This window comes from Pleurodeles waltl, chromosome 1_2 (assembly GCF_031143425.1).
Source record: "Pleurodeles waltl isolate 20211129_DDA chromosome 1_2, aPleWal1.hap1.20221129, whole genome shotgun sequence".
Taxonomy (NCBI): Eukaryota; Metazoa; Chordata; class Amphibia; order Caudata; family Salamandridae; genus Pleurodeles; species Pleurodeles waltl.
In genome coordinates this window covers 718341740-718413828 of record NC_090437.1, presented here as the reverse complement: position 1 = coordinate 718413828, position 72089 = coordinate 718341740, and positions in this window count along the sequence as shown.

The following is a 72089-nucleotide window of genomic DNA, read 5'->3' as shown; positions in this document are numbered from 1 at the left end:
CTGGGCGACCGCCAAAAGGCCGCCCGCCGGCCCAGCGGGAAAGCCCCTGCAACGAGGAAGCCGGCTCCGAATGGAGCCGGCGGAGTTGCAGGGGTGCGACAGGTGCAGTGGCACCCGTCGCGATTTTCACTGTCTGCTAAGCAGACAGTGAAAATCTGTATGGGGCCCTGTGAGGGGGCCCCTGCACTGCCCATGCCACTGGCATGGGCAGTGCAGGGGCCCCCAGGGGCCCCACAACACCCGTTCCCCGCCATCCTGGTTCTGGCGGTGACAACCGCCAGAAACAGGCTGGCGGGAAGGGGGTCGGAATCCCCGTGGCGGTGCTGCAAGCAGCGCCGCCATGGAGGATTCCCTGGGCCAGGGGAAAACCGGCGGTAAACCGCTGGTTCCCCTTTTCTGACCGCGGCTTTACCGCCGCGCTCAGAATAGCCCAGGAAGCACCGCCAGCCTGTTGGCGGTGCTTCCGCTGCCCTCCGCCCTGGCGGTCATGGACCGCCAGGGTCGGAATGACCCCCTATATTTGTTATTACTTTTTCCAGTCAGGCTTATAGTGTGAGGAAGATTATGGGCACTAATTGGTTCATTTTGAAAACTAACAACATTCTAGAGAAATATATATCTGACACTCCTCAGATAACTTTTAGAAGGAGTAGGTCATTGAAGGACAGGGTATCTCACAATGCGATTACTACCGATTGCAAGGTGGAATATCAGTGCAAAGGATTTTTTTCTATGGCATGCAGTGCAAGGCATGTGTGAGCAATTACAACTGCACCTCGGTTGCGATCCCTCGAGGTAAAAGAACCTTTAAGAGAAAGGATCTTTATAATTGTAACACCATATTTTGTATATTTGCTCTGGTTTGCCTGTTTGACAAATGGTATATTGGGAGTATGATTAACTTAACAGGGCTAAAAAGCGTTTTCTTGAACACAAGCGAGCAAAACGCAACAACAACCAACAATATCCAGTGGCCAGACATTTCTATGACAAACATTTTTAAAATTATAAACTTTTGGAATTTGTGGTACTAGATGCTATTGACACTGATATTCAAGAAGGAGACAGAGAACGTAAACTGAGAACCCTTGAATCCAAGTATATTTTGGAGTTCAATGCTTTACAGCATAGGGGTTTGTATTCAAGCGAAAAGTTAAGTGTGCATATTGGTTGAGTGTAGGAAACTACAACTCGTTGAATAAGTTTCAAAAAAAATCTTTACTCATGGGGAAAATAAATCAGTGTGAGTTTCTAACAGTCACATTTTGTTTGTTTTATTTTAGGTTCATATTTGGTGATCGGCATGCATAATTTATCGAGCACTTTTATTGACCGCTGCACCTGCATGTAAGATGTGGGTATGAACATTTCCTTAATTGACTTTATCATCTATTTGAATTCGATATGGGACAGTTTTCTAGCAAAGCCGGGAGCATGCATGCTACCTTACCAGTAAAAGTAGAATTGGCCTTTGAACCTTAATTCATGTTGGACAAATTAATGAAGAGTTACTCATGAAGTTGTATATTACTAGAATGTGGATACATGTGGCAACTATGAGTGGAAAATAGGGCCCACTGGGGCAGCAATAAGGGATTTTCTAGGTTTAAATGTATGCATGCAATACTTCACTGTTTATGTGCCCATATACATCATACATATTAAGTTTTATTTTATTATTTTGTATTGCAGATATATTATTTTTAAGGGTTGCTAAGGCTTTACAACAGGCAGCGTGATAGCCATCAATAGGTTGTGGTATGTGTGTGGATTTGTAAATTTGTACTGTTTTGGATATTGTTTTGGACAGAAAAATAATTATGTGGTGATAGGTTTACGTACATATGAAATTAATGTGTAAGATAAATAGATAATCATGTTAACCAATATATGTCCAAAATCTGCTTCAAGATAGCAGCCATGGTCTGAGGGATATTCAAAATGATCAATACTGTTGTCCTTCTTTTGTGTTGAAGCACTTTGAAACACTGTTTGGTTTATAAAAGAAGTTGAGCCGGTATTTCCCCCTTACCGTGAACAAGGCTATGGCCAAAACGCATTGGGCAAGGGCCATCTATGTGGAATAAAATCCTGCTCATTCTTCACCATGAGTGTCTGGAAAGTTGTATAACCTTCTGTCGGGCACCCTTAGGTAGTTTTAGTTAAGCCATAGTTTCCATATGAAAATTAATTTTTGGTTTGCTTCTAACTCTGGCACCATTTGATAAATCTTTGAAAACATTTCCCCCAAAAAGTGCCCTACTTTGTCTAGTTCTGCATGGTTATCCATCAAGTGAGGGTCGAAAAAAGGGTGGTAAAAAAATGTGTTTCCCATGTTATTTCCGATAGATTTTAGACACGTTTACAGCCCGGGCCTCTGAATGGAATTACATGAAACTTGGCAGAAACTTAGATCTTGGTCCAGAAAGAGCTCTTTTTCTAATATGGTGTAAATCCACGTGTTAGTTTTGGAGTTATTAAAGAAATATATCTAGGGATGCCGATCCTCCATAAATCCGACAGATCTTTTCCTGAGAGCTGATTGGCTGACAGCACTTCAACTAGGAAGTGCTGGCAGTCATCTTGAGACTTGGACTCAGTCGAGTCCCAAGATAAAGTAAAAAAAAAACCAGAAGGGTGCCCTGACCCCTAGGCGTGGTCCCACAAATGTTTTTTTTTTTGCTGCGAAATCACAATGGATCCACAAATCCACCTTCAAAAGTTTTTTGAAAGGCCCAGTTCTCCCAGTGCTGCTGCATTGATTTTGTTCCTTGCCACACACTCACATTATTCCTACAGCGAAGATGTTGCTGGACCTGTAATCCCACCTGGGCAGCAAATTAAACTAGTAACCACAACCTTAATTCATTCACTTACTTTCAAGGGGAAGTGGGGCTGGGATAAACCAAGAAAAGATAGACTTGCATCTCTGGGTCTTCTCTGCTGCCTTGCAACATTGTATAGGAAGGTTTGTACTTCCTATACCTTTGAAAAGTTGATGTGGATGTGGTGTAATAGAAACAACAAGAGGAGTTTTTTATTAACAGTTCTCAGCATATGGTGTTTAAATTATCATTTACAATAATGTCACAGATTTCACCTAAAAAAATGTTGGAGAGCAGATATAAATCAAAAGTAAGCTGGAGTTTTCTGGCGCTCCCAAGAATGTTTTAACATACAATGTTCAGTCCCAAAACTTGAATGTGTAGAACATGCGCTCTAATGTTTTTCGAAGTTATTGATACAACTAGTATCAGACATACTGATGTGGAGACCTTCATTTCAGAAGCAATTAAAGTTCAGAGCCTACGAGATAAAATGTCCAGAGCACTAGCACTTTTAGAAAACATAGAAACAATTCAAGTTCAATCTCCAAGAACAGATTACCACTTTCTAAGAAACGTATTTTATGATTAAGGATTAAGCACTTATCTTTGACTTAATATTCTACTGCTGGAATCTAGAGGAAGACTGGAGGCTGTGGTGCAAGACACCCAAGAGGAGGTGAAATCGCAGCACTGGAAATAAAGACACTGGAAACATATACCGAGTCTGGATCACAGGATCATCACAAAGGCTGGGAAGAATAGTGTGCTGGAGAGTTTTGGGTGACTCAGAAGGTGAATGCAAGGAAGATGCTTGATCAGGACTGGAATGAGGCCATGCGACAATTCAGGTTCGATGAGGTAGTTATATATGATGGGAGAGACTGTTCCAGGAAGGCATGTGTCTCATGTGGGCGACTTGAAAGTGAAAAGGAAACATGGGAGAGAGAATGTGTTGAACACAATGAATATGACCTTAACAGATGTCAAGTGCAAGAGGCAGTTGGAAACAATTAACCAATAGCAGGCAGAGCCAAAAAGCACTATGGTTAGTGTCAACAGGTCATGGCGGATGGGGCTAATTACCCCAGAAACACATGATTCTATAGCAGGTGCAATACTGGAAGAGGCTGGCCTGGCGTATAGTGAGTACCTGATGGTACTAACACCTTTTGCCAGGTCCAGTTATCCCTTATTAGTAGGTTAGTAGTGTTCTAGCAGCTTAGGCTGATAGAGGTAGCTATAGCAGAGCAGCTTAGGCTGAACTAGGAGACATGCAAAGCTCCTACTACACCACTTATATCATATAGCACTATATCACAAGAAACACAATACTCAGAGTTACCAAAAATAAAGGTACTTTGTTTTAGTGACAATGTGTCAGAAATATCTCAGAGGATATACTCCCGTAGAAGGTAAGTAAAATACACAAAATATACAAACAAACCAAAATCTGGTAAGTAAACAGTTAGAAAAGTAGTGCAAACACTGTAGAATACAGTAGGATGCAATAGGCCTAAGGGCAACACAAACAATATACTAAAAAAATGGAATGCAAACCACTTAGGGACCCCAGGCCTAGTGTAGTGTGTAAAGGGTCACTGGGAGTGTAAGAAAACACTAGGGGTGTCCAAGACACCCCACCCCAAGACCGTGAAAAGTAGGGGTAAAGTGACCCTACTTCCCCAGAAACACACGAAAGTCGTGATAGGAGATTCTGCAAAGACAACAACTGACTGCAAAGCACTGAAGATGGATTCCTGTTCCTGAGGACCTGTAAATGAAGGAGAGCAAGTCCAAGAGTCACAAAAGTGTCCAGGGGGGCCATGAGCCCACTAAACCCCGGATGAAGGTGCAAAATGGCTGCCTCCAGGTGGAAGAAGCTGAAGATTCTGCAACAACAGAGGATGCCAGGAACTTCTCCTTTGCACAGAAGATGTCCCATGGCATGCTGGAGGATGTAGAGTTGTTTTCATGCAGAAAGACTGCAAACAAGCTTTGCTAGCTGCAAAGGTCATGGTTGAAGAAAATGGGTGCTGCCCAGGCCCAGGAAGGATCAGGAGGTAGCCCCTTGGAGGAGGAGACAGAAGGGGCACTCAGTAGCACAGAAAGCCCATGCAGAAGCAGGCAGCACCCGCAGAAGCACTTGAAGAAGCATTCAAGAAATCTGAGCCCGGCGGTCATCTCAACATTGCAAAAGAGGGTCGGTGGTCAACTCAGCAAGTTGAGCAATGCAGGACCGAGCGCTGGGACTTGGGCTATGCTGTGCATGAAGGATTCCTTGCAAATGTGCACAGAAGCCCTAGCAGCTGCAGTTCGCGCAGTACACAATATTACTGTCTGGCGTGGGGAGGCAAGGACTTACCTCCACCAAATTTGGACAGAAGGACCACTGGACTGTCAGGGTCACTTGCATCTAGCTCCTGTGTTCCAGGGACCAAACTCGTTGAGATGAGAGGGGACCCAGAGGACCAGTGAAGCAGAAGTTTGGTGCCTGCGTTACCAGGGGGAAGATTCCGTCGACCCACTGGAGATTTCTTCTTGGCTTCCAGTGCAGGGTGAAGGCAGACAGCCCTCAGGGCATACACCACCAGGAAACAGTTGAGAAAGCTGGCAGGATTAGGCGCTACAATGTTGCTGGTAGTCATCTTGCTACTCTGTTGCAGTTTTGCAGGCCTCCTGGAGCAGGCAGCGGTCTATCCTTGGCAGACGTCAAAGAGGGAGATGCAGAGGAACTCTGGTGAGCTCTTGCATTCGTTATCTGACGAGAAATCCACAGGAGAGATCTTAAATAGCCCTCAGAGGAGGATTGGCGACCGAACCAGGTAAGCACCTATCAGGAGGGGTCTCTGACATCACCTGCTGGCACTGGCCACTCAGAGGCCTCCATTGTGCCCTCACACCTCTGCATTCAAGATGGCAGAGGTCTGGGACATACTGGAGGAGCTCTGGTCACCACCCCTGGGGAGGTGATGGACAGGGGAGTGGTCACTCCCCTTTCCTTTGTCCAGTTTCACGCCAGAGCAGGGGCTGGGGGATCCCTGAACTGGTGTGGACCGGTTTATGCATGGAGGCCACCATCTGTGCCCTTCAAAGCATTTCCAGAGGCCAGGAGAGGCTACTCCTCTCAGGCCCTTAACACCTATTTCCAAAGGGAGAGGGTGTAAAACCAACTCTCAGAGGAAATCCTTTGTTCTGCCTTCCTGGGACTGGGCTGCCCAGAGCCCAGGAGGGCAGAAGCCTGTCTGTGGGTTGGCAGCAGCGGTAGCTGCAGTGAAAACCCCAGAGAGCTGGTTTGGCAGTACCCGGGGTCCATGCTGGAGCCCCGGGGATGCATGGCATTGACACCCCAATACCAGATTTGGCATGGGGGGACAATTCCATGATCTTAGACATGTTACATGACCATATTCAGAGTTACCATTGTGAAGCTACATATAAGTATTGACCTATATGTAGTGCACGCGTGTAATGGTGTCCCCGCACTCGCAAAGTCCGGGGAAATTGCCCTGAACTATGTGGGGGCACCTTGGCTAGTGCCTGGGTGCCTCACACTTAGTAACTTTGCAGTTAACCTTCACTAAGTGAGGGTTAGACATATAGGTGACTTATAAGTTACTTAAGTGCAGTGTGAAATAGCTATGAAATAACGTGGACGTTATTTCACTCAGGCTGCAGTGGCAGTCCTATGTAAGAACTGTCTGAGCTCCCTATGGGTGGCAAAAGAAATGCTGCAGCCCATAGGGATCTCCTGGAACCCCAATAACCTGGGCAGCTAGGCACCATATACTAGGGAATTTTAAGGGTGTTCCAGTGTGCCAATCAGAATTGGTAAAAATGGTCACTAGCCTACAGTGACATTTTAAAAAGCAGAGAGAGCATAAGTACTGACGTTCTGGTTAGCAGAGCCTCAGTGAAACAGTTAGGCACCAAACAGGGAACACATTCAGGCCACAAAACTATGAGCACTGGGGTCCTGGCTAGCAGGATCCCAGTGAAACATATAAAACACACTGACAAATAGGGTTTTCACTATGAGCACTGGGGTCCTGGCTAGCAGAATCCCAGCGAGACAGTAGAAACACCCTGACATATACTCACAAACAGGCCAAAAGTGGGGGTAACAAGGCTAGGAAGAGGCTACCTTCCTACAAATACTAAGTGAACAACGGTACAAGTGCTCTGAGAGGGGAACCATGGGTTGCAGGCGGCTGAGAGGCGCCACAAGGGAATAACATAAGGCCTGTGCACAAGGCCCAAAGCACAGAGAGCACAATAGGGGAACATGGCACAAGAGAAGACCATGGCACAAGAGGGGGTTGTGATACTCCTGTTTTCTCCTTGCTTTTACCCACATTTTTTGTGTCTTCTCCTTGCTTTTCCTTTGTTTTCACTGCTTTCTCCTGGCCTTTTCCCACATTTTTGAGTGCCTTCGTATCTTCCCCTCATTCTGACTGCTTTCTCCTTGCTTTTCCCCCGTTTTTTTGTGTGCCCTCTCCTTGCTTTTCCATCGTTTTTATGGCTTTCTCTGTGCTGTTTTCACTGTTTTGTGTGCCTGCTCCTTGCTTTTCACTCATTTTCACAGCTGTTTACTTGCTTTTTTCCAACGTTTTTTGAGTGTCCTCTCTTTGCTTTTTCCTTGTTTTCATTGCTCACTCTTTGCTTTTTCTCTTTTTTTGTGTGTGCCTTCTCTTTGCTTTTCCCTCGTCCTGACTCCTTTCTCCTTGCTATTTTCTGTTTTATGTGTGCCTTATCCCTGCTTTTCCCTCATTTTCTCTGCTTTCTCCTTGCTCTTTTCCCTCATTTTTATGTGCCTTTTCCTTGCTTTCCCTAGTTTTCACAGCTTTCTCCTTTGTTTTTCTCCTATTTTATGTGTACCTTCTACCTGCTTTTCCCTAGGTTTCACTGCTTTTTCATATGTTTTTTGTGTGCTTTCTCCTCGCTTTTCCCTTGTTTTTGTTGCTTTCTCCTTGCTTTTTTCCTCATTTTCTTTTTGTCTTCTCCTTGCTTTTCCCTTGTTTTCACTGCTTTCCCCTTGCTTTTTCCTGCATTTTTTTGATGCCTTCTTCATGCTTTTCCTGATGGCATGGGGTTGGAAGCATGCACATGGTTGGCTGGAGGGCCTGGATGCAGGCCAGGCAATGTAGCCAAACCCATGCCACATTTAAAAAACATACACAAATTCGCTAAAGAAAACAACGTTTACAGGGACACTATAGTTAGGATTTAGCATTTAAAAGTCCTTAGAAATTAACAAAGAAAAACAAAAGTTACCAGGACATTATAGTTAGTATCACAATTTATATGCACAAAACCATTGCAACTCAGCTGTTATAATTTAAATTATTCCAAGTAACTATAACTCGCGACCTAAGGTAACTGTAGCTTATGCCCTCGCCATGCACTGCTGTTTACCCCAGATATTACATAAATAATTGCATCTTCTATGACATCATTGATAATATCATTGCTACATTTGCAATAAAATGATTGATCTGGAAACTGTGCATGGCAGGGGCAAGAGTTATAGTTACCTTAGAGCATGAGTTATAGTTACTTGAAACAACTCTAACTATGACCGCTGAATTTCTATGGTTTTATGCATGTAAATTCTAATCCTAACTATAAGGCCCTGTAATCTTTGTTTTTTGTGAACATATAGATATATAGACACACATATATTTACATAGATATACATACACACACACACATATATGCATATACATGTATATATATATATATATATATATATATATATATGTATATATATATACACCTTGACTACGAGAACCAGAATGCTTTATTTCTCTAAAAGGTATTTCTTGGGGATATGGAAGTAGGACTAACAGTTGTGAACAAAACCTGTGGTGGTTGAAAGGCGTTGACTGTTTATAAACTATAAATAAACAGTAAATCTGCTATGGAGTGCTTTCCTCTTTTGTTTTGCACATATATATATATATATATATATATATATATATATATATATATATATATATATATATATATATATATATTTATATATGTATATATATATATATATATATATATATATACATGTATATGTGTAAAGTTCACAAGGGACAAATTAGACTATTAATATGGTCGAAAATAAATGGTGGCTTGAGATGAAAGGAGAAATTGGATACATCAAAAAGCCCATTGTTGAGTGAAAGTGACATTAGCTAGGATCATGTTTCCAGTGCTGATGAAGCAACAGTGGAGAAAATTGATTTTCAGAGAGAACTCCGCCTTGTACATTTGACTACGCATCAGGGAGGAAGAACTGGACAACAGGAAAAAGTCAAGGAAGAGGCAGGGGACAATAAAAGAATTAATGAGTGTTGCCGATGTCCCTTTGAAGGTAGCTTTATTTGTTAACATATCGGGGGTGATTCTCACCCTGGCGGGCGGCGGAGGCCGCCCGCCAGAGTTTCCCCCTCCAAAATACCGCTCCGCGGTCGAAAGACCGCTGAGGGTATTTTGGGTTTTGCACTGGGCTGGCGGGCGACCGCCAAAAAGCGGCCCGCAAGCCCAGTGCAAAACAGCCTTCCCACGAGGACGCCGGCTCAGAATTGAGCCGGCGGAGTGGGAAGGTGCGACGGGTGCAGTGGCACCCGTCGCGTATTTCAGTGTCTGCAAAGCAGACACTGAAATACAAAGTGGGGCCCTCTTACGGGGGCCCCTGCAGTGCCCATGCCATTGGCATGGGCACTGCAGGGGCCCCCAGGGGCCCCACGACACCCCATACCGCCATCCTGTTCCTGGCGGCAGAGCTGCCAGGAACAGGATGGCGGTATGGGGTGTCAGAATCCCCATGGCGGCGCAGCGAGCTGCGCCGCCATGGAGGATTCTACAGGGCAGCGGAAAACCGGCGGGAGACCGCCGGTTTTCCCTTTCTGGCCGCGGCTGAACCGCCGCGGTCAGAATACCCTGTGGAGCACCGCCAGCCTGTTGGCGGTGCTCCCTCCAAACCTGGCCCCGGCGGTCCATGACCGCCGGGGTCAGAATGACCCCCATCATCTGTTACCTTAAATAAGAATCAACAAAGGTTACTCAATTTGGGACTCATCTTTTCCCCTACAGCATGTCCTGATTTTTTAGATATAAGGAGTGAGCACTATAAATATATTCGTAAGCTCAAACTTCATAAATATCACCAAATGTGAACTGTCAATGGAGCTGAAAAAAAGTCTACACTGGATAGATACTCATCTCACAATATTGGATATCCCTGATTTGTCGAGATCTGGGATTTAGCAATGGAAGTAGATGTGAAGGAAATACAATTAAATAATGAAGAGATGACATCAACTCAGGATGGAGGAAGTACCAAAATAGGTGGCTCATTTCTCTTCAAAAATAAATATTATCTATAGGAACAGGGCACAGCAATGGATACCTCCTTCGCCCCAACTATGCAAACTTGTTCATGGGGTGGTGAGAGAAGGAGATAGCCTGGACTGAAGAGAATGAAAAGTATAAGCAAAATGTTGCAATGTGGGCACATTTTATTGATGACCTCTTTATTCTCTGGGAGGGTGATGAAGTGAAAATGTGCTCCGTCTTTAAAAAGTTGAATCAAAATGAGAATAATTTATTATTCAAAAGCTCATATAGTAGGACATGTTGTGAATTCCTGGATGTTGAAATGTTGGTTCTGAATAACCAACTGGTGACCAAAATATACAGGAAACCAACAGCCACTAATGCACTATTACATGCCAACAGTGGTTATCCAAATGCCTTGAAGTGCAGTATTCCATATGGTCAATTGTTGAGAGCAATGAGAGTCTCCTCTACTGATGATGAGTTCAATAAAGAATCATTGGACATGATGAATAGATTTCTAGAGCAAGGATAAACTATGAGAGTGCTAAAGGATGCAAAACAAAGAGTGGATATAAAATGAAGAGAGCAATTATTATATCCACGAGAGGAAGGCTTGAATGAACATAGAGACACACTGAAAAGATTGTTTCTCGAGTATGATCTAGCACAGTCCAGTGTTAAAAAAATATTGCACAGGAATTGGCATGTGTTGAACAGTGATGAGCATTTGAGAGCAATATTACAAGCAGGACCACAGATAACCTTTAAGAAGTCTAAATCATTAGGGGACATTTTAACATCTACCTTCAATGATACAAATACGAGGGCTGAAAACTGGTTGACCAAAAAAACTCTTGGGTTTTCACAAATGCCCCTCTTCTAAAAGGGCGGTCTATATTTATTCGGTAAAACATGACTTGCAGTACTGACTATGTGGTCTATGCGTTGAAATGTGGATGTGACAAGTTGTATGTAGGCAACACCACTAAGAAGTTAAAGGTCAGGATCCTCCAACACATGAGAGCAATTGCAAAGGGGGATAGAAGTCTTCCCCTGTCAGTCCACTTTGAGAAGTGCCATACTCGATCATGCGAATGCCCTTGGATATTTTGGTATAAAACATATTAGGATACATTCAAGGGAAGGGGACAGGGAGAAAATACTACGAAGGGAGGAATCCAGGCTAATACTGTTATTGGGAAATGAAGCTCCATATGAGCATAATTTGGATGCTGAATGTTAGACCTGACAGCCTTAGGGTGGTCACTCCTAACTTTTTGCCTGCCTCCCTCCACTTTTTTATACTGTTTTTGCTGGTTTTAAACTCTGCACACTTTACCACTGCTAACCAGTGCTAAAGTGCATATGCTCTCTCCCTTTAAACATGGTAACATTGGATCATACCTAACTGGATTATTTAATTTACTTATAAGTCCCTAGTAAAGTGCACTATGTGTGCCCAGGGCCTGTAGATTAAATGCTACTAGTGGGCCTGCAGCACTAATTGTGCCACCCACTTAAGTAGCTCATTAACCTTGTCTCAGGCCTGCCATTGCAAGGCCTGTGTATGCAGTTTCACTGCCAATTCGACTTGCCATTTAAAAGTACTTGCCAAGCCTAAAACTCCCCTTTTTCTACATATAAGACACCCCTGAGATATGCCCTAGGTAACCCATAGGGCAGGGTGCTGTGTAGGCAAAGGGCAGGGCATGTGTCTGTGTAGATTACATGGCTTGGTAGTGTAAATCTCCTAAATTCGTTTTTTACACTGCTGTGAGGCCTGCTCCCTCCATAGGCTAACATTGGGGCTGCCCTCATATATTGTTTGAGTGGTAGCTGCTGATCTGAAAGGAGTAGGAAGGTCATATTTAGTATGGCCAGAATGGTGATATAAAATTCTGCTGACTGTTGAAGTTGGATTTAATATTTCTATTTTAGAAATGCCACTTTTAGAAAGTGAGCATTTTTCTGCACTTAAATCCTTCTGTGCCTTACAGTCCGTGTCTGGCTGGGTTTAGTTGACAGCTCCCTTGTGCATTCACTCACACACACCCCAAACACAGGATACTTAGCCTCACTTGCATACATCTACATTTTGAATGGGTCTTCCTGGGCTTGGAGGGTTGAGGGCCTGACACTTGCATGTCAAAGGACAGTATCCTGCCCTCACACAAAGGACTGGCACACCCCCTACTGGGACCCTGGCAGCCAGGATTGAACTGAAAGGGGACCTGGTGCACTTCTAAGCCACTCTTTGAAGTCTCCCGCACTTCAAAGGCACATTTGGGTATTTAAACAGGGCCTCTGCCCCTACCAACTCAGACACTTCCTGGAGAAGAAACCTGAACCAGAAACTGCATCTTGCCAAGAAGAACTGCCTGAGTGCCCAAAGGACTAACCTGTCTGTTTTCTGTGAAGGACTGCTGACTTGCTGTTGCCCTGCTGCCTTGCTGCTCTCTGGCTGTGGTGAAGAAGTGCTCTCCAAGGGCTTGGATAGAGCTTGCCTCCTGTTCCTCGAAGTCTCAGGACCAAAAAGACATCATCTCAACAAGAAGGACTCCTTGTGTGGCGAAATGACGCACAGCCTGCAGCGTAGTGAAAAATTCACTACAGGCCAAACCGAAACTACGCACTTCCTGACTTCGCACCGAGAAGATCGACTCAGCGCCAGAGTAGCAACCGGAAATTCAAAGCACGGCCGACTGGATCATCGCACAGAACGACGCAGCCTGACTCCCAGAGAGGAATTGACGCAGCGCCTGCCGTGCGGTAGAAATTTCAACGCAACGCCCCCCGAATCGACGCAGCTCATGTGACTTTGTCCTGCCAGAGCAGGAAATCCACGCATCGTCCCCGGGGCGTCCGAAAACTCAGCAAACCCGAAGAGGATCCACGACCGAGCACCGGAAAAGCGACGCACAGCCGTCCCTGGGTGAAGGCTAAACGAAGCATGGGCGTGTGCAGCCTGAGAATTCGACACATACCCCTTTGTTTCCACGCATCTCCTCCTCTGCGGTTCTTTGCGGAGATTTTGCACGCAAACCAGGTACTTTGTGCTTGAAAGAGACATTTGTTGTTTTTAAAAGATAAGACAGTGTATATCACTTTTACAGTGATATCTCAATGTATACTTATTGCATTTTAATCGTTTTGACCTGCATCTTATCAGATAAATATTATATATTTTTCTAAAAACTGTGTGGTGTATTTTGTGGTGTTCTACTGTGTTATTGCATGATTTATTGCATAAAATACTTTACACATTGCCTTCTAAGTTAAGCCTGACTGCTCGGTGCCAAGCTGCCAGAGGGTGGGCACAGGATAATTGGGATTGTGTGTGACTTACCCTGACTAAAGTGAGGGTCCTTGCTTGTGCGGGGGTAACCTGACTGTCAACCAAAGACGCCATTTCTAACACTGAACTTCATGTACATCTGTGCTGACATACATTGGTACTTTGGTACTGAGGTACCTGACTTTGAGCACTTTATTGCATGATTTGCACTATTGTAATCACCTTTGCACTGATGCACTTAATTCTGGACACTTTATTGTGTGATTTTCACTGTTCTAGTTATTCTAGTATCGATGTATCTGTTCCTCTACACTTTACTGCCTGATTGCACTTTCTGGAGCACTTTAGTGCAAATGCATTTAGTGTTGGTGCAAATATATTGATTCGCAATTCCAGGAGATAGAGACATATTGGGATGTATGGAATAATATATGACATAGAAATACCGATTTAAGAGAGATGTGCCTTGAATGATGAGAGATGCATGCACCTGTTGCATACAATTCTCACTTTTAATCATCATTTCCTATAGCACTGGCAGGAAATTGTATATAGTATCTATATTTGTATATTAATTAGCATGTTAGCACTTTATTTTGCTATGTTGACACTAGCACTGTATTTCATGGTTGCATTAGTACCTTTGGATATACATAGATACAAGGGTGTTGGAATTTGAACTCTTAAAATTATTGACTTGGACTGTAATATGTAGCAATATTTTGATAGAAATTATAGTTTTCCATTATCTGAGATTTATTACGCTTCCATTTTAAATTGTCCATTGAGATCTGTGCTAATGTTTAAAACCCTTGGAATATGATTGGTTTTTATTGAATGTTTACTATGAGTGATAACAGAGGTTGCACTATTTATTTAGCCAATTAATGCAAACACAAGGAATATAAAGTATGAAAATACCAATTATACTAATGGATTAAGTGTCAAATAACTGTTTTTGCTAAATGCCATCACCGGGAGTAAAAATGGCAGATGTATAGTTATGGGATTTTAATTGATGGTCACAGCTCTAGTGTTTCGGACTAGGGAAATGGATGAAGGACTGCATACATTAAGTCTATTGGGAGTTTTTGTGAGGCCCTGTTGAAGTTGTAACCAAAACGAAAGTAAGGTGTCACGTGTTGCATGCACAGAGAAACTCTCACTCCAAGGCCTGTTCTTTGTGAAAGATAATTTATTGGGAACGCGTTTCAACAATTCTGGGTTTTTTGACAAAACGATCTTTCCAGGAGACTGTGCTTTGTCATATGGAATGTCCTAAGGGTTGTTTGCAGGACTTTCTGTCATTTATTTCATGCAATGATTTGAATCTCTCTTTTATACACCATATACTATACATAGTATGATTGACTAACTGGATGTGCTTGTAGAGGTTAAAAAAGACAAAGTTCACACTTCTCTTCATCAAAAGGAGACAGAAGGTAATAGTCTGCTGCATGCACAAAGCCATCACTCTAAGTTAAAGTGGAGCATCCCCTATGGGGAACTCCTTAGGGCTAAATGTAACTGTAACACCATTAAGGCATTTGAAAAAGAAGAGGCCACTATGTTAAGTAGCTTTCAGGCAAAAAAGGTTATCGTAGTAAAGTACTTTCTTCAGCCAAAGAGAAAGTGAGCACAGTCTCCAGTAAAGATCTTTTTGTAAAAAAAACAGAATTGTGGGTGAGGAGGGGAGGGTGAGAATGATTACAATCTACAATGAGGAATCGCAGGAAATTAGGAGAGCAATTTCCAAACATTTAGTGAAATTGGATTCAGTAATTGGAAATTAGGTCTCACCCTACCCTTTGATTACTTACAGGAAATCAAGATCAATCAGAGACATGTTACTACATAGTGATTTCAAAGGGGACACCAAACGTGGTGGTTGGTTATTGGAACATTTTACAAATGTGGAAAATGCAAAGCATGCAGGGGCAGTAAAAACAGTAAGACTTATTTGTTGCCTAATGGACAGAAGCGACAGATCAATAAGCTCATTACATGCGCAAGTGATTTCTGTGTCTATGTTCTCACATGCCCATGTGGCTTATGTTTTGTGAGCAGCACCATATTTCCGGTGAAGAAACGAAATTCAGAACATTTGACAGCAATTAAAAATTGTGATCAGAGTTACCCTGTTGCAAGACATTGACGAGAAGTACATTCCCAAAATCATGATACGCTCTCTTTTTTTGGTATTGACAGAGTGAGGGCAACTATGCGAAGAGGCGACAGGGAAAAAAAACTTCAGCTAATGGAGTCAGAAAACATTGTACGCTTTAACTGTAAGGCCCCGATGGGATTAAACTCTGATGAGGAACTCTGTGCACATTGGTTGAGACCCTTTCTTCCTCTTTTTGTTAAAAAGAACTTGGAGGTTCTTTCACTTCATCATATCTGGTTCATTAGACTGGAAATTTACTCATATTATGAATCGATGTACCTTTGGACACTTTGTTTTACTAATTATATATTATGATGAGTGCACTGAAGTTTGTTAGTCTGGGTGTTGTATTTTTAGTTGATCATTGATAGATATTATATTCACATTCGACAAGGAGGACTACATGGCCACTGGGCCGGATGAACTATATGGGGTATTGACATGTTTTGCTCAAGAACTTAAATCATGACATAGCGATTATGACTAAGCCGATTTCCGATGGTGTTTAATAAGTAAGATTGACTCGAGCAATGAATAAGAAATTATGTTTATGAAGAAAATGTCAAAATATATATTTTTATGATAATTTCTTGATAATATTTTGTTTTATTTGATGTAAAATGGACAAATTAGTTTTTCTATGGAATGTAGGCTCTCTTTTAGTAGAATAGGCAAAAGTCTTTCTACTAGTTCTATCGTGAAGGTGTTCATTATTTTTTAAAGGTGGTGGTGCACTTATTTGTTGCACTGGCTGTGAAGAAGATCTCAGTTGAGATCGAAACACTTTGCCAATAAATTATTTTTCGCGAAGTACAAGCCTTGGAGTGCAAGTTTCTTGGTGCATGCAACACGCAGCACCTTACTTTCTTCATAGTTAGTGGCTGCCGGCAACCGCAATTCGCACCGACCCCGTCTGGTGGATGTGGCTAGGTGTGCCGGATTGGCACCATTTCATGAATTTTCATTAACTTTTTAAAACTACTACACCACTCAGTTCAGCTGCTACCTTAAACGTTTTGGGGTGATTTGTGAAGTCGGGGCTGAGAAAAAGGTGGTGTCCCAAAGTGTGTTTTCCCCATGTAAATTATCATAGGGAGTTCAAACATGACTACAGCCTGAACCATAGGATGGAATTACACAACATTTGGCAGAAAGCTAGCTCTTGGTCCAGAAAGAGACGTTTTTGTTATTTAGTGCAAATCCATTCAGTATTTTTAGAGTTATTAAAGGAAACAGAAATTATTATATTAAGGGACACAAATCCACTGTGGATCCACCCACCAAAGCAAGGCCCTGATTGATTGGCTGCAACCTGACTGAAAAGTTGCAGCTCCCATTTTGTTTATTGGCTTGGTGCAGGAGAGGAAATAAAACTGAAAAGTGGCATAAGGGGTCAGGATAGAGGGATCCTGACCCTATAGGACAGATAGAGAGGTCACTGGGACCGCTCATGGGCAACAATGCACGTACATTTTTTTGGGCTGATCCGCGGTTCCATCACAGATCTCGTGATCGGGAGCCCAATGGCAAAAAAATACATCCACTCCCACTCTCCAACCTTGCATGGGGCTACACAGAGGGTTGGCTGCAGAGCTTGGCTGCAGACTACCCCCTAAGGCCAAACGACTGCTGGGCACTGCTGTAGACCGTGTATGGTGGAGGTTATTGCCTACACATGGGGGGGGCAAACAAAAAAAATCATGGAAATTCAACTGTTATAGATAGAGTTATTATAAGTAAGTATAACTCATGCCCTAACGTAACTAAAATTCATGTCATTTTGCATTTTAAAAAAACTAGAAATTCACTGAAAAAATGAAGGTTACAGGGACGTCACATTTAGGAGATAAAAAAAAAATTCAACTTAGAAATTCATTAAAAACCAAATCTTACAGGGACTTTATGGTTAGGTTAAGATTTTACATACACAAATCCATAGAAATTCAGGCGTCATTATTATACTTATCTATGAAACTATAACTCGTGCCAAAGGGTTACTATAACTCACACAGTCCCCATACACTGTTAATTACCCTACATATTACATCAGTCATGACATCTGCTATGACATCATTGATAATATCACTCCAACATTTGCAATACAATTATTGATGAGAAACTTTCCATGGCAGATTGGTGAATTGTAGTTACCTTAGAGTATGAGTGATAGTTTCTTGAGAAAAGGATAACTATAACTGCTGAATTTATATGGTTTTGTGTGTGTAAAATCTGAATGTAACTATAATGTCCTCGTAACGTTTTTTCTAAGTGAGTATACATATACAAACACAAAGGTTAAAGAAAAATTATAGTTAGTTGAATATGTCTGTGACAACATGAACGTTTTGGCTTCAGAAAAATACAAACATTTGCCAGTTATAGTTAGCAGAGCTAACTATAACTTGCTCCCCAGCCATGCACTGCTTATGACATCACATATTACATCACTCATGACAAGTTCAATTACATCATTTATGACATCACTGATGACATTCCAAATGATGTTATTAATGACATCACTGATGATATCATATGGAATATTACACCATAAGAGACTTTCATCTGACATTGTCATCATTGCTGCTTCTAAGTACATGTAGATGCATGTATAAAAGAGTTCATGCCTGCTACTAAAACCCTGAGAAATGTCATGAAAATATTTGTAAAACTCTCCCAAAGATAACTGTCCACATCAGACCATAAAAATATCACTGCTTCTGTGTGCATACAGGTATTTATATTGAGGGGTTGTCTTCAGCCAATATAATCTTACCTAGTGCCATGTGAATAAGGTAATTTCAGGTTTTTTTCATCTTAAAAGCTTCCCCTTTCAACCTTAGTCCTGTCCCTGACTCAACTCATCCCAGACCTTTGTGACTCCTATGAACTCTCAAACATCCTTCTCAAACCTTCCCCTCCATTTTTAGCCATGTTACCCAACTAACAAGCACACACGATCACTACTTACAAAATTAACTTACTACTTCCCTCTCAAATCCAATCCCATCATTCTAACCCTACTCAAACTCTACTAAATACAGAAGAAATCAAGAGCACAAACCTAACACAACTAATGCAGAAAGGGGATAAAATAAAATTCCTAATCTACTAACTACTAACCTCTACTCTTGGGTTCCATATTAGTGTAATATTCGCTGCAAAGCACTTCAACACTTATTGAGGGGAATTAAGAGCTATCTTAATACAAGTTACAATTACAATTACTGTAACTATCTCAACCATTTCCAGTCCTATGTGGCCATGCTCAACAAGCAATACATAGAGTCCAATGGTGGCCAGTAGTGATAGTTTAACAAGTGTTTCTTCCTTCAAAAATAGTAGTGCTCAACTTTTGTTACAAATGGGGTCTTTGGTTGGCAGTCAGGTTACCCCCTGTCCAAGCAAGGACGCTCACTCTAGTCAGGGCAAAGGAGAATCACACCCGGTTAACCCCCGCTCACCAGTTTGATAGCTTGGCACAAGCAGAAAGGCTTAACCCAGAAGCAATGTGTAAACTATTTGTACTAACACACACAGTAATACAGTAAAACACTACAAAATGGACACCACATGGGTTTAGAAAAATAGTAAACATTTATCAAAGTAAACAAGACCAAATATGATTAAAGTCCACAATACACAGTTAAAAGCATGATTTTAGCAATTAAAAACACAAAAACAGTGCCTAGAAGCACCAATGCTGCAATATGATATTAAGTGGCGTCAGGATGGAGTCGTTTCCCAGAATTCGATGCCACAGGTGCTGTTTACGGAGTCACACGGACTCCCAGGTACAGTACCTTAACAAAAGGTGCCGGTACACGGAGTCGGGCAGCAAGGCGTCACTGGATCCAAGGTGGCAATGGTTCAGGTGCTGCAAGACGAAGGAGCAAAGGTGTCACGAAGAAGCTTTGGGTACTTGCTGCAGAGCGTGGAGTTGAGGTGGCAACGGTTGTGAGGAGTCACTCGAGGGGGCACTTCCAGCAAAGACGAAGTCCGGTGAAGTCACGATGCTGTGGGGCGACCTCACGGGGTCATGGTCACACGCGCTGTGACGGAGACAGGTGTCACGAACATCGGTAATACAACACTCCGATCTACAGATCTGCAAAAATAACTACGAAATTGGGCATCTTTACAGGAAACATGGAAAGGGTTAACAAATATTGACCGTTTAGAAGTGGTATAACAAAAATAAAAGATGAAAGGCAGTCTGTGATTTGCTAAGTACAGCAGTATGAGTCAGAGCGTAGTGGGAAGGCTCGCCATTATTGAAACTTTTCTACTGAGATTGCCATGTTCCTGACTTGACATTTGCACTGGAAAAAATATATAAAAAAATACTAACATAAAGCGTGCATAAACCGCAACAAACTTTTATAGGTATGTGAATTAGGTTGTACTGTAAAAAAGTATATTAAAAAAACTATGAGCGTATATAGGCTGAGAGAAAATGTGCAGCTTATAGACACTGCAATAAAAGGAAAGCTATGAAGAAGGTTAGATGAGTACAAAATAGTGAGTAGCAAAGGAGGAAGAGGAATTGCTATACTGAAAATATAGTTGTTTTTGAAGCCATATGAATGAATGTGTTTGCAATTAAATGTGGGTGCTTCATTATAGTAAGTAATTTAATAGTATGTAATTTGCACCCACTCACATAGTCAGGGAGGCACTTACACACCCAGTTATGCTCATACAAAAGCACTTTAGTGCCCACAAGTCATATTCACAGATAGTCTCTGGGACAGTCAGCCACATACCCTTAGACCATTCACACACCTATTTACGTGTCTATACATGCACTTACATAGTCATTCACATACCCATGCAGGTACTGCCACACCCACTCACACACCTATGCAGCTATTTATATACCCAGCAGTCAGACAGTCAGTTACACATGCACTTACATACCCATACACCCAGCTATATACCCAGTCATCCACCCATACAGCTGCTCACATACCTATTTACAAAAGTATAGAGCTAGTCACACTCCCAGTCAGACAGAGATAGAGACACTTACACATCCAACCACACACTCACACAGCACTTATTTATCCACCACTAACAGAATCACTTGCACAAACAGTCACACAACCAAACACCCACTCACACAGCCAGTTCCCAATTCCTAGCGCTATTTACATACCCATTTAGACACCCATATAGTCAGTAACATACCCAGTCACACACCCGTACACCTACTTTCACATTCAGTGACACACACATAGAGGCACTGATACAGTTACTCACATATCCACACGACCACTGACACACCCAGTTGTGCTTGAAAAGCCACTCATATATCCATTTATACACCCACTTACACAGCCTGTTACACACTGACAGAAATGTAGCTTGCTTATAGTATGTTTTGTAATAGAATGTAAGGTAAAGGTAAATGTCTTCTATATTTGTGGTTCAGATATCTACTTGTGTTTAAAGAGGAATAAAAGATGGAACAGTTAGGTGAAATGAATTAGGAATTGTACTTGTTGACAGCATCCGCAAACTGGCAAAAAGATAACATTTTTAGTGCAACTGGCATGATGCATTTGCTACAATGAGTGATCATGTATTCCAGTTTTGTTGAAACAATAGCGATGGTACCCATCTTGTAAAGAGGTAAGGGTCCCACAGATAGCTTAGCTGCTGATGATGATGACCACTTTCTTTCTCTCTTCATGTTGTGATATGTTCTTCTCTGTATGGTTTTTAGATGTTTCCCAATAGAGGATGTGCCATGTGAATACTTCGTGACAGTTTTTTGCTGCATATGTTGCTTTATACAAGTTTTAGGAAGAGTTTTCTTATCTCCTAAGGGATGGACATATATTTTCAAATGTAGGAGGGGCTCTTTGGAGGTAGCAAGTCTTCTTTGTCCTGCTCTTCCCCTTCTCTTTTATCTTCTGCAGAAGGAATCTTAACTTTGAAACTCTCTTCTTTTCAAGGAAAGCCAGAAAAACAATGGAGATGCGGTTTTAAGTCTGTCTCGAGAGAGATGTGATGCCCAAATAGCTGATTTAGACTATGGCTTGAAATGTGGATGGATGGAGATCAAGGCCCATATTTATACTCTGGTTGCGCCGGATTTATGTCATTTTTTTTAACCCAAATTGGGCGCTAAACTAAGACCATATTTGTACTTTGACGCTAGACCCCGCTAACAGCAAAATATCTCAGTGTGCGTCATTTTCTGGATGCGTGAAACCGCCTTGCATTAATGACATGCAAGGTAGGCGTTCCGGTCCAAAAAATGACTTAAACACCCGTGCGCCATATTTATCCAACCGCCCAAAAATGCTGCACGGCTGGGAGGTGGAGTTGAAAAATGGCGCAAATCCTGATTTGCGTAAAAAGTTAACGCCTGGGTAAGGGCAGGCGTTAAAATGGGCCAAACACACCAGTACTTAAGGAAAACCCACAGTAGCAACATCAGAGATCCAAAAGGAAGACATGGAGGTGCTATTCATCCAGCATGCACGAAGACGCAGAGCACAGGAGCAACAGCAGCAGCTTCCACCACACCAACAGGGACCCCAAAGGCAACGCCGAAGGCAGAAGAAGGTATTCCGGACCAGGACAACCCTTCAGGGCCTCAGGGAACATGATATCATCCAGAGGTACAGACTAAACTGGCAAGCCATACAGCAGCTGCTGCACCACATTGAGCCACAGTTGGCAGCCAGCTTGCAGACACCCCACATCATTCCACCAGAGACCAAGCTGCTAGCTGTCCTGCACATTTTGGCAAGTGGCTCTTTTCAAACCACTGGTAACCTGGTTGCCGGGATCTCACAGCCCTCATTCTCTGCCCTCCTTCCCAAGGTACTGGATGCCATCATCTCCCTCACACCCCACCACATCAGCTTCCCCAACACACAGCAGAAGCAGCAGGAGACCAAACAGGGCTTCTATAAAATCAATGGCTTCTCACACGTGCTTGGTGCCATTGACTGCACACATGTATGGATTGTGCCACCTGCTGCAACCGAGCAGCTATACCGCAACAGGAAGCACACACACTCCATCAATGTGCAGGCCATTGTGGATTGATTGATCACCAACATCGTGGCAAAGTATCCTGGGAGTGTACATGATTCATTCATCTTCCGCCACAGCACCATCAATCAACACTTCCAGGATGGACAATATGGAAATGGCCTACTTGTTGGTAAGTACAGAAACCTAGTTATATACACACTGCACAGCAACCCTGTAGGACACACAACACATACACCACTACATTAAAAACGTGTCGAGGAAGACACTGAGGTTGTGACACTGCTAGTCATTTTTGATATCCTGAGCCAATGGGATACACACCTATGGACAAATGGCAGATGCAAATCACAACAGATGCCACTCTAGAGCCACACGGGACCAATTTAAAACCACACAGTGACAATGACATGGCCTTAACTGGCAGTACAACTTGGAAGTTGAATCTTCCAATATCACATCAATATCACTCAATCACACACCTTTCAAAGCAATACGTACTGTGTAAGGGGTGTGTAATGTGTTTTGCTGCAGGTCAAACCCCATGAGACACATAGCATGATGATGCTGACTCTAATGAAGGGCACATGGAATCATTGAGGCTTTACCAACATCTCACATCACTCCTGGGGTTACATTGCCCACTGCCAATAAGGAAGTGGACTGTGCTAAGAGCACATATTGATGTGACAATATTGCAAAGTGCACACTGCTACACATACGGTTTGAGACAATTACACATATACATAACAGATGTACAGGCACATGGACCTCTGACACTTAAACCTTCACCCCCACAACCAAGTTAGCCAGCTTACCTCGACCAGGTTCAGCAGTGTAGGTATATGTTTGCACATGAGCCAACTCGGTGAGGGCACAAAAATAGGTTTGCATATAGCTTGTCACACATGGGATATTTGTGCATTGACAATTGTGAACACTTCAGTGCTGCCAACTTATGGAGATGTGTTGTACATTGTCACCTAGCCAAATCAAAGGTCCTCACTGTTGTTTTTCACATGCTATTACATATGTTGAATTGGATGGGATGTGCAGGCCATATGGGGCAACCATGTTAGCACCACAGTGGAATCAATTGGGAAGGCACATTGGGAAGGCACATGGAAGGCTCCAGGGAAGGCACATGGACACTTCTTTCACATGACATAATGCATGGGAGATACACAATGAGCTGCTGATATCAGTTCAAACAGCCAAACACCAGTTTTGATTATTAAACAACTAAATTGAGAAAGAACATCCTAGAAGCCTAGGATCCCACACAATAACACAAACACAGATGAGTCATAGATGACACAAAATAACAACTGCCATGCAAAGTGATAATCAAGGTGCAACCAACATCCAAATATTTACACTCATTTTCTCTTTCAGCTGATCAGGGTTACAGGATCCAGCCATGGATCATGACCCCATTTGCCAGCTCAAGCACAGCATCACAGCGTGCCTACAATGAGGCACATCTGAAGACACGCACCATAGTAGAGAGGACATTTGGCATCCTGAAGTCCACATTCCGGTGCCTCGACATCACCGGAGGCAGCCCCCTATATTCACCTGAAATGGTCCACAAGATTATTCTGACCTGTGCCATCCTGCACAACATTTGTGTAAGGAGGAACATTCCCCTCTATGAACCAGACCCACAAATGCCTGAAGAGGAGGAAAAGGAGGATGCTGTGCATGAACATGAGGGGGACCATCCAAACACTGCAGCAGGATTGCGTCGGAGACAACACATTGTACAAAACGTTTTCTAACTATAGTCACCATCAGCACTTTGTTATCATATGTAATTAAACACCTACTTTCATCACACAATCATGCTCTGGGTACTTTCTATGCATCACATGATCCCTAGGAATCATAATCAGAGTTTAGCCTCAAGGAGCATTGCAGAAATACAGATACTGAAAAAGCCACATCACATTTGATGGGTATGAATGTACAGCCAACATCACACACAGTGTAAATGACATATGTACTGTCTATTTCACATTTGAAGGGCAATATCAGAGGACCACAGCTATGACATGCATCCATGTTGCCAACATGGTTCATTGCACATGACACACAACTAAGACACCATCAATCATAAGGTAAAAAAGTGTTTCATACATGAGGCAGTGGATGTGCTATTGCATCGGATTCCATGAATGTATGACCAGACCCTTGACAGCAGTCAGTGTAACATCAGCTATCTTTACAAGGAGCATGTGTGACAAGGAGTCCATCTAAGCAGAAAATGGATAGCAGGAGTGCCCCAGGTATGACAAGCATTGCTCACAAGACATGCCCTGCGCAGTCCATCACAGGTAATAAGTCCTGCCACTGCCATGTTTTCAGTCTCTGCACACCCTTCTCTAGGGGGCCCTGTAAATGGACTATCTGTACCCTGATAACCTTCATCGGCAAACACCCAGACTCCCATTCTGACTCCTGTGTGCTTCCCTCTTCACTATGGCATGCCATAGTCATAGTTCATTAGTCTGCATGGACTTCAGGTCTGATAATGCACTGCCTGGTAGTCAGTAGGCCCTGTAATCAGCTGTCCATTGCTTCCCATGTGAAAGGTCCAGTTGGCCCTTTGAACATGATTCTCAACTCCACGACTTGTGAGAGACTGAAGCTGCACACACCTGTGAGCACTTCCGTGCAGACCAGCCGTTTGAACCTTCCCTGCCATTGCTGCAGCCTGGAACAGCTTAGAGGGTGCCATTTTCTGAATTTCCTTGTTGTGCATTGGTGTACAAATCACTTGTGTAACAGAGCCCTTGGTGATTGTGTAACATTGCAGACCACAGCACAAATACAGTTTTTAGTTCCCACAGTGTTGTTCCAGTGTTTCCCAGTCAGAGTCTGCTCACTGTATATTTGCCTTGTTCATGTTTGGTCCTGACAGAGCCTGCATTCAGTTAGCCTGACTGGTTCCTGTCTTTGCGTTAACCATAGAGGTTCCCTGTGGCTACATTTGTCTCATAGTTGCTCTCCATGCCCTCTCTTTCCTTATGGGGTATTGTGTCTGGTAGGTCTACGATGAATCCTCAAATATAATATTGTTTAATCAGTTTCCTTACTGTATTCTGTTCTGAGACGTATTCAAATTGCCTAATCCAGCCCCCATCCCTCGTCTGGTTTTGCATGTATTCATTAGTGCCTTATTAAAGTTCTGCAGTGCCATTGCTGGACTATCCCTATGTGTGTCGTTAGTTGTTCTTTGGCTTTAGGTCAAATCTGCTTTGAAGGATACTCGGTTAATTCAGGGAATGGCTCCACAGATTCATGACTAGACCTGCACGTAACTGTGACAACATTAAGGCCAATACTGACACAGGGTACACATGGCCACACAGTTGAACTGGACACCTTTGTGCACTGAACCACTGGAAATATGTGAAAATATGCAGCATGGTCTGCTGGTCCTCCACAGCCACATGAGAAACATAGGTCATTTACATGACTCAAACTGTGGTGTACATATCAATTTTAGGATTGGATTTGAGACTCGGTGTCACAAAAACTGTACCTACCTAGCATGTTCAAATGCCTGACTCATGGATAGTATACACACAAGTGACCATGAGGTGGTATTAAAAATTTCATTAAATGTGATGGGTTACATTTCTGACATAGCCATTATCAACCATCCTCTAACTATCCTGTGTATAGTTCGTCATGGGAAATGTTTTGTCCCCAAAGTAAGTACACACAGCATAAGACGCAACAGATATAACAAACACATATCATGACTGATGTACCTCAATGAATGGCATCTGATGGTTATACAAAATTATAACACATTCATACATGCACATTATGCACAAAAAATTCTTGTGACGTTCATACAGAGCCACAACAACAATTGAAATAGCCAATTCACCGATATAAACACACAGGCGATGAGTGAATTTTTTAAGTTGCGTAGGCTTGCTATCCTCTATTGACACACCACCTGCTCAAACTAGGGAATACCAATTTTAATTCCAAATGTTTGGGTTGCTGTTGCGTCAGTTAAGAGTGCTAATCCAGCACAACAACATGAGTATAATGGTCTGCAGTAGTGTGGTCTGCCACATGTGTCCAAACACACACAGCAGGCCCTAACAGCCTATCTTTGAATAGTTATAGCTTTCATGTATGTTAAAAATGAGAAAAATGACACAAGACAGATATTTTGACGCAAACACGTAAAAAAAGACGCATATGCGTCAAAATATGCTGCATATGTGTTAAAAAATGACGCTCACAGCCATCACACATCTATTGGACCCTAGCGTTAATTCCAACACTGTACCCCATGAAATAGGTTATCCATGAAAAATATATTGATATTTGAATGCGGGGTAAAAAATATTGACGCAAAGCCCGTAAGCATCATACAATTTCACGCATCATAATAAAAACGCACCGCATTCGAGACACGAAATGATGTAATAGGATATCATGTTTACAGAAATGGTACAGTGGGTGTACTTTCACTTTGCAGTCTGTGATTCTTCTAGACTGTGTGGCTATGTTGAGAGTTGTGTCTGTCCAAATTGTGCTTTTTTCTCCTGTGTGCCATTTCAATTGTCATCTGTTGTTTTTGTAATTGTCTGAGTAATTCAGTGTGCTTTTGTCATTGTTTGTCTCAAATTTTGTCTTTGTACTGTTGGGAGTGTGTAGTGGGTATTGTTAGTTGGGGTATTGTTGGGCTGTTTGTGGATTATTTAAGTTATATTTTCATACCTCCTTTCCCTGTATTTCACTCTTTTCCCTTTCCTATCCCTATTATTTTTTGTGATGTTGGGCAGGCCACGTTTGGGGTGAATGGGTGAGGAGGAGCTAGTGGCTTTCATTTGGCTGGTGTGCTACTTCCTCCCCCTGATGTTAGAGGCAGGGTGATACAAGGGTATCACACCGAGGCAAGGAGGCTCAGGTGGTCCAAGGTGCTGTTTCACCTCAAGAGAGTGTTCAACAGCCAGCGTAACTAACACTGACTCAAACATCGCTGGGCTGACCTGGTGGCCAGAGAGCAAGACCTGCTGGACCACCTGGGTGTGGTGATTGGTGGCACTGTTGGTGAGTACAAATCAGACTAATGTGTACAGTAAAATGCTCTGTAGTGACAGTAGTAGATTTGGTGACATGCTGCATGCAATGTTTGTGGGCATGTGGAATGCAAGTTGAACATACAGTGGCCCTGATTTATACAATATTTGCTACGCATTACTGTCATTTGTTGACACAAAAGCTGCACAAACTAACAAAGCACAACTTGATCTTGTAAATGAGTGTTGCTTTGACGTCAATAGATGATGGTAATGTGGCACAAACAAATGTTTTATTCATGGCCCGTGAGTGTACCAGGAATGAGATGTATTTCACATGCTAAGGCAAGGAATGAATGTAGTCCCCAATTATTTTGAAAACATGTCTGAACTGTATTCATGGCCATACTTACAAAGATCTTCCTAACCTCTGGTAATATGTTAGGCTGATATTTTGACTTGGTTTGTGCAGCATTTAAATTAATTGTGGATGCCAAAGTAATGCACACTTGATAATATCTTAATGTTTGGTGCTACTTTCCATAGCTGTAGCGTAAACACATGAAGCAAATGCTACACATAAAAAATAAAGTGATCTGGCCCTATGTTCATTGTTCCTGTGTGTTTTATTTTGCCTTGGGCACAATTGCTGGTTCAGAGCTGATGCATTTGCCATCTGTGTCACTTTATAGCCAAGCAATTTTCATAAGTTAATAGGTCATCACGGGATCCCAGAACTTTGTGAATGCATGGTCACAAATTTTTGATTTACATGATGTTGTGCAAGGGACCCCTGACTGTTTCCATCATAAATTTAAAGTGACGAAATAGTTTGGTAATTTACATTTGGTACACTCCTGCTGATCTAGTGCAGCATATGTACAATTGTTAACTTCTCAGTATGAAGGCTATCACAGACATGGGTGTATGCTAAGATCAGCAGACCAGCATACCTGTGACTGCTGCCATTCCCAAGGTGCATACACATTGAGACCTATCTCATCAAGATTGCCACAGTAGGACATTTGCTGAACCATGTTTCAATTAGGGGACAGTGTCAGTTTGTTGTATAACCACAGATCACCCAACTTGGCAAATGTAAGATGATAAATGTGGTCTACAATACCTGATATAGGTACACAGGGCCCTGAGTAACCCATTTCAGGTGCAATGACTCCACCTGTGCCCATGCATTCTGTCACGGATGATCAAATTAGACACTGTCAGCATATATTTATTTGTTGTTTTGATTTAGATAAATGGCCAATCCATGTTTAATGTAAGATTGTCATCAAGTAACACACAAGATCCCTGCCATAATGGTGTCATAGTGGTCATATATGGCTCGGGGTACACTGGCAATGTGGCATATGTAACCTACAGACAACACAGGCCCACATATAATGGACCATAGAAAGCACAATAATTCCTGAACTAAACTCAACCCACATGAGCATCACACAGTAACTCATTGCCCCTTGATGCACAAGCCACAATACCTGAGTGAGTGAGAGGTATTGCAGTGCACCTTCAATGTGGCTTTACATGTCTCTCACAACAACAAATGAAGAAATGAAGTACCCTTTAGAAAGAATTCTGCACAAAATGGAGTAATCATGTTTGGCACCACATGATTGTTAGGGTCAGTGCATGTGTGCATTTGTGTGTCTATCACTCACTGGAGTGGCAGGGTCAATGCATGTTTGCAGTAGTATGTCTGGTGGCGTGTCTAAGTGCCTGAGGTGCTGCTCTATCATATAAAATGTCACACACAGTGATTTTTTGTTCAATGTTTTGTACAGTGAGCAGACATTGAGCACATTTCACCCTTCCATGTTTTACAGGTGGACCAGCCCCCTACAATTGGAGAAGTGGCTTGATTTGCGGACTCAGACATATCCAGTAAATGTTGATGTGTTCGTTTTGTGTTGTGTTTGCAGCTGTTGTGTGTTTGACTCCTGTGTGCTGGACACATTGCAAGGTATGATGTGCTGCCACGTGATCTGATTTGTGATTTTCCTGGAGTTTGACCTTTTGTTCCATGTTTGAGTTGGACAATCAGTGGTGGAGAGTCATATTTTGGGATTCTAGTGCTGCACTATAGGCATGAGCAGGTGAACAGGATGATATTTGTTGCTACATTTATGCCAATGATAAATTTGGAGGTGGCCATTTTCATGATATAGTCAGCAAGTCATACCCTGATTCACACAGACCAGTGATGCCGAAGTATCACTTACAGACTTGAGCCTTCCTGTTAACTAATGTACTTGTAGGAGTGTATGTTTGACTTCCTACCAGCATCTAGCTCCACATGTCATGGTACGTTTATGTGGCACTTGAGTAGAATGTCATAGGTGTGCATGCAGCAGAAGCCCAGATGGGTGCTTGCATCTATGTGCTTGTTTTTGGAAAGGTATTAGTCAGATCAAATGATGTTGACAATTGTCCGCAATAAAAAACATAAATTTGGATGTGAATGTCCAATGTTTTATCAATCCTAGTTGGCAGCCCTCCTTACCTGTGGTAGACTGAATAAACCCATGGACATCTGTCCAAAGTTTCCTGGCTGTCCTTAATGTTTGAAAGTATGTGTTGCATGTCCATCACCCCCTGAGGCACAGGGTTAGGGTTAGGAAATATGTGTACCTAGGTGTGAGGATCCAGAGTAGAAGACAGACATGTAATTCCAACATTCATTTGTTCCAACCGAGGATACCCCCTCCTGATTAGCAACTGCATACCGTCCAGGAAATTCCATTTACAAATCACAGATCTGGTGGGCTTTGATTGTCACCCAGAAGATAGTAATTATTTGGCCTGTCACATGTGGAGTACTTGCAGCATTTGTTATGTGACTAATGGCAGTACAATGATGCACAGACCATTTAGGTTGGTGCACATCTTTTAGCATACCTGTGCTGTTAGATAGAAGATGTGTAGGCTGCATTGGCCTGTCATTCCTCAGGGACATTCTATGATCTGTACTGTGATTTGGACTGTTTAAGCTAATTTTGAGGAAGTGTTAGAATATCATCTGTAGATGTATCACACAATAATGTAACTAATGTTTGGCTTTCTCTATTTTTACAGCTGCCAACATGAATACATGTGTCCCGTCATATAAGGGGGGTGGGTGGTTGATGTTTAGAGTGTTTAGTTAAATGTGATAAGTAAGTTTAGATTAGGGTAGGTAGGGCGAGTTGTGGGTAATGTGTAGTTAGGATAGGTTAGGTTAGTTAAGGTGTTTCTCCTAGTTTTATTATCCTTTTTTACTGTTAAATAAATATTTAGGTACTCCTTTATAGTATGTGTCATATGCTTGGGGATCAGGGCCTTGGCATGCGTGAACAGTGTCAATTTAGTATTTGCATTTGTGTACCATCCTGCAACCGAATCCCATTATTGACATGGTTATTCACAGTTCCTAATGTGCAGTCACATTGGCAGCTACACCACTGCTATTTCTCAATATATCTGCCATCCTTTGCACCCACTATTCAAGGTTACTGTGGTTTCCAATGTGTTGTGAAGTTTCGATGTGTGTTTTAAATCTGTCATTGTTTGAGACCTGATTTTGAGTCTTGGGCACTGTGGCACGTCTGCCTACAGCCTGATGTTCATGTGAAACCTGAAAAGCTGAATGATGTTAAAATCTCATGTAGTGTTGTATACATAACTCACACCTATCATTTCTTACATTGTACTCCCAGGTTACAGATTTGTCCATACACTCATACACATCCATTCCTGTTATCTGGTGTGTGTGTGTGATATAAGTTTATAGTCAGATGTCGCATACATATTGTCTTGGGAATGTTGGACACATTGATTTTCAGCTTATACATACCTTAAAGCAGACTTTTTCAGTCCAATACAGCATTATACTGTTAGTTGTCAATTTACTTCAGAAATAAGGCTCAGGAAGCGGAGATGATGATACAATCCAGACCCCAGCGCATAGTTATCAGCCCACAATCTTTCAACGCAGTTGTATTGAGATTCTATGGTCATTGACATGTGACATACATCACTAATCTCCTACACAGTTGATGTGTCACATTACACAGAGACAAAGTGGTTAAGTGCTATTTATTTTAAGGTGCTGTAGTGCAATAATGACATAGTCCAGGATTGTGAGTCCATTAGTGTGACGCCTTCTATTGTGATGCTACACAAGTGCAACTGGACATGTCATTGGACATGCTGGGGTGAAGTGTCATACAGTGCAGAGGAACAAGAATTGCCAATGAGGTAGTGAGAGGCAATCACAGAGCATAGTGTCAAGGTAAACAGTGTGCTGGAGAACAGTGCATGTGAGCAGCTGTTGCAAGACTGGCATGTTAACAAGCACAGGACCTAGGATATCAGTGTCCATGTGGCATGGACTTGTGCTACCGGGTACTCCTGCGTGTGAAGGTGATCTGTTTCACTTCTTCATCTTCTGATGTGTGTATCGTCCCCTCTGCCCTTGGTGGTGGTGGGATTGAAGGGGCAACACACACTTCAGTGTTTGAAGACGTGGAGTCAGAAATCCCGTTAGCTGCCAACTGTGGGGCTATTAAGGGCAGTACTGCAGCAAGGAGGAACTGCTGGTTCTTAAGTATAACAGCTACATCACTGTGGTAGGCAGCCAGGTCGGCCCTGAGGGGGTCATGATTGCATTCATGCACATAGTGAAAGGTTTGGGGTGCGAGGTGTTGTGGCAAATCCCTTACTGCAGTGGTGAATTCCTTTACAGTTTGTTGTAGTCCTTGCAGGATGGATGTTAGCGCTTGCATGACTGCTGCCTGTTCTGCAGATGACACCATGCAGGAACGCATCCCCTCAAGGCTGACTGTCACATTTTGCATCCCCACCCATACCTCCTTAGCCAGCTCCCGCTATACTCCAACTACAGTCCTCTCAAAGGTGGTACCAGTGTCCTCAGAGTCCTCAACTGGGCTGGAGCTGGCAGGACGTACTATTGGGGTGGTGGGTGGGTCCTCTGTGATGGCTGCTACTTCTGTGCTCCTCCTTGCAACTGAAGGTGGGGTCTGGAGGGTTCCAAGGACATCTTGGAGGGTCTGCTGGCTAATGTTTGTCAGCTCATCATCCATGTCATCAGAGAAGTCCAGGACAGGCATATCCCCAGGAGAGCCTTCGTCCTCTGCAATGAGATATTGTACAATTAGTGTGTCTGTGTTGTGGCATTTGTAATGTGACGTGCCTGACTTCCTATTAGTTGCATATTGTGATCTTGGTTCCTGTTCATTGTTCCTGTCATTAATATTAGCATTCTCCCAGGCCTATGCCCCACCTGCATGTCACATGTAGTGTGGGCACTTTGGGGAAATGTCTGTGTCACATCCTCTAGGTGTAGGTTCTGTCCAAATTGTATGTTTACACCTTATTGACACCTTATTATACTACTCAACCCTCCGTCTACTTCCATTATCATGGTGTGGTCTTGCACTGGATGTGGGTGTTATGATGGCCCTTGCAACACACATAACAATCTGGAACTGTCCCAGTCTCTGATATTTTACATCCACCTATTTGTTGCTGAGACCTAGCATATACTATGTATAGCATTGGCATGGCACGATACGGGTGTCAGTATTGGTAGCGTGTACTGCTGATGTTGGGGAATGTGTGTTACATTGGATTGCACTGATGGTCTTTGCAGTGTTCCATTTCCTCTTATGACTGTGCAGGTGTGTTTTACTGGCTAGACACATATGTCCTCGCTCTCAATGCTGTTGTCTTAGCACTATGACACTTGAGATGTTGCATGGTGGCATTGCAGCTATTGTAACACAGGCACAGGGCAGACCGTGACACATGCAGCATGGGTATGACATTACTGCTGTGGTCCTCAGAATGTTATTTACAATACCTGATGTTTGTAGCGCCTTTAGACATGAGCATTTTACAGGATTTGCAATTTTTTATTAATTACAGGGGATTTATAATGTTGTCATCCTGAACCCGCTATTTTGGGTGTGTTTGATCCATGGTCACTTAACTGCCATTGGCTTCTTGACCTGCACACACAGCACAGGTGGTAGTGGCAACTGTTGTCAATGGTAAATACCACTTGTGGATATGGCCTGAGACTGGAAATTGAGCCCTAGTTCATGTAGCAACAATACCAGCTGTCGTGTGACAGCAGGCCAGTGTTACGTTGTACCCTACCCTCCTGGACTGGCTTTGCCTTTCCAACATCCTTGGCATGGCAGAGTACCCCCATGCAAAGGTTGTTGGTGTAGTGTTGTGCTGTCCCACTGGTTTCCCCTGCACAGCCCATGCACCCATGCCGTGCCCCTTTGCCCTTTCCACTACCTGATTATCATGACTGACATGCATTGTGTAGTAGGTATGTCCCCCCCTGCTTGCAGTTAACAATTAGACATTTTTGTTCCCCATGCCACTTCCCTGCATCCGTGTTGTATCCTGGTAGTCTGCGCTGTCCTGTCCTTGAATCCCTTTGACGATCTCCTCTGGGATGACTGCTGCCACCATCTCCTCCATGTGGTCCAGGGCCTCCTGCGGTGCTGGACTCCCACCTCCAGTCTGCAGTGCTGCCTTCCTGTTTCTGGCCATCTTTTCCTTGGTCCTGCGCTTGCAGTCATGCCAGCGTTTCTTGCACTCAGTGACTGTTCTCCGTAATTCTGCCACACTGTTGATCTTATCGACAGTTTGTTGCCAAATTGCCTCTCTCCTCCCAATTGGCAATTTAGACGTGATAAAAAGTTGATACTGGTGTTCTGTCACCTCCTTCACCAGTATTTCCTGCTCCTCTGCACTGAACCGGCACTTCCTTTTCTTCTTCTCCCTCTCCTGGGTCTTGTCTGGGTCCTCCTGGCTGGTGTTTGGTCTGTTGTGGTCTTCCTGAGGCCTCTCATGGCTTCTGGAATCCATTTTGGGTCTCCTTTGCACAATTTGCAGTGTTTGCGCTGCTTTTTGACGCTATTGCATCAAAAAAAGGCATGCATCCCGTTTGCGACATTGTAAACCGGATTAAAGTAATTTTTGCTGCGTTAACGTCGCTTTTCTTTCTGACAAATGACTCTAACCCGTGGTTTGCGCCGAGGAGCGCCAAAGTATAAATTTTACGCCTGGGTGGCGCTAAAAAATGGCGTTAGCAAGCATTAAACTTTTTGACGCAAAACTGCGTCAGCGCAGTTTTGCATCAAAAAGTATAAATATGGCCCTAAGTGTATCCAATGAGAAGTCCATATTTGGGCGTGATCCAGGAATTGCAGCAAATTTGTGGTGGCATTGCAGTGGATCTGTTGATCCATAAAATGAATCCAAAAAAAGAGACAGATTTGCTGTTTTGCATTTATCTAAAGTTTACATAAGTTAACTTATGTTGTTTTTTAATTGTTACCTTTAAAATGTATATAAGAATAAGTGTGTTAATAAAATGCATTTCTGAATTTCTGAAAATGTATATAACTGAATTAAATGTATGGGTGAAAATGTAGCATTAAAACAGTGAAATTTACAGAAAAAAACAAAGGTTACAGAGCCTTTATAATTAGGAAATAGTATTAGAAAAACCTTAGACATTCACTGAAAAAAACAAAGGTTACAGGGACGATATAGCTAGGAAATAGAATTAAGCAGCCTTAGAAATTCACTGAAAAACCAAAGGTTACAGGTATGTTCTACTAAGGCAATAGAATTTAAAAACACCTTGGAAATTTACTAAAGAAACAAAGGTTACAGGGACATTATAGTTAGGCTCAGATTTTACACCCACAAAACCATAGAAATTTAGCAATTAAAGTTATCTGACCTAACTATAACTTACGCAATTCCCTGCTTATGACCTCACAAATTACATCACTCATGACATGGTCAGTGGCATCACTGATTACATCATCCAGCAAAGTAAACTTCAATATACTTCAGAAAATGCCATTCAAATTTAAAAAAATAAGAAGAAGACACGGTTGAGAGATGTTCAGCAGAGAGCTCACTGTAAACTTTCCAACTTCTACGTTAACCTAGCACCTAAGAGGTAGTTCTCATTGGATAGTCCCGGCTCTTCTGAACCACTACTCTAAACATTAATGACCAAAGTAAAATGTCTAACTGTAAAGGATAGTCTACTGCAAATCACAAAAACCCCATTTGTGAACTTGGATGAGTTTTTAGTGCAAATATCAGATCTACACGAACCACTACAACATAAATCAGTAGAGAGGTCTTAGCGGACAGGCCACTGTGCCACAAAACACTAGTAAAGTTATTCTTCATCCTGGAGAAAGGGGTGAGCAGAGAGGTCAGTCTGTTTTAAGTATGTACTACACTGAGCCATCACTCTTGAGAAAGGTCTTAGTGAACAGATGAATTTATTGGTATCTAGAGCTACAGTCATTCACTGCAAAAGAGAGAGGTCTAAGGAACTTGGTCAGTATAACATAAATAGGACTATACAGAGCCATAACTGTGGAGTGAAGTCTCAATGAATGGCTTAGACTGTTGCAAAGCACTGCCTGGCACATACATCAGCAAGGACATGTGTCAATGTAGAGGTTAGTTTGCTGATAAATAGTAAACCCACTTTAAAAACAGAATTATAGAATAAATTACATGTGTTAGAAATAATATCACTCATTAGTAGCACAGGAGGAATAGTACTATGAGTAGGAATAGTAAGTGAACTTATGCAGTAGCTTAGTATATATGTTTAAGTCTCAGAAACGTTTACGAAACATTTACACTCACTGGGTGTCATCAGTGATATAATTTGAGATTCCATCAATGATGTCATGAGTGATGTCGCTTACCATGTCATGAGTGATATAATATGTTAGGTCATAAGCATTGCACTGTGGGGCGTAGGTTTTAGTTAGCGCAGATAACTATTGCTGCTGAATTTCTATGGTTTTTGCCAAATTTGAGCCTAGCTATTCATCAAATGATACAGCTATTTTATAGTTAGGGGTTATCATAATGATACGCTAGTACACAACACATTTAACCTACCCAACTATTAGCAATACCACGGTTACAGTCACTCATTTTCCTTGGACATTAAAACATTTTTTGCCTAATTTACAATATGAGCCACAGTGTTATCTACAAAAAATGTAAATGTCCCTCATATTTATATATATATCTATATACACACACACGCATGTACATTTTTGCAGAAATGTCATTGTGTTTTATATAGGCTTAGTCTGTTGCCAAAGGACTCAAAAGAAGAAAAGAGTGAGGGCCAGGAAGACCAAAAACTAGAGAATGAGAAGCACTGAGACTCTTCTGAAACCGTCTCTTCTTATACCATTCCTCTTTCCCTTAAATCTTCTAGGACATACACCCAGCTTGCGGTTTTTCAAAAAGAGGAAAGGAAATTTTGAACTCCGCATTCTTGCTATGAAAATACACAACTTAAAGTAAATGTTAGAAATCTGGGGCCATATGTATGAAGAAATGGCTCTGCGAATTGCAAATAGCAATTTTTAAGAAATCGCTATTTCCTAGTCGTACTACGCCATGTATCATAATTGTGATTCGGAATTAGGGATTTCTTAAAAATCGCTAATTGTGGTTTGCGAGGCCGATTTACCGAATCGCAAGTTGCATTTATGCAAATTGCGATTCGGTAATTGAAAATCGCAAATTGCGAGAAATTGCGAGAAAGCACACCTGGAGGAGCCTGATCACATCACAAGCAGGAAGTGAGTCATCCCAGGCAGTTTCAGGTGGCACACCCAAACCAGCATCCAGAGAGAGTCAGCCCAGCCACACTGAGCAACACTCTGAAGGAGGCAGCACACCAGAACAACCATGGACACCTCAGCCCAAGGAAAGGAGAAGGGAGAAAGAAAGCGTAAGCTCAAATTTAGCGAGCAAGAGCTGGAGGTGCTGACAGAGGAGGTGGTCAGGAGCCATGACCGGCTTTTTGGCAAAAGCTCACTCCAGGTGCCTGAGAGTGAGAAAAGGAGACTCTGGGCAGACATACAAACAAAGATCTGCGCTATTGGAGTGGCACAGCGCTCGGTAGAAGAATTTAAGAAGAGGTGGTATGACCTGCGGTCCCGTGCCAAGGAGAGGGTGGCAAGACGACTGCAGGAGGCCAGGAGCACAAGAATCGGCCCACCCACAGAGTCACCCTCCACCCCATTAGAGGACCTAGTGGAGTCCACACTCCTCCCTGAGGCAGTCAGTGGGGTCATAGAGATAGACACCTCCGGCACACCAAGTACCAGCAAAGGTAAGTGCAATATTGAATTGTAACCCCATATGTGTATGCACAAAAGCCCATTAGGAATTAGCAAGTAATGTAAAACATTGTGAGAAGTAGTCCATTCCACATCTTAGAAGCAGCACAACAATGCATTATGGGAGTGGCAGCCCACAACCCAGAGTTGAAAGTAGCACATAGAATGTAATTAAGTAGAGCGACACCTAGAAGAACACAATACCCACAACACAGTGAAGAGAAGTACCTGTACCTTTCTTACCATTGTGTGACCGTAATTGTAACAAACATAACTGACATGCTGCATATTGTCGTTGCAGGTGGGCCAGGCCCAGCAGTCACAGCATGTGCCGGCTTAGGGGAGACTGACACCCATCCAGCTTCAGACTCTAACACGAGTGGATCTCTGACCATTGCGCCACTCTGAAGCAGGCCCAGGGCACTGCCACTGCCAGAGCTCAGTCAGGACTCCGATGAGCAGCAGGAAGGCCCACATACACCATCCCCAACTGGCCGATGCACCCAGATGCAGGAGCCCAGTTCGCAGCAGACCACAGCACCCCGCAGGATGGCTACAAATGCAGGTGCACAGGCGGATGAGGCAGGTGAGGGAACCTCCTTCTTTGGTGGCCTGGAATCGGCTATGTTGCAGCAGCAGTGCCTGCAGGAGAAAAAGATCACTGCATCACAAATACAGATGCAGCAACATAATGCCATCCTGGGGGGCCTGCATCACCAGCTGGAGTGCCTGAATTCAAACATTGAACAGCTGCATGAGGGACAGGTCCAGGCATCGCAGGACACAAGAGAGCTCATTTCTGCTGTGCGTGAACTATGTCAGGAGCTGCGCAATGACAGGATGAGCCACCGCAGGCAGGAGCGACGCTTCATGAACATGTTCGGGGGATTTTGATGCTCTGTCACTAGGCTGGCTAATTTACCTCACAAATTTCACGTCGTGCAGTGGCTGCACAGGTGGAGGCAGCACACAGCAGCAGGGATGTGGCTCACTGACTAGTCCAAATCACAAATGTGATTGACAACATCATGGGAAACATGTCAGCCACACCTAGCGAGCTTGGACTGGGGGACACGGAGGACACTTCGAGCCTCAGCAGCCTAGCTGTGCCCGCAATGGATACCAGACAGGGCAGTGCAAGGCACAGCACTGCCACAGAGGCAGACAATCAAGGTGCCAGTGAGGCAACTGGGCACCCGAGTGGCGTGCGTGGGCGCAAGAGGTGACTGTGGTGGCCAGAGGGGTAATGAGTACACTTTGAAGGAATAGTGCTTTACTGTGGACTTCTTTTGTTTTTTGTTAAAATCACTTTTGTTGGTATTCGTTGGACTAACATTACCTGACATTAAGGTAATAAATGTACTCACTACAGGTACATTTGTCAGTGGATTTGTGTTGTTCATATTTACATCTGAAATGGTTGTGTGTGATGTCAGCACGCCTTTGCCTTCCCTCTGCTGCACTGGTCCTGTCTGCTGGCTGTAGGGGTGGTATGGGATCATCATCCTCATCAGATTCAGAATCACATATTTCTACAGGTATGCCCCTGGCGGTAGCTATATTGTGCAAGATTGCACAAGTAGCCACTATTCTACATGTCATCTCTAGTGCTGTAATGCTGTACTGTAGTGCCCCTCCACTTTTGTGGAGGCACGGGAAGCGACTCTTCAGCAGTCTAAATGTGCGCTCCACCACGTTGCGGGTCGCCCTGTGTGCTGCATTGTATCCCCGTTCAGCAGGTGTAGTAGGATTTAGGTAGGGCGTCATCATGCAGGTGCGTACTGCGTAGGCACTGTCTCCTGGAAGGGACAGAGTGTATATTGAGTAACTGAGCCATCTGACATCAGCACGCCATCAATGCGCCAGTGTACAGAGGGTCAATACCTAGTAGATATCCTTCTCAAAACTCCCCAGCTAGCAGTCTTGTGTGTATGCCGCTATGGCGAAAGATGTATGAATCATGGGTGCTCCCTGGGTACCTGGCCACGAGATCTGTTATGATGTAGGAAGCATTGCATATCGCCTGTATGTTAATTGAATGTTGGTATTTACGGTTGCGGTACACATACTCTGTGGCTGATGATGGACAGATTGCAACATGTGTCCCATCTATGGCACCTAGGACATGGGGGAACTGTGCTATCTGGTAAAAATCTATTTTTGTCTGCTGTATTTCCTGTGGGGTGTGGGGGAATCTGATGTACTGGTGTATCCTGCTCAGCATGGCGTTAATAAATGCAATGACAAATCTAGAGAGGGTACTCTCTGAGACCCCTCCAGCTGCTGCTATGACCCCTTGATAGCTCCCTGAGGCAAGTAGGTGGAGGGAGCATAATACCTGCACATGAGTGGGGATGCTATGAGTCCTATGTGTTCTGCGCTGCAGTATGGGCTGTAGCTCAGCTATCAGATCAAGTATCATGGCTGAGTTCAACCTATACCTCTCAAATATTTCCTCCTCTGTCTGGTCAAAAAGGGTTATGCGCACTCTGAAAATGTGCTCCTGTCTCCTCCTCCCTCTCCTCAAACCTGCCAAGATCCTCATCCTCCTCGCCATGACGTAGAGTGCAGCCATTGTTGAAGAAAGTCTGAGGCATTCTGGGCCTCTTTATATAGGTTGCACCTGGTTACCACCTGGTTTCACTTAGTGGTATTTTGCATGTGCAAAATGCCATTCTGCGAAAAATCGCAATTTGTGATGTTTTGGTGCATCGAAATGCGAATTGGATTTTACAAATCGCATTTTGTGCCTCGCAATTTCCCACTGGAAATACCGAATCGCAAAATGTGACTCGCAAAAACAGGTTGCAACGCAAAAAATCGAAATTTTTGCGATTTCTTATTTTTGGTCTGCGAATGCCTTTTATGTATTGCAGACACGTTTTTGCATTCGCAAACGGACGAATTTTGCGATTCGCACCGTTTGCGAATGCAAAAAAGTTTCATATATCTGGCCCCTGGTCTCTAGTTGGCAGTGGTTTGCACCCTGACCAAATCAGAACCCTCTCTCTAGTCAGGGTAATAATGAAATCTTAGTATAACACTTAGAAAAACAATAGCTCCAGCTGGGACTACCATAACATCTTGACGGAGTAATTTCCAACAGTCTGATGCCACTTGCAAAGGAGTCACTGAGTCACACGGACTCCAGGTACAGTATCTTGGAAAATAATGAGGAAACAAATATGTTGCATGTAGTCAGGGAGGTGAGGCATTGCTGGAGCCAGTACGGCATTGGTCCCTAAACTACTCTCGGGGATGTGAGGTGTCAGTTCCTTATTGTGAGGCAGGGAAGGTGAGGCGTTGACTTTTGCAGTGTCACAATCACACCACAGGGCCTTAGGTGCTGCGGCAGAGTCGGAGTGAGGTATCAGGGACGTCAGTGACACAGCTCTTGGGACCCATGATGTGGGGAGACTTCAGAGGCACTGCAGCAGTGTTGGGCCTGTGACATCGGTCATGCTCATTGCACTCAGCAGTGACCACAGCTATAGTGCAGACAATGCCGGTTTCGAAGTCAATCTGGAGTTGATGAGCTTGTTTCTTCTTGGTTACATCAGATCTCTCTCCTAAGGGTCCAGGAACTGGATTTGGCACCGCTTGGCAAGTCAGAACTCTCAGCAAGAGATCTCAGGTGCTGGCAGATGAAGTCTTTGATGTCCCTGAGACTTCTTAACAGGAAGCAAACTCAGTCTAAGCCCTTGGAGAACATTTGGAAGCAGGAGGTAGAAAGCAAAATCCAGTCCTTTCACTCCCAGAACAGAACCAGCAAGCAGCAGGCCAGCATAGCAAAGCAACAGGCAGACTGGCAATCCCCCCTAGAGCATCCAGCTTTTCTTCCTGGTAGAATGTCCTCAGTCCAGAAGGATTCTAACTATACAGTGTCAAAGGTCCAGTACTTCTACCCATTTCTGTCTTTGAAGTAGGCAAACTTCAAAGAGAAGTCTTTCTAGTGCACGAGACCCTGCCTTTCCCTGCTCCGGCCTTAGACACACTCCAGGGGTTGGAGACTGTTTTGTGTGAGAACAGACACATCCCTATTCAGCTGTAAGTGTCAGCTCCTCCCATCACTCTAGATCAGGAAGACCCATCAGCCTGGTGATGGACCACCAGGATATGCAGGACACACCTCAGCTCCCTTTGTGGGACTGTCTAGAGTGAATACACAAACAGCCCAACTGTCATCCTGACCCAGATGTGTATTCAGCAGATAGGCAAAGACACTTTCTAATGATGGCATTTTCAAACTTGCAATTCAAAAACCAACTTCACCAAAAGATGTATTTTTAATATGTGAGTTCAGAGACCCCAAACTCCACATCTCTATCTGCTCCCAATGGAAAATTACACATAAAAGATATTTCAAAGTAATACCCATGTTATACTATGGGAGAGATAGGCCTTGGAATACTGAAAAAACAAAATCAGCAGTATTTCACTATCAGGACATGTAAAACACACCAGAACATATCCCACCTTTTAAATGCACTGCACCCTGTCCATGGGGCTGCCTTGGGCCTACCTTAGGGGTGACTTACAGGTAGTAAAAGCGAAGGTTTGGGCCTGACAAGTGGGTGCACTTGCCAGGTCAACATGGCAGTTTAAAACTGCACACACAGACACTGCAATGGCAAGCCTGAGACTTGTTTACAGGGCTACTCATGTGGGTGGCACAATCAGTGGTGCAGGCACACTAGTAGCATTTGATTTACAGGCTTTGGGCACACATGGCGCACTGTGATAGGGCCGTACTAGTAAATCAAATATGCCAGTCATGGGGAAACCAATCACCAATACAATTTACATAGAGAGCATATGCACTTTAGCACTAGTTGGCAGTGGTAAAATGCCCAGAGTCCCAAAGCCAACAAAAACAGGTCAGAAAAAATAGGAGGGAGAAGGCAAAAAGTTTAGGTATAACCCTGTAAAAAGGACCCTGTCCAACAGTATGAAATTATCTCTTCATATTCTTACATGTTACTTTTACATTCATGTGTCTGAAAGCTGTCCTCATTCTTGATTATTTGCCATGCTAAACCAATGGCAACCAAAATGGATCCCACCCGCTCCATAACACACTCACAAAACACACAATCCTACTACCATGCATGTGCTACAGGCTCAATGCACATACACAGATCCACCACACACACCGAATGTCAGAGCAAGGTCTGGTTTCACATGGCAGCAGAACTTTACACAAGAGTACTGAGGAGGCTCATCTTTCCTTGACATAGAGTAAAAGGTGTAGCTTCACTGAAGTATTAAAATAAAATGCTGCCACCACCTCTTTACGAGATGCACCAGAGCATGGACAGGAGTTCAATGTCCACTAAAAGGGTATGCTTTGTGCACCACTCCAGGTCACAATATTAGAACAGTTCTGGACCTAGCATTACCCGAGACATGCCTAGGCCTCTGCAAAAACACTCAATTAGGGCCAAAATAAAAGTCAGGATACCAGTTTCTCAAGATGTCGGGCTCTCAGAACATGGGTACATGTCAATTTATCATGCAAAATGATCCCTTTCTCAACATCCCACATACGTGTAACCATGTTTGCTACTACATTGTCAAAACAGTCTGTTTTGTGTTAATTTACCTTTATCATTGAGAAATCTTTTAGAAGATGCATACAGGCACACATATCTCTAACAATCAATCAGTCAATGAATGAATCCTAGGTTAACTTCCCTCTGTGAGCGTGCAAGGAACTTGGAGGATGACAATCTATGCTACCCCTAGATTACCTAGAGAGTTTCTTTCACAGTTTAGTAATTATGATGAATTAGATTTTCAGATAATTGGTTCCACAATCTTCCTTTATGCCATTTATTTTTTCTGTTTCGTTGTATGTGGGCTGTTTTAGAAACATTGTGGTTTCCGTATACGACACGTGGATTGCTATCACTATGTCAGATTCGTCACCTACTCTTTGATTAAGTGGTTCTGTATTTCAGAGAAGTGCAAACGTCCATTGCCGTAACTGGCCTCCTGCTGAAAAATCAGTTCTCAGAAGGACTTTTTCAAACATGAAACCTCCTAGCAAAAGGCAGTTACCGCATCGCTGAAGCATCTGGTATTTTCAGAAACAAAACTAGTAAAGGGATTAGATGCAAAGAATTCTATTTGAAAGCAAGAAATGTAGTAATCACACTTAGGTTAGATCTTTACAGAGTGCTATTGGATGTATAAATCGATCGCTTTACCATGCCATTTATGATTAGTGTGCACATTGTTTGAAAATGAACAGTTCATTCATGTAAGATGATACATACCTATCAGTATTCGATATCCAGAAAACTGAAAAGCTGGGAGCAAATAAAGAGACCAAGAACCAGATGTACAAAGTCAATTATGGGCCATAAAGCCCGCAATTTTTTAAATCACAGGGTTGGCAACTACTAACTGAACTCGTTTTGTGATTCAGTAATCGAACCACAAAATGGGTTTAGAAATGCCTTCCAAATTGCAAATTGGAAGAAGTGTATTCATGGAGTCTCTTCCAAATAGAAATTCTTTACGCCATGTATCAGTCGTTTGCAATTTCAGTTGCAAACTATTGATTGAACACCTTATCATCAACGGTGATAACCCATTCGTGAAGGATCAGGTGCCCAGTCCTCAGCAAGCCACTATCCATGTGAAAGCACCAGTCGGAGTGAGTCACAATTTGCGACCTTCCTCATGTACATTGATGAGATACGTCGACAGTCCAAAATGTGATCTTGTGAACCGATCTTTTATTATATAGGTTTATTTGTAAAAATGATAATCTATTCGTAAAAAGTTGGTACGCAATTTAAGACCGCTTGTTGCAAATCTATTCTTTCTACACCTGCTTCAGGTTTTGTCGATAATTCAATATTTGCATTTTTAAAAATACAGAAGAAAATGTGTGTGGCTTAAAATGTACACTGTAGCTGCAAGGGACTAAGGGCCAGATGTAGAAAGAAATGGTTGTGCGACTCGCAATTTGCTAGTCGCAAAACCATCTGCAGAATGGTGTCCCTGACACCATCTGCGAATTGCAATGGGGTCGCAAAGACCCACCTCATTAATATTAATGAGGTGGGTCACAATTTGCGACCCCCTTGCAATTCCCTGCACTCACAGGCATGGTGGCCTGCTGGAGACATGTCTGTGACTGCTTTTTTAATAAAGCATTTATTTTTTTTGTATTGCAGCCCATTTTCCTTAAAGGAAAACGAGTTGCAATACAAACGAAAAAATGAAACCAATTGGTTTAATTTTTTCAGAGTAGGCAGTGGTCCATTGGACCCCTTCCCTTTTGCGAATGAGTTAGCACCCACTTCACATGAGTGCTAACTGCAAATTGCTTTGCGACCGCGTTCGCGGTCACAAAGCAATTCTGCACCGCAGTGCGAATCTCAAATAGGAAGGGAACACGCCTTCCTATTTGCGAGTCGCATTCCCATTGTGCGAGTCGGTACTGACTCGCGAAATGGGAATGTGCATCGCGATGCGCGTTTTGCATGCTGCAAACTGCGAATTTCGCAGTTTGTGCCATGACAAACGCGTTGTACATCTGGCCCTAAGTCCTAGTTTTAAGAAAAGTTGGTGCAGTCTTTGCGCCATTTATTTTAAGCAAACGTGGTGCTAACTAAACAGCATGTTTATATTTTGGCACTAGAGCAGTCTATTTTCTAAATTTTCGGCTTAGGGTCATTTTTTGGGAGCGCCACCTCACCTTGCGACGTTTAACAACAATAATATGCAAAGTAGGACTCTAGGCTGCTATCGCTAAATTTAGAACCCGTTGGAAAAATGACGCATGCAAAGGACAGGGTCCAAAAATTTACGTTAAGTCCGATTAGCGTCACAATTTAAATGCCTGGTCAGTCCAGGAGTTAAAATGAGGCCCAAACACTACTACATAAGGGAAACACACAGAAGGAGCATGGGAAAGAAACTAGACAACATGTACCTATTACTCCTACACCTCTGCACCCATAGAAGACGACAGTGACGATGCCAAGTGCCACCAGCACCACCACTGCAACCGCAAACACCACTACAGCAGTCACAAACGCAGCGTAGAAAGTGGGAGAGGATCTTTCGCCAGCATGCAAGCATTCTGGGCCTCAGGGAAGAAGAGATGATCAGATTTTACTATCTGAGGCGGGAGTCCGTTGTACGCCTACTCCACCACAATGCGCCAGACATCACAGCAAGAGTGAAGAGTCAAATGGCAATTTCACCCATGACTAAACTCCTTGATGTCCTCCACTTGCTGGCATCAGGATCATTCCAGAGGACTGGAGCAAAAGAGGGTGGGATCTCCCAACTATCCATCTCTGCCTTCCTTACGAAGGTCCGGGACATCATTATTAGACTCACACCCCACCACATCCGGTTCCCTAAAACCCAGGAACTGCAGCAGGAGACCAAACAAGGTTTCCACCAAATTGCTGGCTTCCCGCATGTGCTGGGTGTAAAGAACTGCACCCATGTCCAACTTGTCCCTCATGCAGCAACCAAACACCTCTACAGGAACTGCAAACATACCCACTCCATTAACGTGCAGTGCATCGTAGACCACTGTCGAATTATCACAAACATCCTTGCAAAATATCCTGAAAGAGTCTTTGATGATTACACCTTCAGGCACTCCACTATAAACCAACAACTTCAAGATGGACAATATGGCAATGGCCTACTTGTAGCTAAGATACCATATAAATTATAACACACACAAAACACCAAACTTGTAGTACAAACAATACAAACAAAACACCAAACATACATGGACAGGGAAATACAGATGGATAGACCACAACACATGTGCCACATGCCACACTACACCGCATGCAGTGCACATCACCATCACATATATGCTCTATTTAACAGTACCTTACACCACCTGACTGACACATCACTAGACAGACAGGTGGAGCAATGTCAGTTACGAATACAAACGCTGGACTCAAACAAGTACATGTATCCACAGGTTCACAACAAAACACAAATACTTACCAAGAATTCGCTCTGCTATGTGAATTGCATTGGTCATTCAAACGTCAAACAACTCACATATTGGCACTGCCCCACATTTATAATGCTGTAGAAATGTCAGGCAGCACTATCTTTTGCCACCCGAGTGGTCCCATCACCATCTATATATTAGTAAAATATATTAGATATACTCACTGTGCACAACTTTCCCTTGTGTGGTGCACAGTGCAACACACATTGAAATACAACATCACCATCAATGAAAGGTCCTGTGCAGAAATGGACACCTCACAGCACACCAACAAACATACCTGTTAATCCCACATCTCCATACCATGATACAATGGTACCAACAATGGACTGCGGGAGATGCACTACTGACAATGTACAGGGAGAGGCCAGAAGTGCGTGTGAATGAGGATTAATGATACTTAGCAGGGCTGGACACTTGATGGAGGGAGGTGCTGAAAAGCACAGCATGGCTCATCCTGTCCCACAGCTGTCTGAAAATCTTGCATACATCACAATATATCCCATATCACTGTCCTACACTGGGCATGTGAACCCCGTGCACATACGTATGCCAGCCAGTAATTGTCAACAACACAACTTTGAAAAAGGGAGGTTTTTTTCAAGGGCAAAGGGTTGGGAATCACATACCGCACACAGGACCCTACACCTGTTACATGGCAAACAACACACAAAATAGGTACACATGTCCATTACATCACTCTTCTGCAGGTCTAAAGTGAAGGCACTAAGGGCCTGATTTATGAAAAGTTGGTGCCACCTCTGTATCATTTTTTGGCACAAAAGCAGCACAAACTTACAAAATATATAAGTTTGCGCCGCTTTTGCATAAAAAAATTACGCAAAGGCAGCACTAGCTTTTCACAAATCAGGCCCTAAGGGGCACATGTCAGAAAGGTTGGCCAGCATCTAAAGCAGTGTTATTTTACTTGCACACCTCAGCTCCTCTAACCCAACTTGTGTGTGCCGTATTCAATATATGGCGCACCATGGCACAGAGTAGGTGCAATAGTGTCAACACGATAGATGCCATAGATTGACTGTGTAGGATTATTGGCAAATGTATAGTGCAAATCCTACACAATACATAGGGACACATTTAAAGCAATGGTGTTTTCCAGACTTACGCCTGCTCTGTGCATTCTTCAAAAGTGCCAGATAAAAATTACGCATTGGACCCTATTATAGTCCTCTGCACCATTTTTGCTTTTGCCCAATGCGAGAACACAGTGCTTGCATACATGATACTTTGCACAGGCATAATGTGTCGCAAAGGGTCACTAAGTGTTGCTCTGCATGGGCAGTGGCACACAGCACTGTGATTTTTTGCCTAGTTGGCCCACAATAGTGTCTACAAAAATGGGGCTAATGTGGTGCAAAGTGGTGCTAGGGCCTTGTAAATTCAGGCACTTAGTTCAAATATAAAGAACATCACACATATTTGGCATGGGTGTACTGTCAGACAAAAAATTCATATTACAATCACAATATACCTAAGGCGCAACATATGATCGGAAAGTGCACCACCACACACCAATGCAACCATCCACCAAATAGGAACACACACAATACTAGATGTAAGTCTGATGTACCACTCCACTCAAAAGAAATACGGGCTGTGGCACCTAGCAATTAACTAATGTGCATGATTGACACACGTTCTCACATTCCTTTGCAGCTCACCAAGGTTACAGCATCCAGCCATTGGTCATGACACCTTTTGGAAATCCTACAACGGACCTGCAATGAAGGCCACATAAGGTCCAGAAATGTAGTAGAGCGGACATTTAGCATCCTTAAATTAAGGTTCAGGTGCCTACATCATATAGGAGGAGGGCAGTTATATGCACCACCCTTGTCTGCAAAATTATCCTTGTGTATGCCATTTGCATAACATTTGTCTACGCACACATGTCTGCTGGGATATTTAGTAGGTGTCTCCAAAAAGAAAGATGACAACAATGGCCTACAACTGGAGGAGGGGGAATAACAAAACACTGCTGCAGGAGCACGCAGAAAAGAACTAATTGAGCAAAACCTTTTGACATAGAACTGTACTCCAAGAATCACCATGTAAATTATTCAATAAAGTCACATAAACTCAGAATGTACATGGTGTACTCTTTTACACCATCACATACCAATTGTAACTTGCCTATATCTCACAGAGCATAACTACACCACAACAGATGAAAACAACTTTGGGACATAGGCACTGATTTAAGAGGGCCTAGCACATCCTTGTTCAACAGCAGTGTCAAATATCTTACGCTAGTGTGGCCTAATTTTGCAAATATCTAAGCAGCAGAAACTCATAGTGGCGCAATTCATGCATTGTGCCACTTTGTAACACCTTGGGCCACAAAATGCCTGCGGCAGTACGCAAGGGTGGTGTACAGCTGATAGGGGAGGGAGCCAAAATAGTACAGTGGAATCTCACAAGAACAACTGTGCCATATACTGCTTCTACTTTCAAAACCTGGTCAAATCAGCTGTGTAAAGTGGACACACCATTGGTACCAATGGGACCCTAAGTACTGTTCTGGGTTAGAGCCAAAATGTTAGCTCTGACCCTAAACAGTACATCAATTGTGTCAAATACCTTATAAGCTATTGCTCCCTACCCCTGTGCCATGGTGCACAGTCTTTAAAATACCGCACAGTAAGGGGCTGGGTAGTGACACTTCCTAGTTAGCGGTATGTTTGGTTGGGGCAACAGGCCTATGTGCAGTTGGGGAGATGGGCAGTTTGTATTCGGTAGTGCAGTGTAGCAGGTGGGGGATTGATGATTGAAGAGGGGTTATTGGATAATTGTTGTAGTTAAAATTCAGGCAAGATACTTACAGCCAGTCAACTTAGCTGAGGCGCACAGCATATTCACTCTCACAGTCTGAACCCCAACCAGCTTTGGCCCAGCACCCCCAGGGTGTGGTCCATTATCCATGCAGTGGGATGTCCAAAGTTAGTATGTGTAGGAAAGTAGCTTCTTTCTAGCTTGGTTAGTCCCACTTTTGGCCTGTTTGTCAGTGTGTTTTACTATTTCTATTGGGATCCTGCTAACCAGGACGCCAGTAGCTATGCTCTCTCCCTTACATTTAGTTATTGGTAACTGTTATCACTCTGTATTTCACCCACAATTGGCACACTGGTGCCAAATTATAAGTCCCTAGTATATGGCACCCAGGGCATTGGGGTTTCAGGAGATCAATAATGGCCGCAGCATATATTTTGCCACCCATAGAGAGCCCAAGCAAAGGCTTCTGCAGGACTGCCATTGCAGCCTGCGTGAAAAGGTGCAAGCACCCTTTCGCTGCCATTTTTCACTACACCAGGTCACTTATAAGTCACCCTATGGCGGGCCTTCTGGCCCTGAGGTCAGGGTGCAAAGTATTTGTGTGGGAGGGCCCCTCCTACTCAGGTGGGAAAATAAGGTACCTTTATTTTTGTAACACTGAGTGTTTTCTTTCATGTGTGTAAGTACTAAGTGTGACTACAGTGGTATTGCATGAACTTTGCATGTCTCCTAGATAAGCCTTGGCTGCTAATCCACAGCTAACTCTGGAGAGCCTGGCTTCTAGACACTGACTACACTACACTAATAAGGGATACCTGGAATAACGTGTAAGTGCCATAGGTTTGCACCACACACCAGGCCAGCCTCCTACAGTATGTCAACCCTAAGGATATTATCCTGTGATGTAAATTGCCTAGGTGACAAAGTCAAATAGGGAGTGGTGCTCCAGTACATCAAACGAGACTCCCCTGATATAGTTCTCCTACAAGAGACTCAACTCATAGGTAATAGGTGTCATGCCCTTGACCATTGGGGAAATGAAAAGGCTGCTAATGTGGGCCATACCACCTCCTCTAGAGGAGTAGTAATGTTGGTGAGGAGAAAGCTGACTCTCGTCCATTGGCAAATATGGCCCAATCCGCTGGGTCCCTATGTGGTGCACTCTGGGACTGGGAAGGGGGCATCTTAAACATACCCTCAGCAGATATGACAATATAACTTCACAACTCAGTACTACCAGTCCTGACCACTCTCCTACACAGTCTTCCAGATGGGGAATTGATTATGTGAGGGGACCTTAATGCAACGCTGAGTGATAGCATTCACCGACATCCCCCCAGACCCCTGGACTCAGTCAAACGACCATTAGCAGACTTCCTCACTGCCCAGGGACTGGCAGATATATGGTGTACCCTTAACCCAGCAACCCAGCACTTCATCCTTTTACTTGGGGGTGCATGATGGCATCCCCTGAAGTGATCATGTTCTCATGCCGACTCCCTAGCTGTTAAAAGTTAGGGAGACCACTAACTTAACTTGGGGTATTTCTGACTATTCTCCCCTGTGGCTGGTGTATGGTTGGGGTGAGAGGCCAAACATTAGCCGCATCATAATGAGCCCATGGTACCTTAATGAGACAAAAATTAGAGAATGGATGTTAGCCACAAAAGGCCATTATTTTCAGGGAAACAGCACTTCAATCGAGTTTCCACTCACATTGTGGGCGACCTATGGGACAGTAGTCAAGGGGGTCGGTCTCACCATGATGGCACAAGGGAAAAAACGAAAAAGGGCCAAATTGAAGGCTCTTGAACATAAGTTTTTGTCCCTTGAGGCCGGCTTACCACATGAGGAGGGATTAGAGGGAGCCCACAACCTAGCCCTGAAGCAAAAAGAATACTCAGACATGGTCCAGGAAGCTGCTAATATGCACCATAGTGCAACACAGCACCACATCAATGTAATGGGGGACAAGACAAGAAAAATAATTGGCCTGGCTGGACTGGTAGGAGGCAGCGGATAGATGGGTTCTGGGATCCAGAAGGAGTCAGACGAACTTGATAGTAGTCGACAAACCATAGCCCAAATGTCTGCCCACTACTATGGGAAATTTGATTATGCAATGTATTTGGTCACAAAAAGCAAAGCAGGCTAGCTCCTGGGTGGCATTACCCTCCAAAGCTTCACTACAGAGGATGGGGAAGCCTTAGAAGATGCATTTTCCCTGGAGGAAATTGTACGAGCCATCAGGGATGTGAAGCCTGGCAAAACATCAGGGCACAAAAGGGTACCAATAGAACTCTATAGTTTGACAGCCCCTAAGCTTGCCTCACATCTGAAGCAGATGTAGGAGAAGAGCCAGAAGGGGTGTGTACTCCTGTTAGACCAGCGCCAGGCTTCCATAGTGGGCATCCACAAAGACAGCAAGCCCAGAGAGGACAGTATCTGTACACTGGGTCTACAGACAAGACCCAGTTCCACAACCTAAAAATGACCTAACCAAGCATCTAAGGAATAATCACACCTATTTATGGCAAATCATGTAAAACCATGGCAATTGATGAGACATGTCCAACACAAACAAGCTGCCACTCCCCAGTATATGATAGGGCAAGTCTGACTTCAAGAACCTCAAAGGTAACAACACATACTTGGCCATGTGATCACAAATGTGCAGGTGTATGTCTGCAGGAGACTGTGCATCGCAGTGCTGATGATCCATCACCACCCAACGCCCCCTCAAGACCCTAAGTAGGCTACATTTACCCTTGACACAGTCAGGGGCCTGCTGATTGTGCAAAGTGAACTGACCAAGGTTGACCACAATCAGCCTGTGTTTTGTACATGCAACAATGGCCCTGTGTGGCCATTCAAAGTTACACAGGAGCACTGATGACTAGGGTGTCATCACTGCATGAAAGCACCCTTCCCACACAGATTGTATTCAATTTCATAAATCTGTCAATAGCATCAATGTTTAAGTCACTGAACATTAAAGCTGAATGCTGTTAACACATAATATATAAATGTTTCCATACATGTCCCAGTTAGGTGGACCAGGCTTGGTGCTGACAATTTGCAGATAGACAAGTGATCACAATTTGCATGATAAAATGTGTATGTGACACATGATAACTTACAACTTATCATGATCATTACAAATGCCCCCCCCCCCCTTCCATTGTGAAACATGTTTTACACAGATATGAGTACACAGCTTTGGCAACAATGGCCTACATATAAGACAGCTGGAATACAGATTTGGTCTGTGTCCAATCCCAAACACACCACTGTATCAGGCATGATACATATATTTTCACACAAAAACATGTCACATATATACCTACAATGACACATGTCAGCACACCATTTCCAACATTTTGCATGCATGGGGAACCATATGTTACATATGTTGCTTTGCATTATTAAATCTACTCCTTCAAACACACCAGAGTGTGCATAAATGTGCACTCACATTAAAATGTCTTGTAGGGTCTTATCCCAGCCTTATTCAACAGCATCCTTTGCTAAAGATTTGTTAAGGGTATCATATGCCTGAACATGTATTGCACATGGCCCTTCCCATCTTATGTTGTGTAATGTAACGTACAGTCGGAAATCTGACATGAGTAGCATCACATATGTACACTCAGTACACATGTGTAAACATGTATGCGGCAAAGATTCTTCATACACAGGCACATTTGCAAACAGTATCAGTCCTCATATGCATCTCACACGCATACAAAAATAGATAACACATTCCTATGTCATTGGTACACAGTTAAATGCACATTCAGACACATGTAGCCATACCATACAAACTACATAAATGTATTGCCCCTGTAACAAGGAATGTGAATGTAGATGCACTGTCAGCCTTTCCACAAAATTCCACGAGTGGCCATTATGCGTCAAAAAAATTGACACATATAGTACATTTCCATACATTGCGAATCACTAAAATGACACCTGGCACCATACGCGTCTAAACTGTCTTGCTGTCTCAGCCTTCTCTCGAATATCCATGCATGCCTGGTATGCATCAAATATTTTGACGCATATCATTGTCCTACAAACATCGCACATGCCAAAAATGAAGCCTGGCCCCTACGCACCAATTGCAAATCGACAGGCCTGTCAGCCTTTATTGAAAAAATCCAGCATGGCTGTCATGCGTAAAAAAATGCTGCATATCTGAAAACGTGGCACATACTCCCAGGAAGTGATGTAACAGGACTTCCTTGCTGCACACATGGTAAAGTGAATTTACTTTCACTTTTACTTTACAGTCTTTTAGTCTGTGATTGTGAGAGGTTGTGTGGACCTGGTAATGGTTGAGGAGTGGTGGTTTCTGTTGCTGTTAAGTCCACTTGTTTTATTTGTAAGTTTTGTGTAGTGTTATTGTCCTTTTCTTGTATCTATATTGGGGTAGTGTAGTTTTTTGATGCATTTGGGGTTAGGTGGGGTTATAATATAAATTTTTTGGGAGGCTTATTGGTTGCTGTGGAGGGAAACAGCAGGATGTCCGGGAAGGGAAGGGTATAGCGTATGAGCCCAGATGAACTGGGGGGGTTCATATGATTAGTGTGTCACTATATCCCTAACATAGTGAAAATTGGTGGCCGTGCCATCATAGGCTACCCTACGGAGGCCAGGAAGCTGCGCTATGGGAAGGTGCAGTTCCAGCTACGCAGGATCTTCAAGGCTGAGCACATGGACCAACAGATCAAGCACCGGCCCATTTTGCATACATTATGGTTGGTGCAGGCATAATGTAGCGGAACGGGTGATAAAGTTACGCAATGCATGCATTGCGCCACTTTGTGAGCCTATGGGCATCATTATGCCTACGCCATGCATGATGTATGCAAAGGGGCCATTCCCCCCGTTAGGAGGGCCAAAAATAAAAGCCACAAGGAAAACTAAGAAATGTCTTTGTGTAAATCATTCTGGCATTTAGTACTCCTCCACAGACCAGGTGTCAAAAGAGGGCACCATCAAAAACCAAAGGGAAAGCTCAAAAGTCGGGAGATTCACAAAAATAAAATAAACCTGGTCCTGTGTATAGTACTCCCATTTAAATCACAATACAAAGAATACACAGTTCCATTGAGAAGAAAAAGACAAGGGCAAAGAGACAAGGAGAGGTCCCGGGGAGTCCAAATGTAATGGAACAAGAGCACTCACTTACCAATGGGTGACATGCTTCATCATTAGAGGGAGATTAGTCCTTTGTCTATCTTCACCACTGATCGCAAAAGCTATGTTTTGGAAAATAAGATGGCTACCGCCTTTGTCAATAGCGCTTAGTCCTTCATTTGTTTTTGTCCTTTCCACTATTTATGTTTCTGCCCCCAGGCTGTCCTCCACACTTCCGGGAGCTTCAAGTTGGGGTAGGTGACACTGTACTCTGTGGCAGACAAACAAGTAAGTGACTAAAGCCAGAAAACTTTTTTTTCCAACTCAAACTATGGGGGTTATTACAACTTTGGAGGAGGTGTTAATCCGTCCCAAAATTGACGGTAAAGTGACGGATATACCACCAGCCGTATTACGAGTCCATTATATCCTATGGAAATCGTAACACGGCTGGTGGTATATCCGTCACTTTACCGTCACTTTTGGGACGGATTAACACCTCCTCCAAAGTTGTAATAACCCCCTATGTCTGTTATTTACTCTTTCGATCCTCGGCATGCGTTATTATGATGCTGGGCCACGCCGAATGCGGGACTCGATTTCACCTTTCCATTTGCCGTCCCCGTATGTATGATCTTAACACGGTGAAGTAATCTTGACACCAGCGCTTTCCAGTACTATCAGCTCTTCGTCATTGAACCCATTTCACGGGGTTCCTAACTATAGGATTTTTTATTTTTTGATTACTTCAGTTTTCCACTAGGATTACGATGCCCTTCGTTACACCCACATGGGTGGGAGCTGTCAAAAGGGTCCCGTGACATCAGAGTTGATATATTGTGCTATCTCCCAACCCCCTCGACCTTTTTTCGAGACCATGTCTTGTTTTTCATTTAGCGACGACATAAGATATATAATGAGTAGACATATAACACGACTGCAGATTGATTTTGTGGCCCCCTGATATAGCAGGGTTACAGTATCTTAAAATAGGAGCACACTGATTTGGCCTGTTACATCCTTGAATCTTCCGCTCTATATCGCTACATGTAAGCAATACTGGGTCTCATGAGGTATAAAGGTAGTGATATAGGTATTTATCTACAGGTGAATTAAAGATGTCTTTGTTTTTCCTGACAATCAATGTAACTACCACACCTGTATACTGTTACTGTTTGATAGTGACTTCCCAATCTGACGTTTAGACTTTTCTGGACCACTGAAACTTGCTGCGAACCCGATGGGGCCAATCCCCTAATATGAGGAGGGTAAGCACGATTCCTCTTAAGTTAATGAGTGCATTATTTGTTTAATTTGTATTGTCCACGCACTTTTCAGTCATGCACATCACACAGGGGATAAACCACCAGTGTGTTTTTGATTTTCCCTCCTTTTTCACAGTGCATATCATTAGTTGAGCTACGCTATATGCTTTATTCTCTTCTACGTTTGTTTTCCAGGTTCCTGTGAGACATTGAAATACCTACTGTAGGTACTGTGACATTTAGGATTAGGTATGTTTTTTGGTCCTGATGAATCGTACCAGATCTTGTAGACTGAAGAAGCGAGAAACATGTTGACCTTTATTTAGAAGCAGTATAGGGGCTCCTGAACTTGCATACACTACACTCCCAGATTTTAGGGTTAGTGTAGTTCTGATACTTGATTCAATTGGGGGAGACTAGACCTTATCTTTTTCTCTCCCCCCACTTTTGTTTTTAATCATGACAGAGGTTTAATAGGAAATAAATCATAATTTTTACCTCTAGCCATTTTTAACAGCACTCTCTTTTTTGCACCAATCCTACATACACTAACTGGCATTTTTCTACAATAAAAGAACTCCGGCAAAGAGCCCCGTCTGTGGGGCCCGTCAGGTATTGCAGCGCCGGCCTGACGAGGAGCATAGCCCGATGATGAAGCATGTCACCCATTGGTGAGTGAGGGCTCTTGTTCCATTACATTCGGACTCCCAGGGACCTCTCCTTGTCTCTTTGACCCTAGTTTTCTACAGGGATCCTGTCTTTTTCTTCTCAATAAAACTGTGTATTCTTTGTATTGTCAAAAGAGGGCACACCATTATTTATGATGGGCTTCAATGTACTGTTCAGTGTTGGGCCAAAATCTTTGCACTAACCCTGAACAGTACATCAATAGCATAGAAAATTATAGCACTATTGCCCCCTACCCTGCACCATGGTGTGCTGTATCCTAGATATGGTGCACACATGTTGGCAGTGGGGAGGTGCTGAGGGGCGCACTGGGTGCAACGCCACTCCCCTATCATCTGCCCCTAAGCTTCGGACAAATGTGTCCTGTCCCCCAGTAAGTGTGACTATGAATCTGAGACATGTATGTTTGTGTGAGTCACATTGCTATATATGTTTTTGGGTGCTACCTAGGTCTGTCTGACTGACATGTTGTAGATGACAGTGGGTCATTCCTAACACTAAGTTGACTAGGTCACTCAGCTAAACACATGCAATGTGTAACAGTTGTCCATGCTAATCTTTGTTCACAAAGCTATGTTTTCCTGTCATGTCTTGAAGGCAGATTGCCAAGCTACACCACTGGCAAGGTTTCCACTTTTGAAGACCCCAATGCAACCAGTAAGTGTCACCTTTTATGTCACATGTGTACATACAGTGTGGTGTCTGAGGGGGTTTGATGTGTATTAAGCCATGTACAAATGGCATGTGTGCCAATTTAGAAAGCATCCTTGGGTATCAACATCATGTCTGATGGTATGCTGAGGATGTGGAATAATTTGAACAATGCACAGGTATCAACGTGTGCTGCTATGGATTAGTGGGTCTGGAGAAATGTTAAATATCGGAAGTCCAAGACGCAGTGAAGTCGTCTTGAAACTGGAAGACGGAGGGAGATCCCGAACAACCAGGAAGACCGCGGACCTGAGGAAAGACGAACGGAGACGCAGGCGCCCGTGATGACTCCTGAGGAGGAATTGCTGCAGAATGACTCAAAGCATAACAGAGCCAGCCAAGTCCCTAGAGGGACGTGGCTCACGCAGGTAAGTGCCTGCATGATGAACCCTTCGGGGTATTACTGGTAAAAAGGGCTTCATATGTCCTTTCCCACATTAATTTTTTTTCAGTTTTCCCCCCCCCACCCTTTCTCCCCTATCGCACAACTATCGGGCTAAGCACAAACTGTTGGGCTGAAATTAAAAGAAAAGCACCGAAAGGAGTGCTAAAGGCCTATGTCCAGGGTTGATGGTGACCCCGTGGTGTCCTCATTTAGAGAGGTTTGTTTTCCTTTTCATATAAATATATATATACATCTATATAGATATATATATATATTTTTTTTTTTGGGACACTATTCACTGGGCTCAATCTTTATTGGTTTTATGGTAGAATATCCTGCACCCCAACCCCTCAAAATAAAAAGGTCGGAATAAAAAAAAAACTTACCATCATTATTATTATTATTTTTTTCATCCTCTTCTGGGATTTCACCAACCCCAAGCTTCTCCATCCATGAATCACTCTGTACCTGAGAAATAAGGAAAGAAAAGAGAAATAAAGAAGACCCTTCAGAAAAGAGGAACACAGAAAAGACTTTAGAAGAACAGAGACAAAAAGACATACAGAAAATGTGCACATAAGACTATGATAACATATACATAATAAACTATCAAACCGTCCATTTCGTGTAAAGTGTCTTCCATTTTCACACAGAAACAACCCACCACAAACCTGTTCCTGCACTGTGTGCCAGGACATGGTACAATATATGAACCTTTGTAGAGCTCTCCAAGGGCCTTACACAAGGAGACACTTACACCACTGGTGCTTCAGTGAGGCACCGGACGTACAAGGAGCTTTTTGAGAAGGACAATAGTCAGTTGAGTACACATAGAGATTTGCGCTCTTCTCCAGATGGATGTGGAACAAGTCCATGAATTGTAGCAAATAAGACAGGTTTGAGCCATCATGAAAGTTGTGAGCAAGCATGATCATATCATGTGTGTATGAAGTGTGCATGGTGAGTGTTTTCCTGGTAGTTAGGAGGTGTATCAAGTTTGTGCACATAGAGGGGCAGATACAAGAAAAGAGGTGATGCACCCAGTGTTGTGCCACTTTTCTTATGAACCTGAGATCCCCCCTATCCGCCACCATATGTATGCCGTATATGACATATGGCATACCATGGGGCAGGCTATGTGCCAATTGTGGTTAACGTATTGATGAAAATTATGTACTGTTCATGGTTAGTGTAAGAGAATTTCATGCTAACCCTGGAATGTACATAGAGGCCCATTGTGACTAAGACTGTGTCCCTTTTCAATGCCAGATCTGATCTGGCATTCAAACTAGCCAAAACAAAATGGCACAGCTGAATCTCTTAGATTGTAGTGCTCCATTTGGCAGTCACCCTACTGGGGGAACACCACCCTTGCATACATCGTGCCTGGCACAGGCCTAATGTGGCGCAATGGGTTACCAAGTGGCACACTACAGGGATTGCACCACTTTGTTGATATTCTGCTGACCATTTGGCCTTCTTGTGCCTTATTAACGTCATATAGATAAGGACACTAATGCTGTGCAAGGAAGCCCTAGACCCTCTCAAATCTTGACCCTAGTGTGCAGTCGTGCCCTTGTTGTAGGCTTACTGGTTTACAACATGAGTCATCAGAAAATGCTGTTTCCAATGCATGCAAGTTGTTCCTTTACCCAACACAGTTACTGATGACATGTTCTCCTCATGCTTTAGCTGCTACAATCACTCCAGCCAAGAAACACCAATTTGAAAAACATGTTGAATGGTTCAGACACATCTGCAAGGTCCAGGCTAGTTACCAAAAGATGTCTAGGAGGTACCGCACTGAGAAGTCATCGGGATCATGGCAGGCTTTCCTACACAGTGGACCAGCTCAACAGCCTGCAACCACTTAAAAAAAGGAGTGTCCTCTGCACCCAGAGTATGTGGTGCTAGATCAGGTCCCGTACCTTCAACATCCACATTTGACACCAAAAGCACTGCAACAGCCACCACCATCTGCTCAGTATAAATTTTGGCTCATGACAACAGCTATGTCAGCCAGGGACTTCTGGAGTCCACATAGCGGGGAGTGGGTGCCTCTGATGGCAGCTGAGTTGTCCTTATTCAGACTGAGGCCCCTTGTACTCCCTCTAGGCTGCCTGCTGCGGTCTCCTTCCCCACCCGCACCTGCTGTGCCAGCTCGAGGATAGACTCCTATCACTGTCCTCTGAAAGGTAATGTCTTGGTCCTCAGAGTCCAGGGCTGTGAGAGACTGGTTGGTGCTGTGTGCTGGTAGTTGGGTGGTTCATGTGGAGATCTCACAACACTATGGGGGTCATTACGACCCCGACGGTAGGCGTTAATATGGCAGTAAGTACTGCCAACAGGCTGGTGATACTTACCGCCATATTATGACATTGGCGGGTTGGCCACCACTCCGACCGCGACGGCGGTAACAGCCACCAGGCTGGAGATATCCATCTCCAGCCCTGCGGCCGTCATTGTTTCACCTGCGGGATTATGACCCCGCCTACCGCCATGGTTTTCGTGGCTTTCTTAATGCCACAAAAACAATGGCGGTAGGTACTATCAGTGACAGGGAATTCCCCCCTCCCTCTCCAGTTATCCCCCCACCTCTCCAAAGCCCCCCCACCCCTGCCTACACTCACTCTCCCGTCACACATGCACACGCATACACACACCCATTCCCACATGCACCCACGCATGCATACAACCATTCACACACACATTCGCACACACTTTCATACATACACGCATTCATATAACACAACATACACGCACTCACACCTCTATACATGCACATGTATTCAACACGCAACAAACACCCGCATCCATGCACACAAACATTCACACACCCCCCCCACACGCACACACAACACCCACCTCCCCTGTCGGAGACCCAACTTACCTGTGTTCAGGGGGTCCTCCTGCAGGAGACGGGACGGGGCACTGCTGCCACTAGCAGCGCCTGCCAGCAGAACACTGCCAGGCTGTATTATTGGTCATAATACGTCTGGCAGCGGTCTATTGGTGTGGCGCTGCTGGTGGCAGCAGCGCCAGCTTACCGCCATCCGCTGGCATGGCCACAGACAAATTTCCACCATTCTTGTGGCGGAAATCCGGCTGTGGTCATAATACGGCGGACAGCTGGTAGACTCAGTGGCGGTCTTTTGTCGGCCGTCGTCACGGCAGTAGGCGGTAGGCGGTTTTTATCACCAATCTCAAAATGAGGGCCTATTTGTCCTCCCTGTGACTGGAGGTGGTGTCTGGAAGGAACACAGGACATCCTGGAGAGTCTCTTCATTGATAGTCGGCAGCACGTCATCCATATCATCTGTAAAAAGGTCACTCTTTGACTGTAGTGACTGTTGACATGGCTCCTCATTTACTTGCTACTGGTGGCTCAGCGACATGTTACAAACCCCCACATCAAGGCACATATTCGTGGGCCCCTAATGGCACACTATATCAACTGAACAGCATTTGTGTGTGGTGACCATTTGCACAATCTGCCAGTCCACAGTTCCCAGTGTGTTATACCCACCTGGATTTTTTAATCATGGTCTTCAACACATATACCCCTTTCATTGACTAAACTTTGCAAGCCATGGGTGTTGTTCCAGATTTGTGATCACTCCACAAGTGGAGATGTTCAGATATACTTGGAATTTGTTCTTACAGATATTTGAGTTATTAGGTGACTCATCTGCCACCCTACGTGTGTGGTTGGAGTGACAGTAGGGAGTCAGCTGTCTACATGTATCATCCTAGACACTTTGAGTGAAGTGTCCAGCATCCTGCACCAAACATGTGGAGATTCAACCACATTGTGTGTATGTGAGCAGACAGGATTTTCTCCCTTCCTGCAAGACAACACTCATGCGTGCATCTCAGGTTTCCTTGTTGCATTGCTGCAAGAATGGCTGCATTGCTGGACTGAGTGTTGTTTTGGTGGAAGGTATACCTTCCTGTTTGAACACATATACACGAGATGGTTCATTGTTATGTTGTGTGGTGTGGGATACATGAGCCTAGGGGCTAGAATTGCAAGGCCCTATCACCACCAGAGCTTTGCTTTTAGCAATGCCTCAGTGGCACTTTTAAGTGCTCCATTTTTACAAGGAGGGGTAATACGATTGTTTGTGGCATTACACCTCCTAGTAAAACTTGGAAACTCCAATACAGTTTTCTGTGTCAGAGGGGCATCTAATGGGTGTTGCAGTGGTCATTCCACCACAACCTCCATAACTTATCAATCTGTCCCAGATTTACAAGGAGTGGCAATTACTGACACCAACCTAGGGTTGGCTTTAACATGGCAAAATGAGTAGGTATGCTTTTATTTTTCCTTGTTATTTGCTTTTTCCATGTGTGCAGCATTCTGCAGCACACATAGGAGAAGCACAATGTATGGATGTTTTTTCATGTACAGGAAGGAGACCCTTCCTGCACATAAACAATCAGTCTCCTCAACGCAGACACCCTTGCACTATGGTGCAAGGATGCCTGCATTGGTGCATGCAGCTTACTTCAGCGCCAGCACAGGGGGAACTGCAGGGGTGAGCCATATTCCTGTAAATGAGGAGCTTCCCTGCATTTCAAAAGTGGCGCAGCACTGCTATTTTTGATGCAGCAGTGCGCTGCACCAATTTGTCATAAATCTGGGCCTAAGTTGCTAGGAGGATGTATGTGGAAAGCCCACCCACTTCTATCACTCTGTGAACACACGTGTGGTGGGAGCCGGACCTGAAACATTTTGAGGATTTTCAATGTGTGGAGGCATCATGTTGGTATACCACATTAAGGTTGGCATTGTAGTGTGGTAGTGAGAACAGACATTATAGTAATCCTATTGTGGACTACTTTCAATGTGTGTTGCAATCATCGTCAAACATTGTAAGTGGCAGACTGCATTCCTGTTAGTAGATCTAGCAGGATGTGTTCCTTCCTGCACATGTGCATTAGGACAGACAAGAGGGATACCCCTACACCATGCAGGTTGTGTGGCAATGTTGTTAAGGTCCCTCATATATCTGGGAATTATCAAGGTTAGTATAGGGATGCATTGACTACCTACGAGTAGCACACATCCCTGGACATTTGAATTGATGCTGCACAGGGGAACAAGCAGAGCTGTTGCACTGCGTGTTTCTTCACCAATGGGTATATATGTGTCAGACACAGACATCATAGTGCTGTACCCAAGCATCTAAAATTTCTGATTTGTACTTGAGTGGTGGATAGTGATAGGTCCTGCTTAACATGTCAAGGTGAAGCACCTTGCATTCCTTATCCTGGTGTATTTTCCATGTGCCCCTTTCACACCTGACACTGTGTGTAATAGGCATTCCATGTCTATATTTGCGATCTTCCCATGCAACACGTGAGGCCCACCCAACTTCTAAAGCCTTTGAAAAGGTCAGCACAACTGGATTAGGTTTATTGTAGTCCAAGAATTCAGGGTAGTGTGGAAGTGACACGTGTGTGTGACAAACTTGTAATTCTACAGGTTGTAGCGGTTTATTATGTGTTGCATTGTGCATCACACATATTGCAACCTTTCAAGGTATTTGATGCATTGATCCCACACCACTATTTTCCTTGCAGGCGCCTGGCCCCAACCACTGACACCATTGAAGCATGTCATATACATTACTGTTCACCATGGTGGATATTCCCACAGTAGTTTAATGCGTTTTGTCACTATTTTGGTACTTTACTGCATTGGCACCATGAATGATGGTACAAGTGCATCAACACACAGGGCGGTCCTTTGCTTACAATGCTTGTGTCACTTTGTCATCTGCAATTAGCAGGCCTCACATATGAGGTACTTAGATGGCACAGTGCAACCTTTATGAATTGTCAGCCCCATTAGTTCTAACCTCCTTGAGTAAGGGATATTCCTTGCATACAGCATGTCAGCCGCAGGCACATAGTGGTGCAAGGATGTAAAAAGTGGATCAATGCATGCATTGTGTGACTTTGTTAATGTGGCACAAGGGTAATGGGCAGCTTGGATCCACATTGGCAACTTTTTGTATGATTGTACTGTCGCAGTATGGGCTAATTACATTAGGCCCGTAGTGCAAAAAGTGGCTTAGCGCCACGTTGTGCATAGCACCACCAGAGTGAGGCTCCGGTGGCAATAGGGCCTTTTTATTCTGGCACTATGGGGGTCATTACGACCTCGGCGGTCTTTTTGCAAGACCGCCGAGGGACCGCCGTGCGGAAGACCTCCTGTGCAGGCGGTTCGCCGCTCGGCGTATTATGACTGTTGGCTGCTCTCCGTCGTTATTCCGATGGAGAGCCGCCAACAGCCATAGTGACGGGCGGCGGGGAAGTGGAGGTTGCTTCACCTCCACGTCAACAGACCACCGCCCACCGAATCACATCCTGTGATTCGGCGCAGCGGTGTTCTGTTGGCGGTGTGGTGTCGGCGGAGCTGCCCCCATAGCTCCCGTCACCTCCCGGAGGATCGACGGACCAGGTAAGTCGATTGTCCGTTAGGGGAGGGGGGTGGAGGGGTGTTGGGTGTTGTGTGCGTGCATGGGGGTATGCGTGTGTGTATGTAGAGGGGGGGTGTGAGTGCGTGTATGCTTGCAGGGTTGTTGTGTGTATGGGAATGAGTGCGTGTATGTCTGTGGGTATGTCTGTATGGATGTGTGCATGTATGTTTGAATGTGGGTGTGCGTGTATGACTGTGTGTGTGGATGTAGGTATGTATGTTGGGGTGTGTGCGTGTGTGTGTTGGTGGTGCCTGCATGCATGTTGGGTGTGTGTGAGTAATGTTATGTTGGGGGTCGGGGTGGGGAGGGGGGCCCTGCCACCTTTGGGGGGTGGCAGGGGTGGTGGGGGGTGTAGGGGAGGGAGTCGGGGTGTGGGAGACCCCTATCAGTGGCAGGGAAGGAATTCCTTCGGCACTGATAGTGCTTACCGCCATGGATTTCATGGCGGTTGAAACCGCTGGAAATCCACGGCGGTAAGCCGGGTCCAAATACCGCCGGCGGTATACTGACGGCCGCCGGGCTGGAGACCCAGGTTTCCAGCCCGGCGGTCGTCTCCGCCCTGGCGGGCGGGACGGAAAACCGGCGGATGACCATGGCGGTAACGGCCATGGTCATAATACACCAAGGTAAGACCGCCAGCCTGTTGGCGGTCTTACCGCCGGTTTTATGCCATCCGCCAGGGTTGTAATGACCCCCTATGTGTCCCGATACAACCCTTTTGCTTAATTCAGTGTGTCCTTTGTGCTCACCCCTTTCTGCCATTTGTAAATTACCATGTAGTCCCCCACTGCAACTTACGGCGCATTTGTGGTAGGTCTTGGTAGTCTGTGCTGTCCTGTCCTGCAATTCCAGTGATCAGCTCCTCCGAGATGACTGCTTCCACCATCTCCTCCAGCCCATCCAGGTCCTCGTGGGGTGTGGGACTTCCACCTCCAGTCTGCAGTGCTGCCTTTGTGTTCCTGGCCAGTTTCTCTATAGCGCTGCGCTTACAATCATGCCAGAGCATCTTACAATCAGTGTCAGTCCTCTTCACCTCTGCCACACTGTTGACTTTATCTACTATTGCCTGCCATATAGCTTCTCTCCCACCTATTGTTAATTAGGAGGTGACGAAGAGCTGGTGTTGGTGTTAAGCCACCTCTCTGACCAAGATGTCATTCTCCTTTTCACTAAAGTGACACTTCCACTTCCTTTTTGCCTTCTCCTGGGACTTTGCTGGTCCATCCTGGCTCGTACCGGGCGGATTGAGATCTCTCTGGAGTCTCTCCTGGCCTGCATTTCTCGATCTTGTCTCCCCATTTTTTCTTTTCTTGCTTTCACGCTTTTTTTTATGCTAATGCTGCTAAATATGGCGCTAACATGATTTGCGGCAGAAAACTTGCAACAAAATGGTTTAACGCCACTTTTACAGCATTAGCGCCATTTTTCTTTCCAACATGTCTCAATGGCTAGCATAATTTTTGTTACTCTGTCTTTTCCTTAGTGCCATGGTGCACCATTTTAAAAATATGGTGCATGGATGGCTCTAAGGAATGGCGTCAGCCGGCGGTAATTATTTTGATGCACGATTGCGCTAGTGCAGTTGTGCGTCATTTAGCGCAGTTGTCCGTCATTTTTCTTAAATCAGGGCCTTAGAGTTTACCAAAGTCACAAAACATACCTATAATTGACAGCAGATAGTGCTTCTTTCTATATCTTTGTGCAGTGTATGTGAGAATTATATATACCTTTGAAGGCTCCCCGCTGGAACGCTCTGCTGCCAAAGATATAATTTGAGTGCGAAGCTGATAGAATGTATTTGTCCTCAGTGCTGCCGCTGCTGCTTCTGGGAATTGATTTCAATATGAGCTTTATGTAAGCAGACACAGCTTCAGAGGAGATGTTGTTTCGAGATCTGTTAGAACACGAAATCCTACTTTGTGGTTACAGCAGATTTATGATTACATGCTTGACTGACTGCAAATGAGATGCTCCTCAGGAATATCAAAGCAGGCTCATTTTTGCTCTACCTGTCTAGCAACTGCTCCGACATAGGCTATTGTCAGTCACAAAAGTCCATGTGCACTTCAGATGTGAAGCAGAAATAAGATGAGAAATCCCTCTTACCTCTCGATTATGGAGTCAAATGCTTCAGTCTACTGTCACTGTTTAAATACATACAGAAGGGAAAGTGTTTTTATTACACAATCTTTTGACAATTCCCTTTATTCACCGAAGTAAACGGCGCGCGCTTTACGAATAAAAATAAGAAAGACGATTGTACAGTGATCCACAGTGAGCATCTTGACTCTTTAGGAGTAACATAAATCTGTTCTGATTCTTCAGAAAAAAACACTGCATGACAAAGAAACTCAAACTACTTTCAGCACATGAGGTATGCATTCCTAAATTAGGTCTGTATTTTTTTTTGCTTGGGAATAAAAACAATTATGTCTAGCTGCAGACAGTTTTAGCTCTGTGCCTGAGCTTATATAAAAAAAAAACAACAATAGTGCAATTGTGTGCAGAGGCAGAATTTGTGTAGCCCCTTCGGCACTTGACTTGGTTGGATTAGTCCCCTTCAGCGTTTGTATTCATGCTGAGCCCATCACGTCTTGAATCTGCCCCCAGTTTGCCAAGGGTAGTCATATTTTTCCTACTTTTGCAGATTGGCAAAGTAGTCCTTTTTCTACCTCCACTAACAGGTGTTATGTCAAAATCCAAATCCCCTGCTGCTCCCGCTCCCATCAGTTACTCTGCTTTGTTAAAGCTTAACAATTGCTGCAGGTTCTGGTGATAGCCTCTAACCCAATTCTCCACCCAATATGTTTCACGCCCCACCTCCACCATTGTCATACAGTTTGGCAAAAGAAGGTGACATTCCTTTTAAAATAATTTAGCTCACCTAGGGGCACATATACGTACCATTTTTCCTGTCGCAAACGGCCCAATTTGCAGAATCGGACCGTTTGCGACAGGAAAAAAAACATTTTGGTATGTACAGAGCCTATTTTGCGATTCGGTAATCTATTTACCAAATCGCAAATTAGTTTGCGAGCCGCAATTAGGTAGAGGCGTTCCCTTCCTAATTGCGAGTCACAGCGCAATGTAGCATTGTTTTGTGATCGTGATGCGGTCACAAAACAATCGCAGTTAGCACCAGTTTCAAATTGGTGCTAACCCATTTTGAAACCGAAGGGGTCCCCATGGGAACCCTTCCCCTTTGTGAATGGCAGCGAAAATATTTTTTCAGAGCAAGCTCTGAATTTTTTAAAAAAAACTTTTCATTTTTGTTTTTGAAATGCATCTCGTTTTCCTTTAAGGAAAACGGGCTGCATTTAAAAAAAAAAAACTGCTTTATTTAAAAGCAGTCACAGACATGGTGGTCTGCTGTCTCCAGCAGGCCACCATCCCTGTGAGGGTGGCCATTCCCAATGGGGTCGCAAATTGCGACCTACCACATGAATATTCATGAGGAAAGTCATTTGCGACCCCATTGGGAATTGCGAACAGGATAAAGTACACTCTTGTACATCCGGGTTTGCGACTCGCGGTTTGCGACTCGCAGTTTGCGAGTCGCAAAACCAGATCTTTGTACATGTGGCCCCAAATCTTTTAAAATTATGGGAAAAAAGCATCCAACATAGGACCGTTCACCTGCATCCACTGCCACCCCAATGCCCACCACCACCTCATCGAACGTCACTCCAACCCCAGATGACAGCACCACTCCAGTCCAACTCCACCGCATCTTGGCCAACGCTAGATCAGTCTGAAAACATGCCACCAAACTCTGCAACACCCTCTCCACGACTGCCCCGGGCGTGACCTTCATTATGGAAACCTGGCTCACTCCCTCATCTGCCCCAGACATTGCCACAGCAACCCAGAGTGGCTACAAAATGAAGTACTACAACTGCGCCAACAGATGCAGAGGGGCATCACCATCATTCACAAGGAATCAATCACATGCACCATTACCAACGATGACGCAACATTAGTTATGGAACACATGAATTTCCAGCTCCAAGCCAGCGCCAATACTACCATCAAAGGCTCTCTCGTGCACAGACCACCAGGACCTAGAACTGGTCTCAGCGGCACCATCGCCAAATTCATCACCCCGCTCGCCATTGAATCTGGGTGATCTCAACTTCTACGTGGATGACTCCTCAGACATAGACACCACTAACCTCCTGGAAAGACTAGACAATGTCGGTCTGAAGCAGATAGTTACCAATCCAACACACAAAGCAAGACATACGCTAGAACCATCTTCACATCCAGCAACAGAATCAGATACAGCCACACATCAGAACCCACATGGATGGATCACTCCATCATTCACTTCACCCTCACCGACCCTCCACAGGCTTACCTCAGCTCGGTCCATACCGCAGCTGGACCAAGTTAAATCAGCAGTAATGAGCCAATGCCCTCAGCCCCCACCAGCCCAACATGATCACCAACATGGACCAAACAGTAGAGAATTTCAGCACCTAGATCACCAACACTGCTAACCAAGTTCGCCCCGCAAACCACCCAAGACACACAGATCCACCAAACGAGCCAGGTTGTAGACACCTGAACTCACCGAATCAAAACACAAATGCAAAAAGCTGGAAAGAAGGTGGCAAACCAGCAGAAACAACACTGACCGAGCCGTCTTCAAGTTAGCCCTCAAAGACTACCAGTGCCACCTGAAAGCTGAAAAAAAGGAGCCCCTGACACGCCAGATCGAGAACAGCTCCAACCAAACCAAGATACTCTTTACTATTGTCACCTGCCCGTTAGCCACACAGAACTCAATCCCACCCTCACCGGACCTCTGCGATGCCCTCGCCGACCACTTTCAAAACAAAATAGCAACCATCTACAGGAACTTCAATCCTCAACCCGCCAACCTTCTCAGAACACCATCAACCGCAACCACCGGTTCACCGGATGGGACCAACTGAGCTCACATACAACGACAACCCTGATGAACTCCATCCACTCAGGAGCACCCACCAGCCCATGCCCCCATTGGCTCTTCAACCTCGGAAGCACTGTGATTAGCCACCAGCTTACCGTCATCCTCAACGCGTCCATAACCACAGCTACCTTTCCCCCTCCTCAGGAAAGTCCTAGAAAACACCATCAATCTCCAACTCATCGATCATCTGGAAAGAAATAAACTACTGGACCCTTCCCAATCCGGCTTCAGAGCCAGTCATAGCACAAGACTGCCCTTATTGCTGCAACAGACATCATCGGAGCCCTACTTGACAGGGGAGAGTCAGCCGCCCTCATCCTCCTGGACCTCTCTGCAACTTTTGACACCATCTCTCACCACACACTCATCAATCAATTACGCCAGATTGGAATCACCAACAAAGCACTCAGATGGATGGTATCCTTCCTCAACGATGCACCCAGAGTCCGCCTCCCTCCCTTTTCCTCACCAGCCAAGCACACCATCTGCAGAATACCCCAAGGCTCATTTGTCAGCTCCACCCTCTTTAACATCTACATGACACTTTTTGCAGACATAGTCAGATCCCACCACATCAACATTATCTCCTACGACGATGACACACAGCTCATCCTCTGCCTCTCAGAGGATCCCACATTAGCAAAAACCAACTTCCACAACAGCATGACGAACGTCACGATGAAAGACAACTCCCTGAAACTCAGCACAGACAAAAGAGAAGTACTGATCTTCGGCAGACACACAGCCCTCTGGAATGACTCCTGGTGGCCAACACAGCTTGGACCAACCCCCATGCCAAAAGAACACACCTGCAACTTCGGAAATCATCCTGAACAGTGAACTCTCCATGAAACAACAGGTCAATGCCCTCTTCATAGCCTACTTTCACATGATTTGCATGCTCCAGAAAGGTTTTGGATGGCTCCCCATCAACACCAGGAAACCTGTAACACAGGCCCTCATCACTAGCTGACTTGAGTACGGCAAAACTCTCCATACTAGCACCACCACCAAACTCATGCAAAGACTGAAGAACACCCAGAACACAGCAGCCAGACTGATCCTAAACTTGCCCAAGAAAACACACATCACTTAGCACCTAAGAGACCTCCACTGGCTCCCCGTCCAGGAAAGATGCCACTTCAAGCTCCTTACCCATGCCTACAAAGCCCTCCACACCCAAGGTCCAACCTACCTGAACCACCACTTGACCTTCCACCTATCGACCAGAAAACTCTGCTCCACACACCATGCCCTCGCTCAAACACCACTCATCCGCCACTTTAGAAGACGCTCCTTCACCTACTGCGCAGCCAAAGTCTGGAATGTCATGCCCCGCCTACTCCGGATCGCACCCTCACTGGACCAATTCAGGAAGGGACTCAAGACTTGGCTCTTTGACTGAAACCCGCCGCACTGTACAAGGATACCCCTCGGGGTGATTGGCTGCACTAAATATGTTTGAATTGATCTAATTTGATTTGATTTGAAAGAGTTACCCAAAACACTCAGTGCAGATCAATACCACCATGTATGTTCGGGAAACTCAAAACTGATCTTATCTTCTACACTCAAGATACATCAAAGTGGTCTGCTACTTTTAGCAGGAAATTTAATGTTTCTTCAGCATGGAATATATCTTAGAGCAACAAACTAAAAATGTCTCCCTCGTCTTAATTCATTATGGTACCTCACTGTCTCCTTTCACAACACTGGGAGGTGTATGATTGAGCTTACGGATGACAACCTGATTTCCCAACTCTTCTTCAGTCTGTAAATCTATTACCAACCTCTCCAGCTATATCTACATATAAAACGTCTTGTACCAAGTATTCCCCATCTTCTGGCTGTTCCATTCTAACATTGATGGCTAAGCATCCTCACAATACCTCTACTTCCAATGGTCACATTTCCACTGTAGGTCCTGAGCATTCTGAACTGGCAGGCTTCTTCTTTGTCCCATGAGTCTCACCATTGCCAAATGTCAATTCTCTCCAGCCTAGGACAGCTCTTTCTTACTTCATCAAGGCTGCTCTCAAATTCAGTTGTGTGCAGATTTTACTGTGGGCTCTTCCTCTCACCTTCTTCCCCACCGTGTGTTACCAGTTTATGTCCCTATTTATCAGGCTGTAGTTATCACATATTTGATGACTCTCACACTTTATATTCCTCCACTTGATTTCTTAACTATCGCGCCACATTACCTGGGCCTATGCTACAGGCAGACTCCTTTTGTGTGCCACTAATCTAACTGGTGCCTAATGTTAATTCTCTCCTTTCGAGACCTGCTCCCCCTTTATATCAATGCATTCGCTCTCAAGTTTACTCACTCTTTCATTGTACTACTTTTTTGCCTTCCTCTATGTGACAGAGAGACTGCAGAATGGATGACAGAACCAAATGGACAGTACCCTGGGGGCACTTTGGAAAACTTCAGAGACGAGCATACCAGTGCTCAGGACATGCCCTGCAATGTGAAAGCACCCGCTCATAGGTGGAGTGAAAAGTGAGGAAGGAAGCTGAGCCGGGATATAGAGGAGGAGAATGGTGGGGAGCAGGAGGAAGGCATGCATCAAGCAGGAGAAGCAGAAGAAGCCAGCCAGGATGATTTGGAGGACTCCAGGGAGACCCAGCCAGAAGAAGGCACGAGCACCGGGAGACTGCAGAGCAGCAGGTTTCAAGACCCCTGCCCGCCTGGAGGTCACCCCGGGACCCGGGCACCCTGCCACCTTCCTAGAGGAGTGTGGATTGTC